Consider the following 55,969-nt stretch of genomic DNA (forward strand, 5'->3'; position numbering starts at 1 on the left):
TGTCCTTGCTGATTTTCACATGCAGGATATTAGAACAGCTATGGGTGGAACTTGACAGGGAGGTCATTGATCTGAGTGTGCGATGGGACAGAGATGTAGGTTCTACTGATACAGTTTAAGTGGGTTATATTGCATTGCATTTTCTTAGCGGTCTTATCCAGATCATCTTGTATACAGTAGTTTTTACATGTTATCCAGTGCTTGCTTATGAGGTTCATAACAAAGCACTTTTTCCCCAATTTTACTGCATGTTGGTAATAAGGTAATAACCCTGAAGGAGGTTACAGTGAAGTACAGTGACGTTACAGTGAAGTTTCATGTTAGTATATCACCCTAAAACCGATCAGGGGATATGGGTGGCTTTAGTGCAATGCCAAAGGAGAAGAGGATGCATTTGAGAATAGTGCTTGTTTAGGAGTATGAATAAATGACTAAATATGAGTAATATGACTAAAAATAACATTAAAAATAACACTTTTTGGGCAACCTGCACTCTCCCACACTCACCCTGCACTCTCCCACAATCACCCACCCAACTTGTGCAGTGCAGTCATAAATGAATCGTGAATGTATTGGGAGGTGAAGAAGTGTAATTGAAATTATAGTGATTAATTATAATAATAATGAATAATAGTTCATGCTAAAGTTTAATGGAAATATTGAAAGTAATAATAAATTCTAAAGCTCAGCCCTGCTGAGACACTGTGTCTCTGACTGGCTAGAGATGGGTTCCATTGAATGGCGGAATACGCTGTTGCAATCTCCCCAAATCAACCAAAGATGTCTGCTCCATCTCTAAAGCATGTAGATGTATAATAAAAGTGCACTCAGATTTGTCTCAGAGCAGAGGAAGGAGCTGTCTTCTGTCACTGACTATAAAACACGCTCCAGTCTCTCCCCTGGGTTCCGCGATATCGTAACGGAGCATTTCAAAAGACAGGCCCCAGTATGACACCACGTCACAGGGCCTGACCCTTCTTTGTCTGTGTGGGAGTGATAGTGTGGTGTAGAGGATAAGGAGGCCTCCATGTGCCCAGGGCCTTACAGGAGCATCTCTCAGGACTTCACATAGAGTGACTCAGGATAACCTTGTTCACCACAAATACAAAAAAAAACAGAAGATTGTCTTGTTGTTGATTCATGCTGTATCATGTTTGTTTTGTATTCATAGCAAATTTAGATTCAGATGCTTACCTTAAAGAGATGGTGGAGATTATGATGTAATTTAGTGATCATTTGGGTTTTCTCTCACTGTTTCTCTCCTTCAACCAACAGCCATGGATGTAACCATGGGTAACAGACTTATTTTCAAGTGAGAATAGATTTTATGAAAAAACAGAAACATTATGAAATCACACAGATACAAAACTACACAACAATGAAGGATTTGTCACTGCAAGTACATCAAGAATACTATGAAAACTATGTTATGTAAGTCCAGTCTAATATTTATTTACTTTAAATGACAATTACAAAAGGAAAACTTTACAATAGTAATATTAATGTATTCAAATTCACGTCCTTCATCTAGTTGTACACTTTTGCGAGATGTTCCTAACTTAAACACACAGACAGCACTGGTGTGAATTGCATACACACAGAGGGGATATTTTCTGTAAAGTAAAAAGGATGTCAGTCACTGAGTATGACAGCTTTTAAACAACTGTCTTCCTTTTCCCAAGGAGTGAAACTCTTCCATATTCACCAGTGTGTTGTTAAATCTTTTAAACAAACCCATGGTTAAGCAATAAATTTCACATATTTCTGTAGACTCTATAATGAAAAATTTATCAGCCAGCCAAGCATCCAGCAAGTCAGCAAGTCAAAGCTAATGGTTAACCTGCATAAAAATGAACTATTGTAATCCATGCTCTTGCATTGCTTCAACAACTTGGAAAGAAAATGTTTGAGTTAAATCCTGAACATTCACATTTAGCAAACTAATTAAGACCAAGCAATCTTGGCCCAATTAGAACTGTCAATACTTTTGCTTGGACAATAACAGTGATTCATGACTTCATGAACTAACCTCATATGCTATAATTTGCAGCTGGGCAGCCAAGTACAATGACCAAGTTCCCAATTAATGGAGAAATATATAAATATAAATGACACTTAATAAAATGAATAAAAATGTGCCATTTAGGTACAAGGTACAAGCTTCATAAAGGCAGCAGATGTCAGTGTAGTGTGTCTCTTTACAGTTGTTCATGAAATAAAGTTTGCTAAAGTCAAACGCCTTCTGTATGGATTCCGTTCAGCATGGTGGATTCAATGAGTCTGCCAGGGCGGCTTTTTGTGGTGTCACGAGGACAGAACTGAAATGCAACAGACCCCCCTGCCCCAAGCCCACCCCCCAGCCCCCGGCCCCCACCCTCCATCACCTCTGTTGTTTTTGTTGTCCCCTGAAGAGACTTCTTGTTCGATTGTGCATCTAATGGAGTGTGTGGCAGCCAGCTCACTTGAGTGACTCGGCTGTGAGCCTGTCACCTGTGGCAAAACAAAGCACGTCGATGGACAGGAGCCGCCACCAGGGGGCAAAACTTCAGGCCGTGCAATCAATCCTCGGGCCATTTACACCCACCCTGTGTGGATCTACAGGCGGAAATGAATAATGGATCGGCAACAAAATGCAGCCTATTGTGTCAAAAGGCTTTCTAGCTGTCTGCTGCTTTCCGGTTGCTCAGAGCTTGTTTTCCTGTTTTCTACATACAGCTCATGTGTTTTACAGTAATGAGAAAACCAGCCTTTTTCAGTTTGGCACAGTGCATTACTCTTTCAATAGAAAACATTTAGAAATGGCAGCAGTATGGTATTCATATATCCATAACTGCAGGGTCAGTGTTAATGCATATAAATGTATAAAGATCCCGAAAGCCAGTAAAATTTGTTCTTCTGTATTTGTATGAATTCATCTACCCAATAATTATATGATAATGCCATTTAGTATTTTTCATTCATTATTTTGGCGTGAAAATACATATAAAAGCGTGCAAATATGTATTATTGCAAGTAATACAAATATTTGTTACTCTTCATCCCATGCTAGCAAGACTGGCATCTTCTTCACAATTAATGATTTGAGCACTCCTTATCAAATGCGAAACATTTTCTTTCTGAGACTTAGTAGCGAAGACAGTGGTGTTACTTGATCACATGTTTAGTGAGCTGAGTCTCGCCCTTTATGGCTGGATTCTAGCTTCCAACCCGTTGTGAATGATGCCCTTTTCCCCCTGAAATGGTTCCTACTGTGTAGTATCAAAGCTAGTGCACCAAAGAGACTGCCTCCTCTCCCAGAGAGTTTTCTTCCCTTTCAAATTAGGCATCCATTTTCTCTGACCCCTCTGTTTTGGTTCTATGTTCCTATGACCTTGGCCAAGATTCCAGGCCCTCATTCAATCTGAATGCAATACATTTTGTTAGATTGTTCCTCATTTTAACCACAACTAGTTTTGTCCTTAGCTCTGTGTCATGTTTTTAAGCAAGCATTGCCTGTTTCTTTATTCTCATGCCACAGTGGGTGGGCCACTGAAGTAAGCTGAAAACAATGTGATAGTTTTGGAAAAAAAAAAAGAAAGAAAAAGGGAGCTCTCGCTCAGATCCATTGCTCACAGTGAGGGACAAAGCGCCGGTGCAGCCAGATCGAATCCCGGCCCTCATCTGTGCCTCTGCACACAGGCGGTATTTATGCTTCTGAAGAGAGGTGCTGCAGTGACGCATCCGGCCTTTATTCACGCGGATTCAAACTCGATCGGAAAGAGGCGCATTAAAGCCGCGGAAATAAAAGAGCAAAGTGGCGGGTCCTTAAAAAGAATGCTGCTCATTTCCTCTCGCTGACGTGAACCCGCCAGCCCGAAGAATCAAGCACATGCCGCTCCTCCGGTGCACGGCGCCGAGGAGAAATAATCAATCGATGAGCAATTTACTGGCGACAGCTGTGGTTATGCACACATTTTCCCTGATGGCCTCCGACTGGCATGTCTCGTCACCAGCGTCAACTGCGGCAAGCAGGTGGGGAGAATCCTTGAAGGCGCTCACTGTGCACGCTGGTGGAAGTCTCGTGTCAGTCACGCCAGGCTCCTCCCCTCTGCACCACAGGTAGCAGATAACGGGCGGAGTCACCCATGCATGCACACACACCAATCTGGAGTGTCACTTCTGGTATGGAAACAGTTCAAGCAAACACACCTCCTAAATACAGATAAACAGACACTTAGATGTTGCAGGGACCTGAGCTGTTTTGGTCAGGAGTGGTTAAGGAGCCAGGCTTGTGACTAGTAGACTGATGGCTCAATTCCCAGTTGGATCATTGCCATTGAACTTTAAGCAAGGTACTTATCATGCTATATAAAACAATGTGTAAAACTATCAGCTATTTAAATCCTTCTTTATATGGGCATCTGATAAGTAAGTGGCTAATAACATTAAGCATTTCTCAGTTCACTATTAAACAACTTTTGCACAAATGCAGTCTAGGTAGCTAACTCAGACTGAGATAGGCACACTCTGATGTCATGTCTCCATGGTAATCTCTCAAATGTAGAGCACAGGCAGAATAGCTTGCTTGGACAAAGCCTTAGAGGAATCTGAAAACCCCAAATAACACACAGAAAATCTGAGGAATATTTGAAACCTACCAATAATTTATGCAGGACAGAACTGTTGTTCTTGACATAAAAGGTAGGACTATTCTGAGCTTTTCTTACTATGGCAAGGGCACCACTACCAATCCAGAGAGCACTATCGTACAGTATTTTGAACATTGTATTGCAGTAAGGTTGAAAGGGAGCTCAAGTTCCCTGGAGTGAACGGAGGGTCAAAGAGTTCAGCATCACAAACCCTCTACCAAACAGCTATTAAAACACCTGGTGATATTTGATAAAGCCCTGACTAAATGCATTTAATAAATACAGCTTCAGCAAAATGCAGTAAGACTATGATGTCAGGCTACCATCGAGGTGCAGGTGTCTGCTGAAGAAATGCCTCGGATGTCTGTCCCATTGACGAGGGTGAAACCTACTGCATAACATCCTATGAATGTTCTCTGAATGTTTGTAATAAGCCAAAGGGAAGGGCCTGAGCTAAACAGCTTGTTTTCAGTACTGCATTTATAGTCAGACAGGAAACACTCATGTAAAACTATGCTAGTCTCAGCAACACCATTACTGGTAAGGCATTAGAATAGCTACTGACCAGACAACCCTGTCATGGACAGAAAGTTACTCTGATACAGGCACTACAGGCACAGAGAAAATGGCCAGTTATCAGCCTAAAATGGCCAGTTATCAGCTTAAGGTATGAATTTGATGTTCCCGTTTGATTTCTTTTTTCCCAATGTAAAAGACAATGTAATGTAAAAGACAATTGTCCAGGTCTAAATTCTTCCTGAAAATATTTGAAAATAAGTTTTACCCTCAAACTCAGCTGTAGAAACCATCTTTGAAAATGTTACAATGCTTTTTCATGACTAGCCAGTAGGTACGGGACGATAATGTAACGTAATGTAAAGGGACTGTAATGCAGGGCATTGATTTTGCTCTCATAGCTTAATAAAGGGCGACATCGCGCGGTGATAGTGAGAATTGCAAGTTGGAAACTTACCTCTAGCCCATTGTGAACACTATGTGCTAAGTCGGCAGTTAAATGAAGAAAAACAATGGAGTAATTGCACATTTTACAAGGCTATTAACATAGATAGCTTAGATGAACACTGGTTGATTCAATCTCCAGTGAGGAAAGGGCTATTTGGTTACACTTTTTGACTTTATGACAACATTATGACTGACTACTAATTAACTAATTAACTCTTAATATTAAAACACTGTTAGCATTTATTTCATTGCCTGTCTTAAGGTAGAAGCAAAAACACGCACCTTATTTGTGAATGCTAAAATCATTAATGAGACACTGCCACAAGGGGGCATTGGTGGCTTTGTTTTTAGGACAAAAACTACTCAACTCAGTTGGTCAACCTAGCCAGGTTCATATTGATTTTGTAGCAGGGAGCACAATCACTTTGTTTCCTGTGTAGATGACAGTAGATGAACTGGAATTCCTGGATATGCTGCCCGGTTAATCCCGTTTATTTCCTTTTCTATATTCCAGCTCAGCTTTCACTCAACACATCACGCAGTGCCATTGTGATCGGTCTCAGAGAATTTCTGACAGTTTGGACAGTTTTGGTAGAATATAACCATGTAAATCATGCAGGGATTATCTAGAGCTGGGTCTATTAGCTGGGTAGTGGAATCAATTTGGTTTTGTGAAATAAATTCATTCTGTGAAAAGTGCTGTCTTGCAATCCCTTTATCTCTACAAATAATACTTTCACCTACGAAAACAGTGAGTTACTCATGCATACAACAATGACATTCTCTGTCTCGAAGAAACAAAATAGGGGTCTGCTATTAAAAAAATAATTAGTATTGAAACTGATGGCAAGTTACATCAAACTATTTGCCACGCATTACCTGACAGACTGACCAAGCACTATCCCAGAGAACTTGTATGCATTGTTTCCTTAATTCATTTGTGTAACTTCACTCTGTACTCAGTCATCTTACTGCCTAAAGACAATGTGGCCTTTAAAACCTTATGTGTTTTGGCTCTGGAGCCCAACATTTTTTAATCAATATTACAGATGCAGTGCTGATCTTTTCATATGTCAATGGGCTGACAATGGCCTCAGTGAATAGAATGGGGTATTCAGATCACGTTAAGCTCAGTGAATCTGCATAGCATTGGTCCAAAAGAACATGCCCTGTGTGTAGGTGGAATTGCCTGCACCCCTGGCTGCTTTCCTGCACTGAAAGTTGAAGAACTTGAAATATGTGTACTGTCGAGTCAGGAGTCACTCCAGAAACTGTAGGTCTGTTTTGTTAGCAAATGCAAGGGGACAGGGATTGGCAGGTACTGAAAGCAAATGTGAATACTTACTCTTACATATTTGGAGCCATACTTAAAATGTCATCAACAACCACCTGTACACCTATGCACACTACATTATATGCAAGTGTGTGATTTGGAAAACGCCTCCTGAGGTTTGCTGTGGTTTCCCTCTCTTGCATGTCTATGTTGTAATGTTGCTCAGGTCTCTCCAGGGGGAATGTGTTTTCTGAGCGAGATCCTGAAGGTGGGGAAACCCTTGAATATAGGAGACAGGGAACCTGTTTGCATGTTTGAATATGATTTTCTTCTCTCTGAAAGACCTACACTTCTAAGATTTACATTTATTCATTTAGCAAACACTTTTATCCAAAGCGATGTACCTAAAGTGCATATAGTGCATAAACAGGCACAGGCACAAGGGCAAGATGTGTACAGGTCATACAAAGCAGATAGTGCTGAAACTGAGCACAAGGTCAGTGTAGTGAGACAGAACTAATCTGATCTAAGGGTACATATATACAATCACTGGGACTATAAAGCACCACCATACTACCTAGAAAAAACATGCTACAAATACAAGGTAAGAGATAGAGCTACAAGTACAAGCTGAGAATCTTAGATCTACAAGGTCAAAATGGCAAGGGTGTCAGTCCAGGTAGAGTCTGAAGAGGTGTGTCTTCAGCCCACGTCTGAAGGGTTGGATTGAAGGGGTTGTAATTAGCATCACAGGTATTTAGTTAACACAGAGGCTGCCGGTACTTATAGTGTGCTCATAGTTTACATCATCAGTGTGCATCTAGTTGGCGTTGCGGCATCTTCGCGCAGGACACGGTTAAGTGTATCGCTTTCATAATTGTTGATAATTGTCAGCTGTAGTTGTAATTGACTTCGTGTTTGCAGTGACCAGTTTCGTTCTGTTGTGGTGTTAATCATCGATCAGTATCACCTGTGCTCAGCTGTAACCAGCTGTTTGTACTTTGTTCATTTGATCAAGCTAATTGGCATCACAGGTATCTAGTTCTTAATCAGCTGTGTTGGAGCAGGGAGAGATCTAAAACATGCAGGACAAGTGGTATTCCAGGAGAGGTTTGAGAAACGCTGATCTAGAGTAATGTAAAAGAGTTAACATTAGTAGATGTGCTGCTGACGAACCTCAATAAGGGGAACCTGCTTCCCTCTGCTCTCATCTGGATCACCTCCCGACCAGCAGCAGCCAGTCAGATCCCTCCTGAATGTGTCCACCAGGTGACAAAGGTACCTGAGAGCACTTGAGAGAGCTGAACCTGAGCTACAATAACCTAGGTGACTCAGGTGTGAGAACACTCTCTTCTGGACCAGAGGTCCCCAGCTGCTGTAAGTACAGAGTGGAAGACTGAGTGCCTCAGTTTTCTCCTCCCTTCTTTTTTGACATTAGTCCCATGCCCTCTCTTTTTACTCCTCAATCACAGAAGATGGGTCTAAAAAGAACTCTTCACACAGGAAAATGGAGTGAAGCAGGACTACAGTTAGGATCCAAAATAGTACAACATTAAACACTATTAAAGGGGGGGGTACTGTAGGCTATTAATAGGCTGTTTTGCTGTCAAAACACAAATGTTCTGTTTAGGGATAGCCTTCGTTATAGCTACGTTTTGTATGAGCATTATTACCGGACATTTTGACCATCAAGTTTTTAATTTATTGGTTTTTTATAAAATTTACCAGGCAAAAACCAGTAGTTGCCAGATAACAGAAACCCTGCTGAATAAGTATCTGCAGAATAGACCAATATTAAGAATGTGTTCATCCCTTGTTCTGTATGACTTCAGAGTTTGCCACAGATCAGTAATGTTAGCTAAACACTGTAACTACTTGCTTGCTATTGGCAACAAATATGTCTCACAGAGAAAAATGATAGCCTACTTTATATGTTTGTAATTAGCTAGCAAAAATTGTTAGCAGGCCAAAGGAAGGGATTTTCATGGATCTTTAAGCATCCATGTTTTCTGACAATCAAGAAATGCACTTAATCTAATGTATTAGTTTTGACCTGTGAAACTCATCGCTAGACTGGACACATTGCCCACACAGATTTGACACCTAATTGTATAATTTATACTACATTATAACATTTATTACTACATTACATTATATTATATTACTTTATTTAGCAGATGCTCTTACCCAGAGCAACTTCCAATTAAGTGCGTCACTGTGCTAAGAGTAGTCATCGTGAAGTATTACAAGAGGTCAGTAAGATACAAAGTTAAGTGCTAAGCTAGTGTAGAGTGCCTTTTTTTGAAAATAGCTATTGGTAGGATAGATAGACAGATAGGGAGGAAGGTAGGCTTGAAGACACAGCTTGAAAAGATGAGTTTTAAGTTTTTTCTTGAAGGTGTCCAGGGAGTCTGTTGTCCAAATCTCAGCAGGAAGCTCATTCCACCAGTGTGGAGCCAGTACTGAGAAGAGGTGGGCTCAAGAGATTCTGCCCTTGTATTTCAGGACACAGAAGTGACCCGAGGTAGCAGAGCGCAGCACTCTTGCAGGCCTGTAGGCCTTGATCATGTCCTGTATGTATTGGGGGGCTGATCTGTTAAGTCCCTTAAAGGTTAGTAGCAAGGTCTTGAACTTGATCTTCGCTGCAACCAGTAGCCAGTGGAGGGACTCAAGGAGAGGTGTCACATGGGCCTGCTTGGGGAGGTTGAACGTCAATTGGGCTGCTGCATTCTGGATAAGCTGCAGTGGTTGGATGACATACGCTGGGAGGCCAGCAAGCGGCGAGTTGTAGAAGTCCAGACGTGACAGGATGAGAGTCTTGATCACCATTTGGGCTGTGTATTTGGAGAGGTAAGGTCTGATCTTCCTGATGTTGAATAACAGGAGTCTGCAGATCCTGGTTGTGGCTGCAGTATGCCCTTTGAAGGATAGATTGCTGTCCAAAGTTACCCCTAGGTTTTTGGCAGCTGTGGTTGCCATTACCTTTGTGTTGTCAATGCAAATTGAGAGGTTCCTCAGAGGGGTCATGTATGCTGGGATGTAGACTCAGTCTTGTCAATGTTCAGCTTGAGCTGTTGTTTGTTGATCCAGCCCAAGATGTCTATGAGACATGCTGAGAATTTTGGGGCGATGTCCATCTTGGGAGGAAAGGAAATGAACAATTGGGTATCATCTGCAAATGAATGATACAACAGGCCATGTGCTGTTATAGCCTCTCCAAGTGTTCTGGTGTAGAGAGAGAACAGGAGTGGTCCCAGCACTGATCCCTGTGGAACACCTGTCTTCAGGAACCAGGGTGAGGAGGTGGAACTCTGCCAGGAGACCTGGTCCTGAGGACCTGAGCCTCTGACGTAGGAGGAGAACCATTCTAGGGCTGTTCCAGTGATTCCCAAGGCCACCAGGAGGATGTGGTAGTTGACAGTGTTGAAGGCAACTGATAGATCTAGGAAGATAAGGACAGAAGAGAGAGAGGCAGCTTTTGCAGCTTGAAGTGTGTTAGTTACAGTGTAGCAGAGCTGAAGTAATAGCTTGTGTGAGTCCTGCGTAAAGCCTTAGGTAGCGGGTAGCAGGTAGCCGAGCGGTTGCAGCGGCTATGTCACTCCCCGAGACCTGGTTAAGTAGTGTTGTTGCCAACAGGTTAAGGGCAATTTGCCTTTAGCTCAACTGGCAACGACGCTGGCCGTAAGGGGTTGGCAGCGAGCACTGAGAACCTCGGTTCAAAACTCACTCGCTCGCCGAGCCACGTAACATCTAATACACAACGCAGCAAGATACCACCCATTACAACAGCTATTAGGACCGTTTCTGTGAAGTGATTGGCTTTGAAACTTTTGACCGTATGCATGCAGCTTGTTTGAGCTTCAGTGAGCTTGATCATATTAATATTATACTGGTATGATGAAATGCAGTTAGTAGATACAAAAGGTCTCAGAAGTAGAACAGTTTTAACTGTCCATCTTTGCTAATAATGTATCTGCAAAATAGACCAATGTAAGAATGTGTTCATCCTTTGTTATTCACCTTCATTAATGCAGTAAATGCCCTTTGTTCTTTATAATAGGTTTCCCTTTGAGTTAATTAGCATGTTTCCAATATTCCTCACATTTTAATTTGTAATGTTATGGACATTGTCTAAAAACCCAGTCCAAAGCAAAAGAAATGGGCCTATAAAATCTGGAAATATTTATTTTTCTGTTATTATCTATATTTAGCCATAACCAGTCACGTAAAAAATAAACCAATAGGTAGTATGAAAGACTAATTCTGTTAACAATATTTATTTGTGTATACAGCTTGAATTCACTTGTGAATACAAAAAAAAAAAGAAAATAGTAACCTGGTAACCACATACAAAATACAGATGCAATTCATGCCATTGTATGAATAAAAGATACAATTGAAAACACTGAATCTGAAACACTGAAAGAATGAACACTGAACAATGAAGTGTACAATCAAATGCACAGGTAGCAGACCATGCATCTTCAAATGACACATTACAATAATGACAGCTAATAATAAAAGTAATTACCATTTTTCTAAGAGTAGTATCATAATGGACAGTGACCACAAACAAAAGAACATGTTGCACAATTACGAAAAATAAAACTGTACAAAAAGACACATTCAGTAGGCTCCCATATCCATTCCTAGTTTTTCATTATTCTCAAAATTGCCCCAGCAGGTTTTCTCATACTAGAGACAGGTGACACTTCACATTTCATATCTGCATTGAAAGTGTATTAGAACTTTTTTAGGTGAAAACAATAACTGCTCAACACAGGAAGTTATGTGACAATCTGGTGGCCAACCCAGGAAGCTGCAGCTACATTCCTGACAGTATTATTGTCATTTAATTACAATTATTTTCCATAATAATACTGATGCATCAAAATGTTTGAAAATCAGTTTTACAGCACATTTACATTTAACCTTCCTGTAGTGGTCAGGTCAAATTTATCTTTTTTTTCTGAAATTTATTCTGATTAGAACAAAGCTCCATGACATTGTCCACGCAGGCCACCAGGAAACACAAAATAAATTTACATAATTTTCATTAAATTTTAGGGGTTTTATTTAACTTTTGTACATCTGTGGTGGTCCCGGTCAAAAACGACCGGCCATTGGAAATTAATGGGTGAGGCTTCATTAGGGCCTTGCTCACTATTCACTTTGTGGGACCACAGTGACCAAACAATATACTGTATGTGAGGCTCTTGATCACATCTTTGATCCTGACACTGGTGAGGAGGGGAAAGGATGAAAGTGCATCAGAAGAAGATGTGTCAGAAGTTGACAACAGAAGACAACACTGACTTTTACAGACCTTTAAGAGGAGGCTATTCCTGGAAGAGCTGGGGAAAGCTATGGTGCCACCGCTTATACAAAGGCGCCAACATCTGCCTCGAGCACTACCCTCTGCTGCATCAGTGAGAGAGGGCCAGAACCAAGGTCTATGACTGTCACAGACAGAAGAGACAAAAGGAAGAGGTGCACATTGTGTGCACCCAGAGATGTCAAACAAGCATTGTGTGTCTAAAATGCAGTGCACACATTTGCAAGGCACATGCAAAAACCATCACCTATTGTCAGTCACGTACTCTACATGAGCACACATAAAACCACCATGTGATGGTTTATTGTTTATTGATTGATTGGGAACCTTGAAAAAGTTTCTGTCATAGTTACTAATGCTGTTATTGTTTTTCTATGATATGTTCTGCAATATGGAAAAGTGTTAATGTGTAAATAGGCTTAGGCCTATGTCCTTTCTTCACTAATAAAGTCACAATGGTCAATTTTGACTGGGAACACCACAGATGTTAGTTTGTGTCACTTTTAAAAAATTGAAAGGGTTTCAAAACAAATTTCCTGGTTAAACATTAAAACAAAAGTTAAAATAATCCATAAATAATGCTACTTTTACTCAAAAATGTGTTGCATAAGCTCAGGTCAATGAGGCCTACTGGTCAAAAGTTCAAAATAGAAATACAGACCTTTCATAATTACTAGAAATAAAGTTGGGATTTATAAACAGTTATATTCATTTTTGACCAGGAACACAAAAGTAGGTAACATGAAATGAACACAGCACAAGGGTGAAGCTATTTACAACATGGGGACATTGTGTTATTATACAATAGCTGAGCTGGGTTTTAAACTAAACTAACAGGATGATATTAATATTCACGGTATGGGCTAACAGGGAGATGGGCAGTTTGGATTTTCTGTTGCTGTTTTCATTTCTTTTTCCTGCTGAACATTCATTTAAGCTAAATCTTCCATTTCAATTTCCACTTTCTTCTTTTTATACTTACTGTAAAACATCCCAGTCAGTCTAAGACTTGCTTTCACCAGCCACCCGTATCCTTTTATAAACTGATTTGTTCCCAGTTCATGACAAATAAGTTTATCAAGTTCTGTATATAAAAAATTATAATCATTTATGAATGCATTATGAATTTCAGCTTCTTCCCTTGCTTTGGCTTCAAACCGGGCTAACGTTTCCTGTAGCTGTTTTGTGTGATCATTATTGAGTTCCTCTATTTTCTTTTCATAAGCTAGTTTCATCATAGTCTCTTCCTCATCCCTCTTTCTTTTCTCTCCTTCTTTGTCTCTTTCAAGTTCTTCCTGCTGCTTCTTAAGTTTATCCTCCATCTCTTCCAGTGCCTTATCCTTTTCTTCTCTCTGTTTCTTTTGCTCCTCTATCTGCTTTGACCATGTGTCTTGGAGTTGAAGCTTTTCTTGCTCCAATTTTTGTATTTGTTCTTCAGTCTCTTTTTCCTTTTTCATCCTTTCCTTCTTCTCATCTTCTGCTCTTCTTTTTCTCTCCTCTTCATCAGCTGCTCTCCTTAATCGTTCCTTTTCTTTTTCTTTCTCAAACTCCAGTTTTTCTCTCTTCATCCTCTCCTCCCATTCCTCCTTCTTCCTCTGTTCTTCTTCATTTCTTTTCTGGTCTTCCTCCATCCTCTGTTTCAACTCCTCCTGCTTCTCTCTTTCCCACTGCAGAACCTTTTTGCTGAACTCCTCCTCCAGCTCACTTTTTCTGCTTTCCTCTGCCTTTTTAATATCCTCCTCCAAATTTATTTTTGCTTGTTCAAATCTCTCCCTCCTTTCTCTGTCCTCTTTCTCTCTCCTACCTTCTTCTTCCTTATCTCTCTGTTGTCTAATTGCCTTTTCTCTTTCAAACTGTTCCTGCTCTCTCTTCATTTTTTCTTCCCACTCTTTTCTGACTCTCTCTTCCCTCTCTATCCATTTCCTGTTTTTTTCCTCTCTCCTTTCCTGTTCCTGCTTCAATTTATTTTCATACATTTCTTGCTGTTTCTTCTTCTCTTGTTCAATTTCATTCAGTTGTTTCTCCAACTCTTTTCTTTGTCTTTCCTCTAGTTCTTTTCTTCTTCTGTCCTCTTCTTGTCTTTTTAGACTTTCTTCATCATATCTTCTTTTTGTTTCCTCCATCTCTTTCTGTAACCTTTCTTCTTTTTCCTTGAGATAAAGGTCCCTCATCCGCTTTTCCTGCTCCATCTGGTGTCGTTCCTCCACCATTATTTTATTCATCTTTGCCAGTTCCAACTCATAACTTGTCCTGAGGTCTTCCTTCTCTTTCTGTAGTTCCTGCTCTCTTTCCTTCAGTATCCTCTCCTGCTCTTGTTTAACAGCAGCATCTGCCATCTGAAACATGTCAGTAGTGTAGTAGCTTCCTCCATTCTCCTGCACCATCTTGTTTATTTTATCCATGAGCTCAATGACTTGCTTGCGATTGTTATCTTTGTTGTTGAAGACATGATATCGTTCTCCATAGTCATTAATACATTTTTTAACAGCCATATGTTTTTGACAGTAATTCTCAATGGTTTGATCTCCCAACTCATCTCCCCTGGTAAACAAAACTATTGTATACTTGTCAGCTTGTTCACCAAAATGCTCCTTAATTAAGCGTACCGCTTTCAACTCTTCCTCAGTGAAGCGTCCCACATGCAGCACCAGAAGGAACACATGGGGTCCTGGGGATGACATGGACATGCACTTTGCAATTTCACTCAGAACCTCTTTTTCGGAAAATTGTGTTTCAAATATTCCCGGAGTATCAACCACAGCTATTTCCTTCCCAGCAACTTCTCCTTTTCCTTTGTTACAACATGATGTTACTGATTGAGGACTACATTCAGACAAAAACTCTTCTCTCCCCAGGATGGTGTTCCCTGTCGCACTCTTCCCAGCTCCAGTCTTTCCCAGCAGTACAATCCTCACACAGCTTGTGTCATCCTTAGCAACTTCCTCTGCAAAATACAGGTAAAAATTACATACATAAATGAATTATATATGTAAATAATAGAAATAAAACCTGTGTGAACAACAATATACTGCACAGAATATTCTTCAGAGGAAATACAATTAAACCTTGAAATGGATAACAAAGGGACATATAACTTAATTGCAGACATATACACTTAAGCTCTCAGTTTACATTTTATATTTTATCCATTTTTACAGCTGCAGCAGTTCAGGTCTGGTCTGTTGCTTAAGGGAAAATGTCGGATTCCCAGCTGGTAATCAAGTGTGTAACCTGACATTACACTGCTGCTATTTCTCATTGAATTAATGTTTTAAAGCACTACGTCACTGCACAATTACCATAACAATATTTCTGCAATTAAATATGTATCTAACATCAAAGAATGAGTAAAAACTCTCATTTTTGAGGACTATCCTAGCATTTTAAATCACAGCAAACTCAGAAACCTGGCAATCAGTTTATAGCTGGCAGCGCTCAGATCCACTAATACTTATAGTACAAGAATGGGTACAGCTCAGAATAAAGGGATGTTACATGGTAATAATGTAGTAACATTGCAATGTTAACTTCCCTCAAAATGCAGTGTCAGTGCTGTAAAGTTAAGTGCTGGTTTATACTGACTACATCCACAGAAAGGTAGAAGGCTGTTACAAGATGTTATAATTCTAACCCACTGTCCAAGATCTGCTGAACTGTAAACATTGACAAGACATCGTCACCCACCCAAAAATGTCTGTCTAATAAGGCTGCAACCCAAAAGCATGGAAATTCAATAGCATGGATGGATGGGGATGTTTACCACTGCATGTCAACCAATGTGTGAAAGATTACTGTAACTGGCTGTGAGAGTTAACATTTGTAGGGCTGATTAATGTAGGAGAGTTTGCGTTTGATTTAATGGCAATTAATATGACATAATTGGTTGAATTTCAGTGTGTTTCAAGTGTTCGTTTTTTTTTTACCTTTTGACAGACTTCCTGTCTTTTCTTCCAGTTCCTGAATTCTCTTGTCTCTCTGCACCAATGCTGCCTTGTGCTTTGCCTCCAAGTCTTTTACCCGTGTCTCCAATTGGGCTTCTATGAACATCTCAGGAAGGTAACAGCAGTTGGCTCTACTCGTTACCATGCTCTCTATCCCCGCCATCAGCTCCATGACCTCTTGCTCATTATCCTTATTGTTAAAGGAATAATATCTTTGTCCACATTTCTGAACTAGATCTTCTATGGCTGCATCCTTCTTCACAAAGTCAGCTAAACCTTCTTTCTTCAGTGTCTCCTCATGTGTGAACAGGATCACAGTGTAGTCATAAACTTTCTCACCGAGTACCTCCCTGAAGTTTTGTAATGTGCATTTGTCTTCATCAGTGATGAAGGTCATCGGACCAACCGGTATCACAAAGATGAAAGCATGGATCCCAGGGGAGCAGTGAAAGATACATTGCTGGGTTTTGCGCATTACCTCCTCTGGAGGAATGTCTGTAGAGAACAGAGCTGGCATTTCACATACAGTAACCAGGTGGTGTTCCTCTGTTAATCCCGGCAATCTCTTAGGTATGTCTGAAGTAGACTTCTTCCTCTTGATGATGTTACCTAATGTAGTCTTACCAGCTCCTTTTTTCCCACACAGCACCAAGTTCAATGTGGGTCGATTAATAGATGTCTCTTCAGATACTGAAATGTAGGAAAGTGACATAAGTCAGTTATCATGAAGATACATACATTACTATTCAATATACTACTCAATAAAACATTTACTGTATGGAGAGTATAATCTGCTATTGTTCCATTACAATTTAGACAAATGTGCATGTATGTTGTGTGCATTATCATTTTAAAAATGAGGTTTTCATTTAAAGACATTTCATCTCCATATGGAAATTCAAATAAAATTAAAATTGCATTTGATCTTAACATATTTGAATGGCTTTCTGAATGTTTTATTTGTAGTTAGCTAGCTACCTTAAATTCAAACTATTTCAGGCATTGTTGATTTTTGTGAAATACATGTGCATATTGATGAGGTTATTTTTAGTCCAATAACGTCTCCAACTGGGAAAGCACTAGCCACATATTATTTTGTTTTGTTTTTTTTTCACTCTCACTTACACTCTCAATTTATTAAAAGATTACACACCTGAAATGGATTTCCTTAGTGTAGATGTTTCCTGTCCTTGTTCCTCTGTTTTTTGATGCCCTGTCAGATGTACTTCATCGCTGGAAATATTCTTGTTCCTTTGCATCTTCTGTTCAACATTTTGTTCCTCAGATTGAGCCTCCATCTCACATATGAAGTACTTTCCTTCATTCTTCTTCACTACCGTGTCAATTTTTTCCATTAGTTTGATGACCTGTAAGACACTCTTGTCTGTGTTGTTCAAAAAATGAGACACACCTCCATAGTCCCTAATAATCGGACCCAGGGGATCATTTCTGCAGTCATACTTATCTGCATGTGTAATCAACACCATTGTACATTCCATGGCTGCATCACCGAAATGTTGTTTGATCCTCCCCATCACTCTTTGACTGTCATTATGTGAGAAACCCCCTGGCTTGATCACCAGAAGAAACACATGGGGTCCTGGAGCAGACAGATAGATACAGCTCTGTATCTCCTTAAGTAACTGTTCTTCTGAAATACCAGCATCAAATAAGTCTGGAGTGTCTATCACCACAACATTCCTCCCAAACACTGTTCCTCTTGCTCTCTCGCACTGCTGTAATGGGGACAAGGACTGAGTTTCAAATGCCTCCCTCCCAAGGATGGTGTTTCCTGTAGAGCTCTTTCCAGCTCCAGTCCTCCCCAGCAGCACAATTCTCACTGTTAAGAAAGAGATATGTTTGCGCACTGATTGCACTGTTATCCTTGAAACGTTTAGCTTTCTGTCAAATTGATTTATTCTTTCCAAGCTGTCAGCTGGACTTCACATTGTGTAGACAAAAAATAACATTCCAGTTAACATTCTTTAATAATATTTCAAGACCGATATTACATATCATGCCAGCATTTTATTAACTGAGGTCATTTAAGACACAGGTATCAAAACAGACAATGGTATATACACATAGTCCATGTACATGGACTATGTGTATATACAGTGCACTCCATACTTACAAACTGGGGGCTCCTCCATGCTGCTTCTCCTTCCTTTTTGTCCTGTGTCACATGACAAAGACACAGAATGATTAATATCTTTCAAATCATAATTTTGGAATTCAGCTTTTTCATCAACAATAGTAAATTTGAATTGCTAATGAAATGAGTATCGTTTGCTTCCAAGAACACTCTTACCACATTATAAGAAAACAAGAGAAAAGGACTGATATTTGATGGGACTGAAATACTTGTCAAATGATTCACAAAATGTCTTACTTAAATCTAGCCGTCTACGGTTTTGTTTTGTTTAGAACCATTATTTATAAGTCCCACTGCAAGTGGTCATGTTGGACGGCAGACAAGTAAGCAGACATAGCTAATAACAAACAACAAAACATATTTTTATCAACTTTAGCACCTTCAGGACCACATTTGAAAGAGAGATTAGTTTTTAGAAATAAATATATACCCAGTGAATAAACACAGAAGATATGTGAAATTATGGGGAGGCCTCATTTACATTTGGATATTTTCTTCAAGTACAGGAACATAACTGACACAATACCAACTGCTTTCTGGTTATATTTGAGTCTCCACTCTCCAGTATGAGTGGCTTTACTGAGAGAATACTCACCTGCTCTCCCGGTTGCCATTTTCCTTTACTGTGACTCCTTGGAATCAAAGTTCACCCTGTTTAACACACCAATGTTATTTCTCTGTATTACAACCTTTGGAAGCACAAAAATGGATTTCAATCCTAAAGATTACAGCTATGATCATAAACATACAGTATTGTTCCAGTGTTGGTAAGTCTGAGGTCAAGATCTATATACACAGTATGATCATGGAATAATCTGAATCAGATAAGCAGCTCTTAAAGAAAAAGAGAAAAATGGATTAATAGGTTAAATCCATCAGCTTGTTTGTGCATGCTTATAGAGACATATTTGTCAACTATTTGTATGTTGAAAAGAGGTAAACATATTTTACCGACCATGCACTGAACAGACTGCACGATCCTCTAAACATTACATTCACAGACCATTATATTTTGTTTGCAAGTACAGCGTGTTTCATACCAAAGGTTTGTCCTTTTATGACAGCAAATGTATTCATTTAATGAATGTAAATTCTATTCACCATACCAACGATATCCTAGTCTGATGGATGCCGACTACTCTAGACTGTTGTATGTAGGAATTTATATTTATTATGATTTCCTTTTTTCTTTCGTGGTGTTCAGTGGTGGTGTCTATATCAAACAATGCATGAGACCAGACTGTATTTATGCAACCAAAAAACACAGACAAGCGGCAAAATAAATCCCCCTTACCCATGTGTACATATTCTCTTGAGAGTGGTAGCTGAAGGAAAGTTGAAATTTCATGATCCATTTCAGCTGTCATGAAAGCTGTCTGAAAGAATATGATAAAATGTTGAAAGTAAATATTCAAAATTGTATTTTATTTATTTGTAATTTGTAATTGTATTTTATTTATTTGCAATATAAGTAACAGGTTAATGAGTAACCTCAGCTAATATCCCCTTTTGCGTGGTTCTACTATGGCACTTAACAGAATATGACATGTTACGGAATGACTCCAAGACATGGGATCTTAAGCGGCCCACATCAGAATTTGCGTACTGTTAGATGACTACAGGGGTTACTACTGAAGGGGTTCTACCAGTGGTGTGCCAGGCAGAAGTCACCCCCCCCAACACTCATACACACAGACATCCATACACATGGTGCCTGAAGTGGTCAAACATACCATTTTATGGCCATACAGCATAACCATACTGCTCTCTGAAATGTGTAGTCTGTCCAACATGGTGCAACTGTTTGTCTCATGGTTTTCTACTGTCTGTCTTTCCTGTCTTAAAGTAAGTGCCTCTCCTGTGTCTTGCTGCACCCTGCCTAACCAAAGGAAAAAACTTACTTAATAATTGCTGAGATATTTTTTTTTTTTATTGACACTAAACTTTACTACACATTGCACATATCTGGAGAAACTTGCTTGAAAAGTATATTACAGGAAAATCTTCCACACTTAATACATAATTTTGTGGTAATCTTCAAAATGCTTACTATTTGATGTAGGACCCTGGACTTTCCTTTCTGCACATATTGTGTCTCTCAAACTTACTGATAACCCTGCACACTGCCTGACCAAGAGAAACAGAGTGGGGTCAGGCTTTAAAATGGAAAAAATGGAAAAATGTTTTGTTTTACATGGTTTTAAAAAGTTTGTGAGTATGTGAGTTGAAAATATATCAAACAGGGTAGCCTTATTCAAATAAATGACTACACATAATGGAAATGGACAGCAGTCACTCCACAATACACCACAATTCGTCTTCGTCACACATTTTGTGACCAGGACAATAAAATGCATTAAATGAATAAAAGATTACTTGAAAAATCACCGTGTAATTCACTCGCTTACTCACTTTTGCTATCGCTCTCAATTAATGGAATGAAAGGACAGACCGCAATCTTAATTGCGCAAGAACAATTTTTACACTAGCTAGCTAATGTACAGTGTGTGGCCTCAATCTCAATTTTGCAATATGTAGGTCAAATATTGCCAACACTGAAAGCAAATACATGAGTCGCCATATGAGCCATTCTAGAATTAGGGGTACATTTCCCGTCTCCCAGATAAACATTTTGTTATTTTTCAAAAAAAAAAAAAAATTATTGAATCAGTTTTGAATAATAAATAATAATAATCTAATCTAATAATAATCTAATCTAATAATACTAATTAGATTAAACTTTCACTAATAATAATGCTTGATGTATATTTTAGGCACAATTTATACATAAAATATTAACTAAATGACTCCCACCCCACACATTATTGACTGTCTTCAGCTCCTGATTCATACATTCAACTTGAATTAACACGAAATAATTAAGTATAATTTTCACTTTTTCGTGCTTACTCTATTAACAGTTATAAAATCAATTGCATAGAATATCTATTTTTTGTATAATATATAATTTCAGTAATAAAAAATATATTTTGTGTCTGTCCCATTGTTCTGGTCAACTCTGTTACCTCTGTTATAAAACCGCATAAAAATCTGCCAACAGTTCTAATAAAAAGCATGTGACCTGCACCCGGTGATGTCACTTCCTCTGGTGGGAAACATCTGGAAGGCAGTGAGGTATGTCATGCTTTTTCTTTCATTATTTTTTACAAAATGTTGAGGATACACCAACAGTAGATTAATTATTTGTCAAATCTGTTATTGTTATATTGCAGTGAATCTCTCTTTCAATTTTAAAAAAAATCATAATATGATGAAAATCCATGAAATTCTGTTTTTAGACATGCCATGTGGTATGTGGTTTGAGGTTAGCACATGGAGTGAAGGCACAAAAAATATCAACTCTGTTACCGTCAACTCTGTTAATGGTTTAAACAGTTTAACGATAACAGAGTTGACGATGAGTAGCAGAGTCAAATGTTCCCAATTACATTTAAGCATTTTGCATTATTTTACATGTATTATTGATTCTGAATCAATAATTTTGTGGTATACCATTCCAGGTTCAGGCAATTGAATAACTTCTGTTCTAGATAGATGAAGCTGTCAGCAGCAGAAAGACAACGGCAATACAGGGCATGGAGAGATGCCGACCCTGTAAGGAGGGCATAAAATTTGCAAAAAGACAGAAATAGGTGGCACAAAAGGAGAAATGCAGGGCAGACAAGCAGAGTGGCCGATCTGGGTGAAAGGGAGCAAAGGTACAGTGTAGGTATTGGAGAGAGGCGCAGTGGAGGTGCAGAGCAAGAAGGCAGAAACTTGTAGAGATGACACCACCACAAAGTCCTGAACCAGACCCTGAACCACGGATATCCAGGTTAGATTATTGCATGGTTAGATGAGTGCATAGGTCCATGAGTCTATAATTATTTTATATAGAGTAACTATACAGTTAGTCATAGGTAGATTGAGAAAAGTGTAGTTCTTTGTTAGGATTGTCAACATGATAGTATGTAACTGAACAGTTTCTTCCAAGGTGTTGGGTCTTAAAGGTACACTCCATAATTTGTGCATGTTTTTTTTTTTTACACATTTTAATTAAAGGTGCACTATGTAACTTTTTTAGTAACCATTTTTCATATAATATAGTCCTATATTCTTGAACTGCAGGACTTAAAGATGGGCAATGTGCTCTTTTTGTTCTCACTCCACCATAATTCAAAATACAAGCCTGTTTTGCTCTAATGTTTACAAATACAAATGTAAACATATGACTTTAAAGTACATCTAAAACTCATGAAGCTCTTGCAAACTGCTATTCCTTGTATCAAGAGCTCTGTCTCTTTGTTTGTTTATAGGCCCATAAAAAAGTTGCATAGTGCACCTTTAATAATAAATACCAATTTTTTGAAAAATATAACTTGTTGTTAAATATTAAGGAGTGTGCCTTTAAGTTAACTGCTCGTGTAAGTAAGCTAAGTAAGCTGAAAAATATTTTAATTAAAATAAGCTACTTTAAATTCAATTTGAATTTAAACTTGTTTTTATTGTTTCAGACAAAGGAGGTCAGGACGAGGAAAAATAAAACAGGAGAACTCAGAACTACGGAGAAATTCAAAGAATAAATATTTTGCTAAAAAAGAAAACAACCATTGTCCACAAAAATACCAGAGACTGATGTCCAACTCCAGAGACTGATGCTTGTGTCTGAATCCCCTCAATCAAAAATGCAGAAACAGATAGGAAGACATAAAGTCCCTTAAGAGGTTCAAAGAACTCTCTTTTTTCATAATGTGCTGATAAAAAATATCAGACAAAAGTACCAAGACACTAAAGAAGAGAGATGATATCACGAATTGTGTCAGGAAAGATCATAAAAAAATTACAAACTACAGAAAACAACACAGACATCACTTGGTTTTTCAAGAAAGCGGTTTGGCAAGAGTAAGTAAAGTGAACTGTCTTTTCAAAGAAGAAAATATCGCTCAACACAAAGCAAGTTCCAGAAGAAGGTACAGGAATTCTTTCTGAGAGATGATGTCAGCCACTTGACTACAGGAAAAAAACAAACCATCACAAGGGGAAAAACAAAAATGCAGAAAAGGTTTCTGAATGATACAGTAGAAAATCTTCATCGCAAATTCCTTTTTGAGAATCCATCAAGTCAGCTGTCATATAGGCCTATACTTTTCTGTTGCATGTGTCCTTTCTGGGTTGTCCACCCATCCATATCTGACAGAGAAACCTGTCTCTGTAAAGTTCATGAAAACTTATCCTTCTTTGTGCAGAAGCTTCATACACTCCAACTTCTTGGGACAACTGACTAATAAATCATTGAAAACTCAATATGCTGTGACCCTGCAAGCAAAGAATGCATGTATGGAGAATGTGCTAAATGCAGAAGCAATGCCTATCAGCTCAACCGTGACTATGATGCTGAGGCTCCAGTGAGATCTGTTCAATGGACAACTGAACTGGGAGAAAGGAGGAAGAAAACAAAGAAAGTGAGAAAGAATCACAACCAGTCCGAATGACTGTGAAAAAGGAGATGGAGTGTTCTCTAGGAGTTATGACTAATATGTTCCAGAACCAGCTGAGAGTTTTCACAAGGCATCAATTCAATATTAAAACGCAATACATCCACTACCATGAGCTCTGTGAAGTCTCATGAGTGTTTGATTCACATTGATTTTTCCGACAATTTTGCACGCATATTGTCAGCAGAGATTCAGGCAGTTCACTTTGCATCCTCTCAGCAGCAGGCGACTCTGCATACGGGAAACCTTCATGTGGGTGGAGTCGACAAACATTTGTGCTTCACGACCATCTCAGCATCAAAAGACAAAAGTTCACCTGCTATATGGACACACCTGTCCCCTGTGCTAGATCATGTGAAAACCCACCATCCATCAGTAACTTTGGTTCATTTTTTTAGTGATGGACCATGCACCCAATACCCACAGAAGGGCAACTTTTATATGTTTAGCACAGAGTTGTTCATGAAGGGCTTCAAGAAAGGCACATGGAGCTTCTTTGAAGCAAGCCACGGAAAAGGTGCTCCAGATGGAGTGGGAGGGGTTTTAAAAAGAACAGCAGACAGCTTGGCCAGTGAAGGAAAAGACATTCCAAATGCCAAGCAAATGTATGACTGTGTGCTGAATGCCCACACCTCTGGACAGCCATTCTACATTGACGAGGAAGCTGTGGACAAAGCTGTACAGAAGATTCCAAAATGACTCCCAGTGGTTCCTTTGACAATGAGCCTCCATCAGATGATCGCTCTCACACCAGGAAAGTTCATCTACAGAGATGTCAGCTGTCTCTGCTCAACTAAGCAGATTCTTGAGTGTACATGTCACAACACACAAAGGTTTGAATTTGATGTTCAGCCCATCCTTTCTGCCACCACCGAATCTGATATTCAGCCCATCCGTTCTGGCAGCACCAAAGAGCAACAAGCACAGACAACAGATGAAATCAACTGGGAAAGCAAAGACACTGTATCATTGGACAGTGGTGTGTCATCAAATATGATGATGACATTTATCCAAGGACCATTGTCGAGGTCAATGAGACACATGCAAAAGTCACATGCATGCACAAAGTGGGGCAAAATCGCTTCTTCTGGCCAACCCGTGAGGATACTTCATTGTATCTCTTTGATGATGTCCTCAGAATCATCCCACAACCTACCTCAGTGACAGGACGTCATGTAAAAATAAACAAAGAAATATGGGCAGAAATCGCCAATGACTGATTTGCATGTCCAGGGCGTGAGGGAGCTGGTATGGTGAAGCATGGGGGCCACGCTTCCTGAAGAGGCTGCATAATGACCATGGATGTGTAGCCTGTCTAGCCCTTGACTAATAGGTTGGACCCTGGTTAGTGTGCTTGCCTATGATCTGGGCAACGCTGGGTTCAATTCCTGGCTGCCCCTGAATTTGCTACAATATGATGCCCATCAGAAAAAAATGTTTTGAAAGCCATTTTATTTTCCAGATCAGTAATGCATGAGACACATGTAGTTATTATTCAAGTTCATGAAAGATCTGTAATTCAGATGTATTTGTTAAGATTAAATTAATGTTTTTACATTTAAAAATGGTTTTAAAAGTTTTTGAGTCGGGCAGAAAATGTTGTTGTTTTCGGTCTTTTAACTATGGGTGGTCACCTCTGCTATTCATATCAACTCTGTTTGTTTAAGGTTTTGCTTTAAAAATGATCATTAGATATGTTTTGTTGTTAACAAATTGATCAGAAGCTATGTCAGAACTAACATGCTTACTACATGAAATTTCAAAGCATTTCATTCATTTTTAAAGCTATTTTTAGAGAAAATGTACACCATCTAGGCAACTTTTCAGTTAAATGTGTTGATATTTTATTAGACTTAAAGCTGAATTAATGGGTGTAGAGAAAAGAAGTTCTCTTAGGGAAGACAGGGTTTTAAATTGTATTACATTTGTTGACTATATATATTTGACCCAATTTGTCTATAACAGTTGACCAGTTTTTCTGTTAGTACGTTGTTTTTCAGAATAAACATTACTGAAAATGTTAAATGTGAAGTGTGTTCTATGAGAATAAAAAAAAAGTTTAATGAAAAAAAAATCATTCCTATTTTTGTTTTCTTTCTATACTTGTAATGTACCTGCAATTCTGGAATGGGCCATATACAGCTTTGCTCAATCCGGTAAAAAAAAAAAAAAAATGGATGACAGGCTGTACCAGTGGACTGTTTCAATCGTTTTACCGCCCACCGCTCTAGGACACAAATACCCAAATGCACACCTGATCTCAGAACAGGGCAGGCAGTTTCAAGAACGCTTGCCTTTCGTATGTTTCTGATGTTAGCTGTATAAAGTCAACTGTAGAGAGTTCAGTGGAAACGTCGCTAAAAGTAGCGTGCTAGTTGGCTATTAATCCCACAGCGTCATCGGACGGTCGCAATCGCGAGTGTGTTTTTTCAAACTTTTAATGCAAAAACTGATCTCAGGACAGGGCAAGCGACTTTAAAACCGCTTGCCTTCGCCCACTTTTATCAATGGGACACATGACGTCATCTGAACAGACACTCCGTTGACTTTAACGAGCTTATTCTCGGCAGAAAAATACAGCGAAACAGGACAAAAGGCCGCAGGAGGGCAGTGAGTGGGTGGTGGAAGAAATGTATTAAAATAGACAGCAGTAGATCGTGTATTATACATATATTACGTAGAAAATTATCACTTTTAAGAGATATACCTTTTGACATTTATTTTCGCGTAGGAAACAAAAAGTTAGGCAAGCAGTGCTTGCCTTGACGACACGCCACTGGGTTCTACACTGGCTTCTGTAATAAAAAATGAGACTGAATGACATGTCTGGTTTAATGAAGGAGCAAACAATTGCCTGAATGAAGGTGTCTATTGGGAGATGGGCAAAGAATCAGAATCTTGTATTGTGAATTTGAACTTTTTCATAAAAATCACAAAATGCTATAGAACAACTACTCTAGTAGCTCTGCTAGGCTACAAACACAGTCCGTCGAAGTCAACGAATGCATAACTGTAACTACCGCCCGATAATTCCACAAAGTTTTCCTCCATTGCAAAAAAAAAAAAAAACTCATAAAGAACAAACAAAAATGCACTAGTGTCTAGAAGCGCGGAAGTTACAGATTACAGATCCAGTGGGAAGAACAGTAAATTAGCACTTCTTTAAAAAGTAGCAGGCTCCTTGTTTCGTACCTTTTTGTATGTCGCTTGCTTATTTTCCACAAAAGAAGGAAAACGTGGCTGGAAATCCAAAGATAGATGAAAAAATCTCTTCTGCCGGTCTTAGTTCTGGACCTTGCTTCTAATTACTTTTATTAAGCCCATTTAACGGATCCTTTAATTCACTACTGTTTGACGTTATTTGCGTTTTAGTTTCGTTTTACTTTCAATCACGGGACTATGCTGACTATCTCGACCACACCTGCATGAACCGTCACTGTAATAACTGCATGGTGTCGACATTTGGACATCCCTCATATGATCCCGCAATATTGCTCCTCCCTGCTATCAATTTCAAAGTTTCGTTTTTTCCGTCTCCGTTTGTATTGGTGGAATATATGCCAAAATGGACAGTTGGCTGCCATTTCTTGAAGTAGCCTAGGTGAGCCGACGCTTGCTATACTTAAGAATGAGAAGCCTAAAGGTCAAATCAATGAACACAGTGACGGTGCTTGGTATGTAAATGCAATTTATTTAATTCTCTTTCACTTAAGTAAATCTCTTTCATTTAAGTTCTCTTTCACAAGTCAATAGCAGGTCTAATTTTTAAATATTTCAAAATAGGCTAATATGATAGGCTATCATGAAACAACTGACAGATTATATATTCATTAGTAAAATTTTTAGATTGTTACAGCTACTTTGATTATTTAGTTATACCTATTTATCGTTGTTTTGTAGACTATGTATTATATTGTAGGCCTACATTATATAACGTGAACAAGATTAACTGAACATAATGCAGTGAAAGAACTGAACTAGATTCACTGAACAAGATGTATTGAAGGATTGAAAGTACTGGATGGATGAAAAAAAAAAACTGCAGGCACTAATGTACAATCCTTGTAATGTTTACTGATTCATTCAGTGATTGAGGGTACTTACATTCAATGACTCTACTACCACTGATACACTGCCTGGACAGCAGCCTGACCCGATGTCATTTTTCCTCCAGTCACAGTCAATTTTTTTTTTTTTATCTCTATTTCTAAAACTGCTCATAGCTATTGCTGTGTACTTATTTCAGGTTCTTCACATTCTGATGAAAATAAATCATTATTCATTGTATTGCACTCCCTGTCTCATTCTTTAGATTAGCATGTCACTGTAATCAACAGCTAACTTTAAATTCCAACTTCAAGCAATCCCCTCAATGGTATTTTTAATTCTTCTTTGAAATAATGCATTAAAATATATCTAAAAATTGAATAAACAAAAACAAACCTTTGCCATTGATATTTTTGTTGAGGATTTTGTTTTCCCTAAAGGAAACTTATTTTTTAGTAACACACTTGTTTTCACCACGTGTAGTTGCTGCAGAAGTCTCTGCTGCATACAATACATAATAAAAGGAGTGGCAAGGGTTACATACTGGCAGGCGTAACATACTACTTTTTTAACAAGGGAACAAGGGAAAAAAATTAACATCTGCCTGAACTTGTTTCCCAGAGTTAATATCAAAATGCATTCCAGGGAGACTGAATCTTGAGTAGTAGTGAATATGTTTCCCAGTTCACCATCAGTGATTGAAAATAACTTAACACCGCTCTGCCCGAGAATCATCTTTTATTATTCTGTGTTTTGGCTTTGATTGATGTTCGAGCTTTGCATTACCTGCAGCCATAGCTAAGATGGAGTACTTACAGACATCCATCTGTACCTTTGCATAATGTCTAAAATGTAAGCCATGGAAGTCACTTCTGAATAATGGTGTCTACCCAGCCAAAACATAACAAAACAAAATAATCTATATAATGTATATATTGTAAAGGTTTATAGTATATCTATCTATATTGTTTCTAGTTATATACTTGAAAAAATATGAACTGTTATTATTACCTAACAAAAAGTCCTGACTTTTGCAGACCTGCCCTCTGATCAATGGGCCTATGAGTTATTAGGAAACATTGCAGCTTGTGACGGTTGATGTCCTTCACAGTTCTGCTCTGTGTTGTCCCTCCAGTTTGTTTTATTTCTCTGCTTTAGAACAAGCAGGGTGTACAGTATGTCACACTGTTCTGAGACATGCAGGGGAAGATGCTGTATCCAGAATATTTGTGTTTCTGTGCACAGGGGGCATGTTGATTTTAGCTACAAGGTCCTTAGTCCCAGTCAATTTCAGCACGCCAAGAAGTCCTCCTCATAATTGATACCAATCAAGTTAGAGGTTATTTTCAACACACAGTAATGGATAAGTACTATATAAAGATGTCTGATTAATGTCTCCAGGTGTTTCATCCACACATGCATTTTACAGTGCTTAATCCTTTATCCAGTCTAGTATTAGTGTAATTTGTTAATAATAAAGTGTAATTTGGTGCCAGTATGTATATGAAAATATGTGTTATTTTCTCTTCATATAACATCATTCAGACTGAGCTATAGCAGTACAGATCACCATTATTATTCCTCCTGTCACCGTTTCTGATTTATTTTTCATTGTTTTATGATTAAACATTCCTGTTTAACACAAGATGTCATTTAGACCTGCTGTTTACCAGTGGCTAGGGAACTTTCTTGTAATCAGAATGTGAAGTTTCTACAAAATAGTTTTATACTCTGAAACAGTGTTTCCAAATCCTGGACCTGGGTTGTCCCTCTGAATGTCTGGGTTTTGCCTGCTGCTTCACAGGATGACCACCAGATGGCCACATAACTTCTCATCAGGGTTTCTGTTGCGAGTTCCCTGAATGACCACCAGATGGCCTCATCTTCCTCAGTTATCCATGTCTTGTTTAGTTAATGTCCTCCACCTGTGTTTAGTGATTGGTTTCACCTGTGTTGTCTGTTATTTAAGCCCTTCCCTTTGCTTACCTTGTTGCTCAGTCTTGAATTGCTATGCTTTGTATGTGAAATCTTGCCCTCAGCCTGTTTGTGGTTTCAAAGGGTCTTCAGTAAAAGAAACTTTGTTTTCTTTGAATCAAACCTTTTGGTGTCCTGAGGTATCTCTGCGCTTGGATTTGCCCTGCTCCTTGTAACACTGGATGTTAGTTTTTGTTACAAAAGTTGGACCGGATTTGCCATGTAATGATTATGCTGATTAATAACAGCTGAGAGGAAATAGTTAATCCAGTGTTAAGAATGCAGCTGCATCCTGGGATGGCCACCAGATGGCCTCATAACTTCCTGTGTTCTATATCTGATTTAATTAATATCAGTCACCTGAGGAAATTAATTATTGGTTTCACTTGTGTTTTATTTAAGCTCTGGCCTTTATTCACATATTTGCTTAATCTTGAGTTGTCATGCTTTGTTGGTGAACTTGTACCAAGCCTGTTGTTTCTTTTGAGTATCCAGCAAAGGGGTTTTCATCTTTCCTGTATTTCAGCTCGATCTGAAAAATGTTGACCCTGAAGAAGCAGATAGGAAAGATGTTTGATACCTCAAAAAACACTCCATAACTGCAAGTGGTCTTTCACAACTGTTGGTAACCACTCATGTTTCTGTTTAAAGAAGTTTTGAGCTAGTTTCTTTATCAGATTTTTTGCTGAGCACCAACTTTGGCTTAGCCGTTGAATAAGTGTAAATATCTACATGGTGAAAGAGCTGGGAGACCAGCTGAGACCAGAGGAACACCCTACAGACAGCTTGCAAGTCCTGCTTGAAGTTGTACCCATAGACTACCCTTCTCCCTAAACCACACCTGCAGACTGTGACCCCCACCCAAAGCGACACCCATACATTAATGCATGGCCAGCACTGTTCCTTCTGCGCCCTTGTTAAAGCCAGCTCACATTTAACACAAACTTAAGGAGCTCAACTTCAGAAGTCTTGCTGAAGGTTACAGTGGTGGAGTCACAGCAGGGAGCTTGCTCACCTTCCTGTCATAACATTGCACCACGTTGCTTGCCCAGTTGGTAGCTCTTACAGATTGGTAGAACTTTCAACCATGCCCTTAAAGCTGGCCTTAAATGCAGTGTGGGTTCTCCTGTCACATGGCTGACTGCTATGTCTGTCCTCAGGTATAGGGGGCTACATGATCGCAGGCATGAGGGAGGTGAAGGAGGCACAGATTAGTGACACACTCTTCTGCCATAAATGTTCCATGGAGCCACTGCCAAAGTTCAAGCTCATACCAAAGCCATGGTGTTTGCCAGAATGGAGCAAGATCTTGGGTTCAAGAAGAGAGGTTTGAGTTTGGACCTAACCATAACCCTGGACCTTGGGAGAAAACAAAGTAAGTACGCAGCCTTTCCCATACAAAATACAGACATTAAATTATTAAAACAGGAAAATGCATCAGAGGTTTTCTCTCCTCACAAATGTCTAAGAGAAATAAATAAGTGACTCTCCAAAACCCTGCTCAACCATTATAAAGTAGTACACAGTTTTGCAGATGCAGTGCACTGAAGGTACTGTATTGCACATTTACAGCACATCGTTCAGCAAAAATGAGGTCTTTATTTTGGCAGGGACAAACCCAGTGAACCAGGATGATTACAAGGCCCTCTGCTGCATTGCTGAAAAGTTGTCATCCTTAGTATCCCAATGTCACTGAAAAAGGTAGCTCCTTGTTGCCTGTAGTTTTTTTCTTTACACTGGCATGCACTATGAGAGAAGGAAACCTGCTGAGGAAAATCTACAGAAGCAGCTAATTTTATCCTCAAATCTAATCAGAATTACTCCAGCTGAACCCAGGTAAAGCCAATTAGCTTTGGGCATGATTTGGATGGTGAATGGTTAGACCTGAGCACAATTACAAGTCCTATTATAAAGAAGCCTTAGTTTTTCTATTTTAAATTAACATTCAAATATGTGCTGCCTTTTGTTTTTACTGTTATGTTGTGGGTTACCATGTCTTAATGAGAGTGTAAATTATCTGATTGAATGGGTTTTCATTTCAGACATCGTCAATAAAAAAACTTTTGAAACATTTTGAAATTTTAAAAGAGTGTGTAGACTTTTAGATCCACTGTAAATATATACAGTGCCCTGCCTTGACCAATTCTCACATTTTACTGAATTACAAATGATACATTGAAATTTCATTCTGTGAAAATTTCATTCTTGATATTTTATTTTATTTTAAAACTTTGACAATCAATATTAATTTAAGGTGACATTGATTTTATATATATCTATATTCTTATATATTTTTCGCTTGACCATCACCAGCGCACTTCTTTAAACATCAGCCTTGCACCAGTATTTTAGACTCTTGCATTTCCCCACCACCTCCCTTGGCCATGTGTTTTTAACTTCCTCATAACACACAATAATCTGCATTTTTTTCTGAATTTAACATTGTGCAGTTAATGGAATAAATATTACTAGTGGTGCTTTTATGTTGCATGAATGTCAGGGTCACACATATCATGTTTTGATGGGGTACACTATTTTTACAACTTGATCTCATACAGGTTTCATGAAATGAGTCAGCTGCAGTAATGTGAGTCAAGATAGAACCAGTCCTGATTTATTTAAATCACCTTAGTGAAAAACTGCCCTGAAGTAAAAAAGTTGAAATCCTTCACTTTTGCAATGTATGTATTTGCAAAATAGAAGACTGTAAGTATCCTTTGTTATCAGATTTATTAAAGCAGTTAAATTTCTTTGTTCATAAACACACAATGATCTTCATAATCCATTTGCAGACATAATTAATTAGGAGGTTTTCAGTCTATCCAGCATTCCTTGCACATTAATTGTTCAGTCTGTTCTATGTGCAGTCTGTTTTCAGTTCTGGATGAATTCCAAAAACCTCAACAAAAGAAGAAATGGGCCCAGAAAATCTCCAAATCTTTATTAGTGTGGCCAAAATTAATTAGGCAAAAATAAAACGACATGGGTTAAGTCAGAAAGACTGAGGGTGCTAACAATATTTACTTTTGCATGCAGTTTGAATCCACTTGTGAATGCAATATTCTAAAAATTAAATAATATAATATATTCTATACAACATTCTAAAAATACAATCTGGAAATCACATATAAAATACACGTGTGATTCATGCTGAAAATATTGAATTTTAATCAAATACAAGTTAGTAGACATTCAATCATACACAACTAAAAAAATACAGTATGGCATCTTCTATCAAAAATAATTGCTATTATGATTATTGTAATAGTAGTATCATAACAGACAGTTATTCCAAACAAAAGAATATGTTACAAAACTATGAAAAAAATGTACAGAAAGACAGGGGCCCTATTTAAGCAGGGCAAGTGCAGCTCTCAAATGTAGGTGCAAAAAGGTGTGTCTCGATCAATCTGGGTCTTTAAGAGGTGCATGAAGTGGACATGAGCTGGGAGCACTTCCTTAATTAGGACAAAGGTGTGCCTGTGCACTGGCCGATCAACATGCCTGTAATCCTACTTTTGAAAGGGCCTTTGCCCCACATTTGCCCCTCACATTGCTTCATTGTTTGCGGACATTTCAAAACTAGAATACAGTTAAAACCCATTTCGCGTGTTATAACAAGCATCTATGAAACGCTTCAGTATTTAAATTAGTTGTAAAATACAATTAAAATACATAAATCTAGCTGACTTGAGTAAGATGACTTGGACTCTATTCACAATTTTGGGACTCGAGTGTTTATCAAAACTTGGCTGCATTAACTTGTGACTTGATTACCACTTGCGCGCTCACCTGACTGAACCTGACGTGACATGAAGGGGCCATCTGCCTGAAAGCAACCACAACAACGTGCACATTAATATCTTCCCACACTTGTTGATGACCTATCAAAAGCTAACTGATGAGGTACTGTATGTCTGCTGAGGGAACTATTTGATTGGTTACAAAATAATTTGAACCAATCAAACCTCCTCCCTGCCCGTACTCCCTCAAGGTAGACATGTCACCTCCTGTGACAAATTTATTTGTTCAGGTAAATGGAAGCAAACATTAGCTAAATGCTCACATTTTAGCGTAGCCAGCTAGAAACCTTTACGTGACAGCTAGCTGGCTAGCTATTTAGGCAGTGAAGTAGCTATCTTAGTAAGGCAGCTAATAGACTGGTCATTTCATTCTATGCGGCTACATCACAGTCTTCCTGTGTATGCAATGTTATCCAACTTCAGTCTCTACCTTACCTATTGTCATAATTTTCACCAGAAATATAATGGAGTAATAATGTAAGTGCCACAAGAAACTCACTGGTTCGACACCATCAGTGTCAGTGCTACTGACAAAACTGCTAGCTAGCTAACTTAGCTGCTAGCTGTCATCATTGCTGACAGGATTTTGCAGATGCAGCATGGCAACAATTTGAATCAGCGAGATTAGCTAGCTAGCTATAATAATATGATCTCTAGTAGCTATCTAGGATCTTAACTGTGAATAGAATTAGAGCTGGATGTATGAAGTCCACAAGTTAAAAAAAGAAAAAGAAAGAAACAAATGCGGTGTATGTGAGGTTTCAAATTGCTCCATTGGTTCTTTTAAATAAGATTTGTGTTTTACAAACCTCCGTATCTTGAGGTATTTCATTCACACTCAACAAAGTTTGATAAATCTTAATCACTAAATATGCTATTTTTTATTTTCTTTTATGTAGTTAATTTCTTCTTACAGACTTAGACAAATTATAATCAAATACAATTTCAAAAAGTAGAGGCATTTTACTTCACTGTTTGCCTTGACTTGATTTGACTTGACTTCGGTCACTTGTAACTGTAAACACTGACTTGTGACTTGATTTGGACTTAGCTCTTAAGACTTGAGACTTGCTTGAAACTTGAAAGAATGTTACTTGGTTACACCCATAGGCGTCATTTACGCTGAGGACGCTAGGGACATGTCCCCACCACTTTTGTCGTGGCCCATTTCATCCCCACCACTTTTTGAAAGCCTTTAGTTAGTTTTGAACATGTCGATATATACAGCAAAAAGGAGTTTTAGAAAACGAGTCGACAGATTGATGTCCATTGTCTGGAAATTGAATGTGATATCCTAGCAGTCAGGTTGAACCCGTCAACCTGCAAAGATACTGTAACACAATATTCATTTTGAAAAAAGGTAACAAATTCATTCCATATTCAATCCAGGACATTAAGGATTAAGACATTAAGGATTTGACTCCATACTTTTCCAGAAACTCCTGCTTAGTTTGTTCTTGCCTGGTGTGTGCTGACCAAACCTAGCACAGTGTGATGTAAGGCAGACCTGACATTCACTTCCTGGAAAGCGAAACCATGGGGTTCTCGAGTTGCCAAGGTAGTGTAATATAGTTTTTTGCTGTAGCAGAATCTCACATCTCTTATCTGGAAGTTGATCTGCGCAAGAGCATCTGTAATGTAATGTAATGTAATGTCACGTTTCCTTTGCATTTATTGATAAAACAGATATATATGTTTTAGCCATAATTGCAAATGAAACATTGAAACACAAAGCAAAACTTTAAAAATAAGAGGAATTTTATTTTCTGATGATACTTACAATATTCCAGATTCATGTAGTTTTGTTATTATAAACATATACAGTATATGAGAGGAAGCCTAACATACCATTATTATTATTATTATTATTATTATTATTATTATTATTATTTTGTCTATTTTTAAATGTCTATGTCTATTGGCCAGTAAAGTTCTAGGAGGAATAATAGGCTACACTTCTGCATTAAAAGTACCTTTCACCTGGCCAATTTTTAGGACACACCCACTCAGCACAACCTCTAAGAAAATCATGGCATCTGAGGTCACTTTTCATGTTCATATTGCATCTTGCACTAGTTAACTGTACTTTAATGGTGCACCTGCTAAATATGGCCACCTCTGTCAATTGTACACAGTTGATATTTTGATAATAGTAAGAAAAAAGAATTAAACACATTATAAAATCGTTGAACATTATTGAACTATCAACTATTATGTGGAAACATCATGCTGTCGTATGTTGGCTAAGCTCTGCTCAAAATCAAAACAATCACGGATTGGACTGAGAGAGGCTTGGGAGGCTTGCATTTTCTGTTGCTCTTTCCATTTTCTTCTCTTTTTCCACTTCCTTTTCTTTTTCTGCTTGCAATTGCTTTTCCACTTCCATCTCCACTTTTGTTTGTGTATCCTGTTCTGCTTCTATTTCCTGGTTGCGGGTTCTATACTTGCTGTATAAATTCCCAGTCAGTGCAAGAATTGCCTTTACCAGCCAGCCATACCCAAATTTAAATTGATCTGTTTCAAGCTCATGAAGAATAAGTTTTTCAAGCTGTGTATATAATGATTCATAACTGTTTATAAATTCGTTATGAATTTCAGCTTCTTTCCTTGCATTGGCTTCAAACCTGGCTATAGTGTCGGCCATTTGTTTTGTGTGATCATTATTGAGTTCGTTTATTTTCTTTTCATAAGCTAGTTTCATCATAGTCTCTTCCTCATCCCTCTTCCTTTTCTCTCCTTCTTTGTCTCTTTCAAATTCTTCCTGCTGCTTCTTAAGTTTGTCCTCCATCTCTTTCAGTGCCTTATCCTTTTCTTCTCTCTGTTTCTTTTGCTCCTCCATCTGCTTTGACCATGTGTCTTGGAGTTGGAGCTTTTCTTGCTCCAATTTTTGTATTTGTTCTTCAGTCTCTTTTTCCTTTTTCATCCGTTCCTTCTTCTCATTTTCTCCTCTTCTTTTCCTCTCCTCTTCATCAGCTGCTCTCCTTGATCGTTCCTTTTCTTTTTCTTTCTCAAACTCCAGTTTTTCTCTCTTCATCCTCTCCTCCCATTCCTCCTTCTTTCTCTGTTCTTCTTTATTTCTTTTATGGTCTTCCTCCATCCTCTGTTTCAACTCCTCCTGCTTCTCTCTTTCCCACTGCAGAACCTTTTTGCTGAACTCCTCTTCCAGCTCCCTTTTTCTGCTTTCCTCTGCCTTTTTAATGTCTTCCTCCAGCTTTCTTTTTGCTTGTTCAAATCTCTCCCTCCTTTCTCTGTCCTCTTTCTCTCTCCTATCTTCTTCTTCCTTATCTCTCTGTTGTCTAATTTCCTTTTCTCTTTCAAACTGCTCCTGCTCTCTCTTCATCTTTTCCTCCCACTCTTTTCTCACTCTCTCTTCCCTCTCTATCCATTTCCTGTTTTCCTCCTCTCTCCTTTCTTGTTCTTGCTTCATTTTCTTTTCCCACATTTCTCGCTGTTTTTTCCTCTCTTCTTCAATTTCATTCAGTTTTCTCTCCCACTCTTTTCTTTGTCTTTCTTCTTGCTCTTTTCTTCTTCTGTCCTCCTCTATTCTTTTGTGACTTTCTTCAGCCAATCTTCTTTTTGTTTCCTCTGTGGCTTTTCTTAAATTAGCTTCTTTTGCTTTGAGAGTTTCCTCTCTTCTCTGCTTGTCTTGCTCCATCTGTTGTTGTTTCAGCTCCATTATTTTCTTCATCTTTGCCAGTTCCAACTCATAACTTGCCCTGAGGTCTTCCTTCTCTTTCTGTAGTTCCTGCTCTCTTTCCTTCAGTATCCTCTCCTGTTCTTGTTTGACAGCAGCATCTGCCATCTGAAGCATCTCAGTCGTGTAGTAGCTTCCACCATTCCTCTGCACCATCTTGTTTATCTTATTCATGAGTTCAGTGACCTGCTTGCGATCGTTATCTTTGTTGTTGAACACATGACATCGGCCTCCGCAGTCATTTATCAACTTTTTAACACTCTTTGCTTCCTGACAGTAATCTTCAATGCTTTGATCTCCCAAGTCATCTCCCCTGGTAAACAAAACTATTGTATACTTGTCAGATTGTTCACCAAAATGCTCCTTAATTAAGCGTACCGCTTTCAACTCTTCTTCAGTGAAGCGTCCCACCTGCAGCACCAGGAGGAACACATGGGGTCCTGGGGATGACATGGACATGCACTTTGCAATTTCACTCAGAACCTCTTTTTCTGAAAATTGTGTTTCGAATAGTCCTGGAGTATCGACCACAATTATTTCTCTCCCATCAACTTCTCCTTTTCCTTTCTGACAACAAGCTGTTACTGAATGCAGACTGGGTTTAGACAAAAACTCGTCTCTCCCCAGAATGGTGTTCCCTGTCGCACTCTTCCCGGCCCCAGTCTTTCCCAGCAGAACAATCCTCACACAGGTTGTGTTATCTTCTGCAAAAGATAACAATTGCATAAATAAATTAGTTAAATACATCAATAATACAAATGCAACTTGCAAAAGACAACATACTGCATGATATGCTCTTTAGTACACATAAAACTAAGGTAAGGAATACATTCCAAAAGCATATCTAACAGTTTTTGTATTATTTTAAAATAAATATGTCATTGATTTGCTGTACTTTGTTTTCAGGTTATATTTACTCTTCATCTATTTATACAGGTTAATATTTTCTGCAGTTATTTAGGTTTGGTCCGTTGCTTATGGGAAAAATATTACAGCAGTAGAGCCCCACCTGAGAATCAAAACTGTGACCATCTATACATAGTACTAATTCTTTTAAACCATAGCATCACCATGCTGCTAGTATCTACCCCTGCAGTAATGTTCCTTTGACCATCACTGTTCAAATGAGAAAAAAAATCAATCCAACCTGTCAAATGATTTTAAGTTTAACTTTGTACAGTTATCTGATGAAAGGGCCATAGCATATGAAAATGTAAAAGCACTGCAATTATGCATTTATTGTACCCCCTGTCTTGTTATTTACTTATTATATTCTGTGAACTTTACGTTGTCTTTGTCTGAATGTAGCACCATGGGTCCCAGGGAAATTTCAACCCTACTGTATACTCGTATATGGATGGGCTGACAATAAAATCTCTCTTGACTCTTGAAATGATATGCACCAGATCCTGTTGGGGAGCTGACCTTCTTCGAAGAATCTAGTTTTTTGTGTCACAGGACAAACATGGGGAAATAAAAATGACCTAAAATGGATCAAAAGTGTTTTGTATCCCTGTGTAAAAATATAAAAGTGCAGTATATAATTTTCAATCATATGTTGCAATTCTGAATGTCTGTGTAGAAAACTCGGTAATTAAATGATGCCTACAACATACTTCTTACATACTGCTTTAAGAATTTTTAATACTATGTGTATTGATATATCTGTGAATTTAATCATACATTTAACTACATACATAACTACATACATTTAGTATAAACACTTTACGTTTATACTAACGGAATGCATTGCAGTCTGTCAGCCAAAATAAATACATTTGTACAACTTTAGTTTTCATCTATTTGCGCCATAAACTTGTGAGGAGTAGCTCAAAAGGTGAATTTGGCGGTAAAGAGACAGGACAAAAAGTGATGTGTCTCGTGTAGATGTAGTCAATTTAGAGAAGCCTCGATATGCACATAGCACAGCACAAGACAAACATCCTGGCTTATCCGGTGCTTCCTGGAATGGCTGGCGGAAGATAAGCTCAAGACGCATTTCAGAAACACCACAAAACCAAAAATGAAAGTCTGTCCTTCAAGACTTTTTTGGGTCTGTGCGCAACAATAAGGTCTGCCGAATGGAATAAATTGTTTAGTTATCTGGCGATCTGGGATTAACCGCAAAAGCAGTGATCCCCCCCTTTGAGTTTGTCGTGAGGCCTGAGTAAAGATACTGAATGCATAAATGTGCACACTGTATTCGTAAGAGTGACCAAGAAACTACGGCGAGAAAGTCAGGATAAAAACGAACATCACCCCACAATCAGGGTCCAGGACCTTGCAATTCTGAGGCTCTGAGTCCCGGAACAGCAAAAGGACTTCACCAGGATAAAATACAAAGGGATGCAATTGCAATCCATGGGGGTGCACAAAAAGTCATAAATACTATGTAGACATTGGAATATAAGGAGACAACTGGGGGTGCACTGAGGCCCGTCTGGGGGCACGATACACCCCTAAGCACCCCCATAGTGCCCGCCCTGGTTCAACATACAATTTACATTGCAGTGGATAGAGGCGTCTGCCAATTAAAACTAGACTCATTCGCTGTTAAAGTAGATCAATCAGGTAATGTTAGGGGAATTTATTATTCTGCTTTGAATTACAGCCCTACTGCAATATGACTATATATCCCCGAAATCAGTAAATTCTGAAAAAATTATGCAAAATGTTAGCAAACATTAATATGATTTTTTCTACTGTCAAAAAGGTGCAAAGTATGCGACATTAGCCTATAACCAGGAGACAATGAACCACAAAAATCAAAAAGACAGTGATTGCCAGAGCCTGGGAATGATCTCTGCCCTGTAACCTTGTGTGAAAAAGATATCAGCAAACTAGCTACCAAATAATACCAAAGCTTTCTAAATTCACCCAAAGAGTACCACAAATCAAAGGTGTGGTGCAGTAAAGAGCCAATGGGCCAATGGGCGTGAACTATCAGGGCAGTATGTTGTAAAGAAGTGAGGACATCAATAATTTGTAAAGCATGTCTGTGAGTGGCCACAAGGCAAAGAGCACTCCTTCAGAGTTAATTGAAGTCGTCCATTCAGAACAGAAAACGGTGAAGCTATCCAGCAACAGAAATGAACAGGTTAGATGACAGGCTAGCCCCTTTGGTAGCGTGATGTTTATCCAATGTTTATGAGATGTTCACAGTGGAATAGGTAGGCCTATTGCTAGTAGCGGTCTCGTTTTAGCGAATACATTTAAATATCGTTTCCAGATAAGTCATATAAGTTTACTTTCTCTTACATACGATTGAAATCTTTGATGACGCCGGTATGATGCCAACGGTACTCGGCCGTGCCTAGTACCTAGCGACCGCATAACCGTCGTGCAACCCTCGAGTGTAATATTGCTTTTCTTGAAAGCAGCAATATGATCAGTCAGGAACGAGGGGGTGTGTTCTAAATTATTACATCATTAAAAATGAGAGTTATTTAAAGAACAAAAACAAACAAATAAAATGATTTGTTGGTATGTTGTTGTGAGATCTGCCGTCTTGTACCGTAATTCCCCATAGCTCAAAAATATCACTGGGAATGTTTGCTTTCTTTGCTTGAAATGCAGTTGAAGAATTGCAGACACAGATTCTGATTGAATCCTGGCCTAAATATTTCTTCAGTTTCTTACCTGGTAACAGACTTCGTATCTCTTCTTCCAGCTCCTTAATTCTCATGTCTCTTTGCTCCAACATTGCCATGAGCTTTGACTCCATGTCTTTTACTCGTACTTCCATTTCTGAAACGCAGGGGAATAACATTTATAAGACACCTTAAAGGCACAGTAAAAGTACTATTATAATGGGAATTCTGACTTCTGTGATTCTTATTATACCGTTCACATTTTTCTCACCCACTAACATACTACAAAATAATAGTGTATCATACCCATGTCTACCCTACCAAGCAAAGCTTTAAGTAACAGGTTAAGTTAAATTATTTCCATTGCAACGCTGCTAAAATTACGCTGATAATCAAAATTCTAAAACTGGAACACTGATATGAAAAACTGAGCGACAAATGTTAGCAATTTTAGTAAGATGGCAGAGCTCTGCTATTATGATGGTTAATTACATTGTGTCTAACACCACTAACTGAGTACAACGGGAGGGAACAGCCTAAATAAGCAAGGCACATTGTGTAGACAAAAATTCACTTACTGCATGATTTTATTGGTGTACAACATCTCTTTGAGTTAAAAACTTTAAAAAGTGTCTCCTTAAGGAAGGAAAATGTTTAGATATTTTCATTGATTAGTGTTTTAAAGGCATGTATGCTTTACTGCACCACTGAAAATGTAGTACCTTGCTTGTTTATTCCTGTTCAATGCTGATGTTTGGGTTTCTAACAATATTCACTGAAAGTTCTCAATTTGGTTAGCCACTCTGAATAAGAGTGATTACAAAATGAATATAGGACAGGTAAATGTAATATGAGGGTTAGTGGAGTGAAAGCCTGTGTTCTGGAAAATCTATATAATCCAGTACTGCCTGTGCTTTGGTCAACTAATCATGTGTTGAATTTCATTAAGTAAAAGTTGGTATCTTATGAATAGTTGTCTAAAATCCATTTTTCACCTTTTACACAATCTTCTTAGAATATCTATTTTCAGATATACAGTACTTTGGTAATATTTGGTGGCAATTCTGTATTCTGACGTTTTCTAAGTTTTTGTTTAAAACTATTAGTCAATAGAATAGATCATTTCAGCAGATAACAGTGGAGATCAAGGCCTGATGAAAATGATGTTTAAATGTACTCCCTTAAAAATATTGCTATGATAAGATATTGGAAATGGAATATATCAACTTATATTAAATTTGTAGCAATACGCACACTCAGGTGTGAGCAGTGTATTGTATTTAATAATTCAAACAATAATTTTTACAAATTTAAGAGTATTGAGGTACTACATAAAAACTGAATATGCACAAATTGTGTCTTTATATACCAAACACTTCTTTCATCCCACTTGATGTGTCCCAAATTACACACTGGCATAGGTAGTATGCTTAGGAAGTATGGTTGGCTGTCTAGTATGTTCACACATAATAGTATGGATAGTGTTGTATGCATGAAAGTACCTGGATGTCATTGCGCGATCACCATTAAAGAGGCATGCATCAGCAGTGTTTCACATTTCCTAGATTCCATTACATACTAAGAGGGCCGTGGCTTGTGGCCAAGTTCAAATGGAAAAAATGGCAAACAATTTGCACAGTTGTTCATAAGCAGTAGTCATAGTCAGTATACAATCAGCTATGCAGGAAATGCCCATCACTGTTTATCAAATATGAGATTTGTTTTCAAAGTTTTATGCTGACATAGATGATGTGATGTACTGTCACATTAGTAACATGCAAGTGGTACTATTTATTATGAGAGCAAAATACCATGGCTAGCTACCTAGTCTCTCTAATGTAGGTAAGGTCAAAGTTTTGTAAAATAGAATTAGGATGCACAGTGTGTATACTGTGTAATTTTGTACTTAATATGCATGCTAAAATATTAGTAGATATGTTCTACACATCATGTTAGTATGCAGTATGCCCATAACAGAAATAAACTGTCTCAATTTTGAAAGAAAACACAGTTAGACTAATCAAGGCAGTATAACCAAAGAGTTTACTTATACTGCCTGGACTACCTACCTGGACCACCTACCTGTAGTCAATCAATCAATAAGGCTGCACATAGTGCTATGAACACCAGTTGTGTTTATGTTCCAGGACCTTTGTCTGCTGATGATATTGTACAGCTCTCACTTTGCCCACTGCATCCTGGTTGTTTTACGGGTCATTGTGTCCAAATAGTTTCAGTTTTAAATCAAAATGAAATTAACAAGCTAAATTGCAATTGTACCAATGAAATCAAAGTGAATTAAATGTGTTTTTCGTGGACTATTAGTGTGACTGTGCTGTCTATCAACAGTGCTAGTTGAAGAACTTTAATTCAAGCTACATTTGTAGTAGGCCCAAACAAATGCAATAAAAAAATGAATAACTGAATTAAAAAATTGAATATAGTTGAATTCTGGCCCTTGCTTCCTTGTTTACCTTGTGAAAGATTTTGTATATCTTCCTCCAGCTCATGCACTTTTACATCCATCTGCTCCAACACTGCCTTATGCTTTGACTCCATATCTTTTATAAGTGTCTCCACTTGTGTTTCCATGAACATCTCAGGAAGGTAACAGCAGTTGTCTTTGCCAGTTACCATGCTCTCTATCCCAGTCATCAGTTCTATGACCTCTTGCTCATTGTTGTCCTTCTTGTTGCTCAAAGAATAATATCTCTGCCCACATCTCTGGACAAGATCTTGTATGGCTGCATCCTTCTTCACAAAGTCATCTAAATCTTCTTTCTTCAGGGTTCCCTCATGTGTGAATAGCACCACAGTGTAGTCATAAATATTCTCACCGAACAGCTCTCTGAACTTCTCTAACTCTCCTATATCTTCATCTGTGATCGGACCCACTGGTATCACAAAGAGGAAAGCATGGACTCCAGGGGAAAACTGCAAGACACAATGTGTGGTCTTACGCATCACCTCCTCTGGGGAAATGTCTGTGGAGGAAAGAGCTGGAATTTCATCTATGGTGACCTGGAATTCAACCTTTGTTCCTGACCGTCGTTTGTCTGAGGCGGACCTCTTTTCCAGAATGGTGACACCTGTGGTCGTCTTACCAGGTCCTTTTCGCCCACACAGCAATATATTCAGCACTGGGTGGATGATAGACTTTTCTTCTAATTCTGAAAAGTAGGGGAATAACATTTATCAGATACCTTAAAGGGACATAAAAAGGACTGTGTGTTGGTGGTTTTGCCACAAGGTCAGTGTGATGTATCAGTGCAGTAGCCATGCGCGTCAGCTTGAAACTATATGGAGTTCTTGTACGCTCTGCTTTCAGGTACTGCCACCGGATAGCCTCTAACAAATCAGAGGTGAAAAGAGGAGCTTTGTGTAAGTCTCCTGTTCCCAGTATACAGCATCTGTTCTACCAGCACTCTTGCAGGACCTCCCCATACCATCGTGTGGTAACTGGGTACCATATGACAACAAGCTGAACTGCCTGGGATCCATTAGCATGTGGATATGCCCTGATGTTGTATCGCCCACTACCCCTGCTATGGGTAAATATTCTGGCAGCTTTATCCTGCATGTTGGAGTAAGTCAGGTAAGCTCCCAACATTAAAGGGCAGAGGAGGGCCCAGAGCCAAAATAGCCCGCAGCAACAATCAGGAGGCTCTCCACCCCCTGACTGAACCGAGTAAAGGAAAGAGGATGGCAAAACATAGAACAAATCCTGCACTTCAAGCAACGGGAGCCTGCAGGAACAGAGCATATTACAGAGGTGCTAACCTTCACAGGGCAGGTGATGATAGGGCCCTAAACCCAAGATTCCAGATGACATCTGAGCCTATTGAGATGCAGGAAGCCATTCCTGGTATCCATTTTCAATGTATTTCCATTTTCAAGGGCAAAGAACTTGCTTTATGCATGATCAAACAGGCATTCAACACAATTAGCATAACACTGAATAGTCCACAATGAGCCAGTGAGATACAACAGCATGTAGTATAAACAATCATAACAGCACCAACCCTGGGGAGACACTGCACAAGCTGCAGGTCTATTTCAAGTGTTCAATCTATCACTTAATGGCAATCTCAATTAAGCAGTTTTTCAATCCAGTTCTGACTATGACTATCGCCAATCCTCCCATGAACTGCAGTAGCACAGATGGAGGTGAGGAATTCTATTCACAGGTACAGGACACAATCTGCAGAGTACCAGCTCACAAACAATCCTTGGTGACTTCAATGCCAGTCTAGGTAGGGACTTGTTTCCATTTCTCTATGTATGATGAACTAAACAGGAACGGGGAGCTCCTAGCTAAATTCATGACAGGAAAACAGCTTGTGAACATGAACACCATGTTCAAGAAAGGCAAGGGGAAGTATTGGACTTTTGTGAACCCTGGCAACTATAACTATCAGATCAACCACATACTTGGGATGAAGAAACGGAGAAATAGTATTTTCAACTGTGAGGCATACAACACCTTCTCCAGAGTCAGCTCAGACCACCGGATACTGACAGCCAAGACCCAAACTTAGTCTTACATCTCTGAACAAGCAAACAAAGAGGTATACTTGAAGAGCATTCTCTGACAGCAAAGTACTTCAACAGGAAAATCAGGTTGGGGGTTAGAAAGAGATTCCAACTACTACAAAACCAGGAAACAGAAGACCCCACTGTGAAGCATGCCAGACTCATCATGGAGGTGAAGGTGATAGAATGTTGAGTCCCATTGATGGCTATCAAGAGAAAGACAGTCTAATTCAACAACTACCCAGAATTGCTGTCAGCTAGACTTCTAGTCCAGTGCACCTCTGAATCACATGCAACAACACCTAAAGAGAATAATATGCAAGCTCTCTATGACATCACGGTGCAACTTTCTGAAGTCTGTAACAGGTTGAAAGAAGACATTGCAAACAAAATCATACACATTGAGTCATTAAGTCGTGAACAGCATTACAGCAAAGCATGGGAAGTTGTATACTAAGTGTCAGGTGAAAGAAACCCAACAGATGGCCAGTTTGAGGCCAGTTTGAGGCCATTTATCACCTGGTTTCACCATTTCAAGCAACTCCTCAGCCACACACCACAGGAAAGTAACAATGGTGAGGTCATCTCAGACATATTTGGGAATCTTCTAATTGAAGATGGTCCATTCACAACAGATGAATACATCAAAGCAAAATAACTAACAGTGCTGAGGGAAAGCTGTGGTCCAGATGGAATACCAGCTGAAGTTGTCAAACTGTTTGGACAACATCATCCTGGACCTTTGCAATGCAGCTCTACAGAAAGGTGAGAAGCCAGATCCTCTTCCCACAAGCTGGAAATTTATACAAAGACCAGCAACTACTGTACAGAGGCTCTGCTCTCAGCTCCCCAATTGCCAAAATGTTCAACAGGATGATCCTAAACAGGGCAAGGAGGAGTTTTGGATAATCTTCTGAGAATCAATGAGAATGGATTCATGGAGGATCACATAACCATTGCTCAGATTTTGGCACTGAAAAGAATCATTGAAGGAGTCAAAGCGAAACGTTTGCCAGCAATAATCGCCTTCACTGATTTCAAGAAATCTGTTGACTGTGCTCACACAGGCAAGATCATCTGGACTCTGAGGACTCCAGGAAAAGAGGTGGATGCTACCCATAACAGCTACATCAGCACCAGGCCAAACATTGCATTACCGCACAGAGGAACTGAGGAGTTAGATATCCATGGAGGAGTACTACAAGGAGACACCCTAGCCCCCTACCACTTTGTTCTTGACTTTGCTCTCCGACTGTCTCTTGGTGCAAACAGGAAGATCTAGGATTCACCATCCACAGCAGGAGGAGCAGGTGCACAACACCAATAATGCTTAGAGACCAAGACTTTACCGACAATGCTGCTTTGACCTCTGGCAACATCTTGCAAGCACAGCAGAGTCTGCTTAAAGTAGAGACAGGCTGAGAAAATGTCGGACTCAGTCTCAACTCCAGGAAAACCAATTATGTGGCAAATAACATCTCCATGGAAACAAACAACCGTTGATGGAACAGTACTTGAGAGAGTCTCAGACTTCAGATACCTAGGGTCATCGATGAACAAGACTGGGAAAATGTGAAGGCCTTGCTCCAGGCTGGAAGGCATGTAGCTCAACAAGGTCAGCCTGGGCCAGTAGCATGATGGAGCAGGTAAGATTCGTCACTCCCCCAGTTGAGTCACTCCACTGTATGGCTGTGAGATATAAACTCTAACCAAAACACCTTGAAAAGCATCTAGATGGTAAATGAGTCTGGTGAATGGGGTCCACTCAACATCTGACCAACCAGCAGCTCAACAACTGCTCTTGCACTGACCTTATAGAGTGCAAAAATAAAAGCAAGGAGAGTGAGATTTGCTGGAAATTGCCAAAAATACCCTGAGCTAGCTGTCAGCAAGCCAGTACTGTGGGTACCATCGCACAGACAAAGAGCTTCTGAAAGGCTACCAGAGGCATCTGTTGGGACGCTTATTTCAATGTGGTAGAGCCCTCCACTGCCATGAAAGACAAGGAATTGTGGAAAACCACCATCCACTGCTAGCTTGCTGCAAAATGATAGTGAAAGTTACTGTCATAAAAAATATTACAATAAGATATTGGCAAATAGAACACTTTAATCTGAATTTGAAAACAACAAAACACTCAGGTGCGAGGGCTGTATTTTTTGTAATGATTCATCAATAGACAGCTAGTTGGAAAGAAACTAAGCCAAGTGTATCTAGCTACTCTATTAAAAAAGAGTATTATTATCTTATTATATCTTATTATCCAGACCTAATTATCCCTCTCTTAACAGATATGTCATAACTTTAAAAGAAAACGGTTAGATTAATCAAGGCAGTGTAACCCCAAGAGACTATAAACCTCCCTTGACTAATCTATTAGGCTGCACATAGCGCTATAGGCACCGAGCATACTTGTTCTACATTTGTAACCAGCCCAAACATATGCAGCTGGGTGGAACCTGTCCTTTTTTCATTTTGTTCTTCCCTTAACTGCATGCACCAGGTTAACATTGCACTAAACAACAGAACAGGTGCAGAAGAGCTAACAATGTCAAATATGCAGCTCAAGCACAATTCCCTATTGCATTCAGCTAATAATCCAAATAGTGCAGTATCTATTCAGCCTCCAGTTTATGTGTAGGTTTTCTTCAGTAAACATGTTATTTATTATCTTTACTTCACAGCTTTTCATCAGAGCTCAGGATAACGAGATAATACTATGGCAATCATGTAGTAACCTTGTGATGTTACACTGCCTTTCCCCCAGAATATGTCCTTGCAAGGAAACAGTAACATTGAAATTACTTGATTTCAGAGCTGTAAAGTGCTGTTTTATTATACTACTAAGATGATAGCAGGTTGTTTTCAGGAGATATAATTTCTTATGGCTGTCTAAAATGTCTACATGAGTTGTAGACATTGAGAAGACATGTTCACCCATTCCATGTGGCAATGGGATTGCTAGTTTAACAAGGTTGTATTTAAAGGTTTCCAACCCAATGAATCTAAGTTCAAATGGGCAGAGAGGTTCACTACAGGTGATACAAAGAAATGCAATGTATAATATCAATCACTGGGTGAAAAACACCATAATTGGCTGTGACTTCTAGCATATTTACTGAAATTCTCTAAGACTCATAAAAGTCACATTTGTGAGATACAGTGCCAGACTAATCTGGGGAGGTTTCCTTTTTTGACTGAAATGTATTTTCCCTAAACATGACACGCTGGTTTTGATTGAATCCTGGGCTAAGTGTTTCCTTGGTTACCTTGTGAAAGATTTTGTATCTTTTCCTCAAACTCCTGGATTATCTTGTCCTGGTGCTCCAACACTGCCTTGTGATTTTGTATATCTTCCTCCAGCTCATGCACCTTTCCATCCTTCTGGTCCAACTCTGCCTTGTGATTTTGTATATCTTTCTCCAGCTCATGTACTTTTGCATCCTTCTGCTCCAACACTGCCTTGTGATTTTGTATATCTTCCTCCAGCTCATGCACCTTTCCATCCTTCTGTTTCAACTCTGCCTTGTGATTTTGTATATCTTTCTCCAGCTCATGTACTTTTGCATCCTTCTGCTCCAACACCGCCTTGTGATTTTGTATATCTTCCTCCAGCTTGTGTACTTTTGTGTCCAGCTTGTGTACTTTTGCGTCCATCTGCTCCAACACTGCCTTGTGCTTTGACTCCATGTCTTTAGTGAGTGTCTCCATTTGTGCTTCCATGAACATCTCAGGAAGGTAACAGCAGTTGTCTTTGCCAGTTACCATGCTCTCTATCCCAGTCATCAGTTCTATGACCTCTTGCTCATTGTTGTCCTTCTTGTTGCTCAAAGAATAATATCTCTGCCCACATCTCTGGACAAGATCTTGTATGGCTGCATCCTTCTTCACAAAGTCATCTAAATCTTCTTTCTTCAGTGTCTCCTCATATGTGAACAGGACCACAGTGTAGTCATAAACATTCTCACCAAACGCCTCTCTGAACTTCTCTAACTCTCCTATATCTTCATTGGTGATTGGACCCACTGGTATCACGAAAAGGAAAGCATGGATCGCAGGGGAGTGCAAGACACATTGTTTGGTCCTATGCATCACCTCCTCTGGGGAAATGTCTGTGGAGGAAAGAGCTGGAATTTCATCTATGGTTACCAGGTGTTCAACTGCTGTTCCTGACCGTCGTTTGTCTGAGGTGGACCTCTTTTCCAGGATGGTGACACCTGAGGTCGTCTTACCAGCTCCTTCTCTCCCACACAGCAATAAGTTCAGTGTCGGTTGGGTGATAGACTTTTCTTCAGATACTGAAATGCAGGGGAACAGCATTTATCAGATACCTTAAAGGGACAAGGGGGCAATGTGATATGAGGGTCAGTGGAGTGAAAGCCTACATTCAGGAAATTTTAAATAATGCCGCACTGCTTGTGCTTTGGGCAACTCTGGAGTGCTAATCATAAAATTCAAAAATAAATCTTGAATTCAATCAAATTAGTCATTCTAGAAATCCAAACAAAAGTGGAGAAGTTAAGCAGTATATGTTCATAAATGTAGGAATTATAATCATAAGGGCTCAAAATCCAGTGGGTGTCCAGGCTACGGGAAGGAGCCTTTTTAAATTGCAAATGACAGCTTCTGTCACATGAATCTTTTTGCCTGTTCACTGCTTTGTAATCCACACTGTTTCTTTTTTGGATTGTTTAAAAAATGTGTCAGGCCTGATTTTAATGGCACAATTGCAAATGTCTAACATAATGTGCAATGTTAGAGCTTCAGTCAAAAGAGATTTGGGCCAGTGCACCTGAGACATTTTGACAACACATAAGATTTGGTGCATGTGGCAGTCCAGTATAAAGGGGGCTGGGGGACAGTGTTTAGTGACCAGGAGATGTGAAGAAAGTGTGACTGTACTGGTCAAACGAGATACAGCCACAGCCCTAGACGCTCTTAACAGCTTTCTACTAACAGTAATCAATTCAGTACACTTTCCCTTCCCATTACATTACCCTCTATCCCAGACCTACTTGTAGATCTTCCGTAGCTGTATATACAACTGGAGATTTATGGACGCAATTGAGGTTACAGTAAATACTGCCCTACTAGGGTAATAGAAATTGGTGTTCAGTGTGCAGATATCATTTCCACAGTAAAACGTTGGTATTGGTTGTAACAGTCACTTGTGATCGAGCAAGTCAGGCAAAGCACTTCAGTCATAATCTATTTTAAGAAGTTTTAATGTAAAATATCTGATATTCTATTTGCATTAAACATGAAATGTTGTTTATTTCAACTCATCTCACCAATTCATTCAGTCAATTATGTGATGCTGTGAGTAAATAAGTATACATGAACTCACGATCAAGGTTTTCTGTAAGTTCATCGTTTTCCTCTTCTTGTTTCTCTTCATTTTCTGTCTGAGGTACTTCCTCACTTATGTTGTCATCTCTGTCTGTATCCTCTTCAACAGTTTCATCCTCAGATTCTGCCTGCATGAAGACTTCACATATGAAGTGCTTTCCTTCATTCTTCTTCACAAGCGTGTTTATTTTTTCCATAAGTTCAGTGACTTGAACGTCACTCTTGTCTGTGTTGTTAAACACATGGAAGCTGCCACTGCAGTCCTGGATGAATTGACTCAGAGGATCATTTTCATCGTGATCTTCATCATATTGATCTGCATGTGTAATAAGCACCATTGTGTGTTTCAGGGCCTCATCACCAAAGTGTTGCTGGATCCTCCTCATCACTCTTTGACTGTCATTTTGTGAGAACCCCTCTGGCTTGACCACCAGAAGAAACACATGGGGTCCTGGAGCAGACAGACTGACACACCTCTCTATCTCCTCGAGTAACTGTTCATAAGAAATATTACTGTCAAACAGGTCTGGTGTGTCTATCACTACAACATGCTTCCCAGTCACTGTTGCACTTGCTGTCTGACACTGCTGTAATGGGGACAAGGACTGAGTTGCAAATGCCTCCCTCCCAAGGATGGTGTTTCCTGTAGAGCTCTTCCCAACTCCGGTCCTCCCCAGCAGCACAATTCTCACTGTTAAGAAACAGATATGTATGCCCACAGAACTGTTATCCTTTAATCATTAAGCTTTACTGACTTTCATTTTTACTGTCAAATACATTTAATCTTTCAACACTCTGTACTGGACTTTGCTTATCTAGTGCACATTGTGTAGAAAAGGTGAATGTAATCCTTGATTTCATGTTTATTTGCAGAAGAATTAAGTAAAAGTATTACTGAAACACATACAAAAGAGAGCAAAGGAGATGCAAGAAGCCCTAAGAGGCTACCTGGTGGCAGTACCTTCTCTTGAAATTATAAATTATATTTAATTTTGAATGTCACATCATAGCTTCACTCAAAAGGATTGTAGAGTTATATCAAGTAAAATGGTGTGACAAAACAAATGTACTAGGGTGAAAACACAATAGTGGTACCATGAACACACAAAGTAAATTATAATACAACAAAAAAGAAAATATAACAAGTTAAACAACAATGAAAAATATTTTTGATTGGAAATTTGCTTTATTTCAGACTGGATTTAAATATTGATAGTGAGTATGGCGTTTTGACAGAATGATGGCTGAAGTAAGGATCCTCTATTATTTAGCAAGTGAATTGAGATTTGTGTGGAAAATAAAGGAGATGCATATCTTTTGATTATCAAGACGTATGTGAATAAAATTAACCAGAGTTAATTTGCATGCATTTTGTTGACACTAAATCAATAAAATTATGGACATGGATTACTTATTTATGTTGTGTACTTTATACTTACAGTGTGGAAGCTCCTCCATGCTGACTCTCCTTGCTTCCTGTATCAGAAAATGAATACAAGCTTTCAAATAGTAAGTATTCACCTGTGTTCCCTTTTCAGCATCAAAATGAAATCTGAGTTGCTATTGCGATTATTTTTGGTATCTTAACATACTTAATATGAAAAAAGGAGTGAAAAGGGCTTGCACTGGATGGACATAAAAAAGGATGAAAAGAATCGGAATAACATGTTACTTTTCTTTCATTTAATGAAATACAGTATAGTCATCTGTTTTGTGTAAGAAATTGTAGTTATTTGACCCATTTTATGTGTTTGTGTTGAATGGCACACAATAGGCATCAAGTCAAGAAAGTCTGAAAACTGTAACGCCTTCCAGTCCACAAATCAGACAGTTTTCAGATCATGTAGCCGAACCAGATAACTCAGAATATGAGTATGCCACATTTGCACTTCAATATTTAAAGCAAGGACAAAGAGGCAATTTCAGCTATTTCAATTGCTTTCTCTACATATCTGAATCTCCAGCAGATGGGCTCAAAATGTAAACTAATATTCTCACCTTCTCTGTCTCTCTGTTGCCACTTCCGTTACTGCGACTGCTTGGAATCAAATCATGCGCTCAAAGGTCACCCTATTTAACAAAGCACAGTTACTACACTGTATGTGGATTAAAGTTAAAAAAAACAAAACTGCATGAAAAAAACGATAAGCACTACTACAATCATAAACACTTTGTTTCCAGCATTTTCTAAAAAATGTTCAGTTCACATCAGCATTTGCATCTCAATTATAATCTCACTCATAACCACAAAGCATTGACAGCATTGTCTTGACACAACTCCATAATAAAGTTAGAAGGAGTGACTTTCTTCTTTATAATCAACTTCATAATGTTGAAGATCTCTAAATGTTATGAGTCAATGAACACTACAAGCCCCCCAGTGTGTTACGGCGAAGTAAGCACATTTATCAACACAAAATCAACTGATAGTGACCTCCAAAGCGTCTCCAGATATTACCACAATCTCTTCTTTTCTCTCTTAATTTCACAGTACAAAACAAATACATGATAACAAGGGGCAATTGGACATGCCACAACTTTTTTTTCTAAACATCACTTAAATGCAGTGAAAGAGACAATACCGTACCTGTCAAATGGGTTCCTATGCCTAAATCAGGGACTAGTGTATTTCTTAATTTTTAGTAACGTAGCTGTTTTATAGCAGATGACAGTGTCTAGAGAGACTTTTGGTTACTATCTAATGGGTTTGGAGTTTGTTTTATCCTTTAAAAGCTTCAGAAATAAGTCTAAAGTGTAAAAGTACATATTTGTAAAAACAACTGAGTAACTTTCAGAGAAATCAAATATTGTGACAATCTGTGTATCACAAAATTGATTTCAGATTTCCAACAAAGCATTGAAGTTCAAGAACTGTAATTGTAAATATTTTTAAAATGGAAAAATCTGTATAAATTGGAAAAAAAACAAGAGTTGTGACAGGATGTTCCTTGACCATGACACAATTTGATTGAACGTCCTGAGTGATGCGTCTGGAAAGCTATTGAAATTTCAAAATGGCTGTTAATCTGTGAAAGTCAAAACAACTCTTGTCAGATGGTCCCTTACTCCTTTGCAAGTGCACTGTACAAATAATGGTGTTTTATTTTCTCATAAATCCTAGCCTGTTAGACAGAACACCAGTTGTGCCAACCTCAGGAGAAACTTGTGACTGTTATGTAATGAACTTGGAATGTGTAAGTCTTATGTTTTAAAAACTATTGAACTTTATGTTTTAATTACCAGAGTGTGTGAAAGATATATTTGTCAAAAAAATCAATGAAATAACATTCAGAAAAACTAAAGATTTTGAAAATCTACTCATATTGTCCTCTGTATCAGGGAACTGATTTGGATTTTCTGAGTCATATAATCAATACGCTATTGACATTTGAAAAAAAAAAAAGAATGCTTAAGTTAAAATTTGACAAATGAAGCAAATGGGAAAACCAAAAGTTGCTACAAAATCCTCCTTGACCATATGACAGTTGGCTTTGACAGTCTGAATGAAAACCTACTGAAATGTCAAAAGATAACAAGGGTCAAACTGTGTAAGTTGATCCCTCTTTCGCAAGCGATTACTCACAATGTTATGTCTGCTTTCTAAGTTTTGCTGTTTTTCTTTCTTTCTTTTTTTTTGGGGGGGGGGGGGGGGGGGGGGGCAGTAGTTTTCACCAGTTGTGACAACATCTACAGAGATTTCTGATTATTATTTAAAGCATCTGAAATACTTAAAATCTTGTCTAATTAAGTTATTTATATTTCAGTATCAATGAGGTGACTTTCAGAGACAAAAAATATCAAAAAAACATAGCCATATGCTCTCATTATAATGGACTTGACTTCGACTGCCTGGCTTATATTTTCAGCAAGTTATCAAAATGAATACTAAATAATACAAAATATGTCAAAATAAAACTTTCTTTTTAAATCACCAAAATGAAAAACTACAGCTTCTGACGGTATCGTTATGTGCTCAAGATCCCCTAACAGTTGTTTAATATTTATCTTACTAATGTGGCTGAAAACTAGTGATACTTTCGTACAGAGAGGATATACATTTCATGCTCTAAATTTATTTGAATCAACCGTAGACTGTTAAATTCATCTGGAATCATCAACAACCCATTGAAATTGTTAATTTAATTTAAGCTCCATAGTTTTGGAACTCCAAAAGCACAATACCATGATGTTACATAAAAGCGATATGGCTCGAGAACCCGTGACATGTCATGGTTATTGGCACGGCGTGGGGGTGTTGTTAGGCACGATGAAGCGGAGTTTCGGCGGTTGGTATACTTGCGAATAATATGCAAGAATGAAAATCACAATTTTTAAACTACCCCTGCGTGGAAAGCCGTTACTGTCCGATCATAACGGTGTATTTTAGTATGTAACACATTTTTGGTCTGTTGATCATGAAAATAAAATTAAAATAATATTAAAATCAACAGTATGTTTGGATCACCGTTCAGTTGGTTTGGGGGTGCAGCGGCTGCTTTTAACAGGTATTGAGCTATATGTATCTATAGGTTATACACGAAAAAGAAAATATTGGTCAAAAATCAAGAAAACAACTATTAAATCCAAACGTTGTGGCACTTCACCCACATGTGCCTCAACATCATACCGTTGGTTTGGGCAGACTAATTCATTAGCTAGGCTACTGAATTGCAATTGCAAACATAAACATTCGTTAAAGGTAACTTAAATTTAAAAAGAAGTCCCAAGAAATTGGGATAGCAATACACATTCATCTATCATTTAAATTTTGTATTAAATTCTGAAACTACTACTATAAAAATATTATTGACGCACTTTGATAGGATTTTAAAAACGCAACAAAGTAGCCTACAATAAGGCTGTGGCTTTTGAAAAGATTCCACAATATAAACATTATTGGGTTTTCCTTAAAGAGCTATTAAAGGTTAAAAAAAATTCATCTTTTAAACTTTAAACTGTAGTGACCCGTGTTCTCACTTCTCATCTCTGTCCCGAGAAAGACAAGTAGCCTAATACATGCTTCACAATAGACTCGTCAGAAATATACCATCATGCATAAAATGTACAATTATACGTCAATTCTCAGCCACTTCACAAACGTACCTACTCTTCCATGACCGTTGCTGTGTTCCTCGGAAAGTGTAATGTAGCGTTCTCAAGAAGAGGTTTTCACCGGCTCATATGAACAG

The 55,969-nt window shown here is 38.6% G+C and overlaps 1 protein-coding gene across 1 annotated transcript; it reads right to left on the minus strand.

Moving 5' to 3' along the window:
* Positions 1 to 9,887: 9,887 nt before the first annotated feature.
* LOC118793019 (GTPase IMAP family member 4-like) lies at positions 9,888 to 16,537 on the minus strand. The gene is made up of 5 exons (XM_036550964.1): positions 16,123 to 16,537; positions 14,183 to 15,143; positions 10,592 to 10,614; positions 10,125 to 10,306; positions 9,888 to 10,001 (listed from the first exon to the last, which is right to left on the minus strand). The coding sequence occupies exons 1-5, from the start codon at positions 16,535 to 16,537 to the stop codon at positions 9,888 to 9,890; spliced, it is 1,695 nt and encodes a 564-aa protein (XP_036406857.1).
* Between the last annotated feature and the right edge of the window lie 39,432 nt (positions 16,538 to 55,969).

The sequence above is a fragment of the Megalops cyprinoides genome, chromosome 18 (genome assembly GCF_013368585.1).
Source record: "Megalops cyprinoides isolate fMegCyp1 chromosome 18, fMegCyp1.pri, whole genome shotgun sequence".
NCBI lineage: Eukaryota > Metazoa > Chordata > Actinopteri > Elopiformes > Megalopidae > Megalops > Megalops cyprinoides.

What these genes read in the sequence shown, in the direction of transcription:
- LOC118793019 (XM_036550964.1), bottom strand. Translation starts at nt 16,537, where the DNA reads ATGACCTTCATCACTGATGAAGACAAATGCACATTACAAAACTTCAGG. An exon ending in GACAGGAAGTCTGTCAAAAG is followed by an intron (nt 15,144 to 16,122) that starts GTAAAAAAAAAA and finishes TGTATTTTGCAG; the next exon opens with AGGAAGTTGCTAAGGATGAC. An exon ending in CAGGTGTTCCACAGGGATCA is followed by an intron (nt 10,002 to 10,124) that starts GTGCTGGGACCA and finishes TTTCCTCCCAAG; the next exon opens with ATGGACATCGCCCCAAAATT.